Source organism: Diplotaxodon limnothrissa, linkage group LG4 (assembly GCF_057381915.1).
Source record: "Diplotaxodon limnothrissa isolate DT_005_m linkage group LG4, D_limnothrissa_male_GT1.1, whole genome shotgun sequence".
In the NCBI taxonomy this organism is placed as follows: Eukaryota; Metazoa; Chordata; class Actinopteri; order Cichliformes; family Cichlidae; genus Diplotaxodon; species Diplotaxodon limnothrissa.
In genome coordinates, this window is record NC_140599.1 from 5,773,653 (window position 1) to 5,845,741 (window position 72,089).

Sequence of the window (72,089 nt, forward strand, 5' to 3'; positions counted from 1 at the left end):
TGGTTGGTTGCATCAGCAGGGATGACGAGACAGAGTACCGGGCTGTGGTCGACTCCTTTGTCACGTGGTGTGAGCAGAATCATCTGCAGCTCAACGTGGCAAAGACCAAGGAATTGATAGTGGACTTCAGGAAGACCAGGAAACACTTGACCCCTGTTTCAATCCAGGGGGTCAGTGTTGACATTGTGGAGGACTATAAATACCTTGGAGTACACATTGACAATAAACTGGACTGGGCTACAAACACCACAGCACTTTACAGGAAGGGCCAGAGTCGTCTCTATTTTTTGAGGCGACTGAGATCCTTCTACATCTGCCAGAAAATGCTCAGGATTTTCTATGAGTCTGTTGTGGCCAGTGCGATCCTCTATGCTGTTGCATGCTGGGGGAGCAGGCTGAGGGTCGCAGATGCCAACAGACTTAATAAACTAATCCGTAAGGCCAGTAATGTTGTGGGGATGGAGCTGGACTCCCTCAACGTGGTGTCGGAGAGGCGGATGCTGTCCAAGATGAAGACAATGTTGGATAACACCTCCCACCCACTCCATGACATGCTGGTCAGTCACAGGAGCTCGTTCAGTGAGAGACTGAGATTACCGAAAAGCACCACTGAACGACACAGGAAATCTTTCCTGCCTGTGGCCATCTCCCTGTACAACGCATCCACTTAACACACTGGTTACTGCTCAGCTACACATGTTTCTTTTCCAGCTATTTATTAATGAGTGACTTATGTATATATATATATATATATATATATATATATATATATGTATATATTGTACTATTCTTAGTTAGCGTATTGTCTGTCTTGTTAATGTTGGTTTATGTTGGTTTATAATGGAGCACTGTAACAAAAAAATTATTTCCCCCAGGGATCAATAAAGTATTCTGATTCTGAAGACACCATTGTTATAACACTCCACACCACCATCTCCCACCTGGAACAACAGGGACGTTACGCCAGGCTGCTCTTCGTTGACTTTAGCTCTGCTTTTAATACGATACCTCCGGACAGACTGCGGAATTTCAGACTCCTTTTGCCACCTGCTGCTGCGTACAGAGAGTTATTGTGGGTCCTCGTCTTTCCTCAGCCTTAACACAGATTCTCCACAAGTCCCCTACTGTACACTCTGTACACACATAACTATGTCAGTACCCAGACAATGCAGTCATTAAGTTTTTGGATGATACCACCATGGTGGGGCTCATCTCTGGGGGCAACAAGATGGCATGCAGAGCTGAGGTTCAGAAACTGTCAGATTGGTGTCAGACAACAACTTGGACCTTAATGCCACTAAGATGGAAGAGCTGATAGTTGACTTCAGAAGGAGGAATTCCAAGCTGCAGCCCATCCGCATCAACACAGCGTGCGTGGAAAGGGTGTCCAGCTTTAAGTTCCTGGGAGTGCACATAGACACAGACCTCCAATGGAGCTCAAACACCTTCAATGTTGTAAAGAAGGTCCGACAGCGTCTCCATTTTCTGAGACTCCTCAGAAAAATGGACCTGAAGAGGGAGCTGCTGACTGTCTTCTGTTGCTGCATTGAAAGTGTGCTGACATATCCCATCTCTATGTGGTTCTCCAGCTGCACCGTGGCACACTACAAAGGGTCATTAAAATGGCTCAAAAAATCATTGGTCATCCTTTTTCCTCCCAGATCTCCATTTATAGAGCTGTATATTACATAGCACTGTGACAGGCGAAAGAAGTAGTTCCTGCCTATCATTTGGAGTATCACAATATTATTGTTGCTTTCCACTGTGTTGCTGTTAATAACAAACTAAAAATGTACCCCAAATTAATAAAATAGCAATATTTCAATATGAGAATTGATTGTAGAACATACAGTGGGGCAAAAAAGTATTTAGTCAGCCACTGATTGTGCAAGTTCCCCCACTTAAAATGATGACAGAGGTCAGTAATTTGCACCAGAGGTACACTTCAACTGTGAGAGACAGAATGTGAAAAAAAAATCCATGAATCCACATGGTAGGATTTGTAAAGAATTTATTCGTAAATCAGGGTGGAAAATAAGTATTTGGTCACCTCAAACAAGGAGAATCTCTGGCTCTCACAGACCTGTAACGTCCTCTGTAAGAAGCTTTTCTGTCCCCCACTCGTTACCTGTATGAATGGCACCTGTTTGAACTCATCATCTGTATAAAAGAAACCTGTCCACAGCCTCAAACAGTCAGACTCCAAACTCCGCCATGGCCAAATGTAACCGGACTTACGACTTATCATTAAGAATGACCGAACTCCACTAGCCAGTAGCAGAAGATCTAGGATCGGCAGGAGCCCAAGGTATAAACACCAATAAGGAGAGACCACACCACAATAGACTGTTCACAAATTTGTTATATTTGACACACAGCAGCTGCAACAATGTAATGAAAGCAATAAAATAAAATACAAAATATTTCCCCCAAAATAACAAACTAAATAAAAGTGCGCGCATACAGCTTTCTCTGAGTCAATTGTATGAATGGATAATGTCTGGTAACTGATGGATCGTTGGGGCCCGTTCAGTTTGTTTAATGTTTGTCCTACCACACTCCGATGAAGGAAGAAAGTTCGTAGTCCTGCAGGTATCTGAAGCTTCAATGGGAACGAAACTTTGGCTTCAATAAAACCTTGGCAAATCCGATTCAATTTCGGGTTGGCTAGCCATCCAGTTAACTGGAACTGTGGAATCACTGCTCCTCGATGGGGCTTGCTTCAGACTGGGTCCATCTGTCGAGTCATCCTTTTACCAGATAACAAAAAAACCTGACCGTTGACAGGGTGAAACTCTGAACAACCAAAAACAACTGCAGCAGACTTGCTTTTAACTCCTAGCGATTCGACTTCAGGAACATTAGTTTCTCTGGCACATGGCATTATATGAACAGGAACGAAATGGCAACACAGGAAATCATGTGATCAAGGTCAACAGCAAGGGTCACTGGGAGCTCATTGCTGATTGGCCAAGTTAAATGACAACAGATAATCTTATTGGTCCACATCTTCCTTTAAACATAAAAGAAAAAAGAAATGACTAAATTGTTTACATTATACATGAAAAAAAAACTACTTTCCACTGCTCTTTTTTTCTAGCTGGGCTACAACCTCCCCCACTGAACTCATGCACGCCCCGTTGCATGGCAATGGTTGGGTAATTACTGTCTGATGGGTCTGGACAGGGCAATCTAATGGGTGATAACCCTCATCCAAAATGTCTGTAAAAGCTGTGGTTAAACCCTGGAACAGAGATTGCACCACAGCTATAAGTGGATGCCCAAGTTTCACATACTAAAGGCGTTTAGGCGGTTCTCACTCCCTATTTGATCGTCTAGCAGAACCAGGTTGGTCTTGGCTTCCAATCAGTGTCTGGTCTACTGAGAGCTCTTCAGGAGATTCATCTGTTGGTGACTCATTTGACAATCCCATTTCAGTTCGACCTGTCGCCTCAACATCCGTAGACAGGTTTGGAGCAAGAGAAGATAAACCGGAATTCAAGTCATGACAATCACTTCCAGGTGCAATCCTTTCAGTCTCCATCTCTGCTGGTGGATTTTGGTCATCGCTCACGATTTCTGTGTCATGACAGTGACTCTCAGACACTGGAAGAGTTGCTGAATCTGGACTGTCAACAGGTAAGTTACATAACTGGTCAGTCTGTGGATTGCAGCTTGGATATCGAGCAGTAGAACCTTTAACTGAGGGACAAAATTCTGGAAGTTGTGCATCTTCCCCAGAAGACACTGGTAAATAAGGGTGCGTTTCTTGACGAATGGTGACCGTAGGTATCTCAGAACTGGGGGCGTCTCTGAACCAGTAATTGGGGAAAATCTCATCCTCGGCCTCTGAGAATTGATCGGAGTCTGCAACTGGACTGAGACGTGTTGCTGGCCTGCGTCTTTGTGTCTGCCCTACAGGCTTGTCACTACTCTCGTTGGGGAGATAGCCACAAGGGAGTAATAAGTCCCTATGCAGTGTCCGCAGTGGACCATCTTTCTTTTCAGGTCTCACAGTATATACTGGAAGGGATCCTGCACCACTGTCCCAGAAAGAGCTGAGGAGAGTCCCAGATGATCGGTCACTCAGCTGCCGCGGAGCAAAAGCCAGGGGGGGTTGCAGTGACATGCCCGTGAGCTCCGCCGGCAGCCAGCTGTGCCTGAGTGACCGAGCCCCAGGCCGAGAGGCCGGGGGCACCCCACCCCCGAAGTGGCCCGAGCGAGCCCCAGGCTCCAGGCCCCGACAAGCAGCCACCAAGGAGTGAGCCGGTGTGTACCTGGACGCCCATCCCCGGACACAAAGAACCACCAACGCACTGATGTCTGAGGGCGTCTGCCACCGGCAGGGGAAGTGGTGGTGGGGGAGATAGGCCTCCATACCTTGAAGGACCTGAGATGTCCCCAGAGAGCTGGCGTCTGATACCCAACCTGACACACAGATACAAACATACCTTCCCACTAGGGCTGGGCCATATTATACCGTTCACGATAATACTGGTATAATGTTAGGCAACGATAGGAAAATGAAATATCGCGATAGAATGGGAGTAAAACGCGCATGCGCAGTGCCTTTGTTTTCATACGCACATGGCCGGTCGTTGAGTGAAACAGATGAACCAGAATTGGTTTGTAAAAATGGTGCAACTTCAGTGATGTGGAACTGGTTTGGTGTTTGTCCGTCAGATACACAACAAAGCACATTTTTTTGCAGAACATGCAAGCGGCCATCGTTATTGTCGTATTTGTCGGACTAAGATGCTCTTAAATCTGGGAGTAATCTGGGTCCTAAGCTCCGTATTCTTCAGGTCAAACAACACTGCAGCATCACTTAGAGTTAAAAACTGTCTAAATTCTTTCATCTTTAATAAAACGATCAGCATTGCTGCTTTACCAGGTGTATCTATAAAGTTTAACTTCCAGGCATCCATGAAAACAAAAGTTATTACATTTAACGGAGTTAGAAGTTAGCAGGAAGCTAGCGGAAGTTAGCTCGCTAGTTTCGCTAGTTACCTAAGCATGATATAGCATGTTCTGACTGAGAGATTTCTGAAAAAAAATCAAACGTACAGCTTTGCTATCACTTCCAACATAAATGAAGACAGGAAACTAAACAGCAGTGACGTTTGTAGGGTTACTGAAGTTGGGCTAGCTGGTATATAATGATGTGCTACGTGATCGCTAGCGACACAGCTATGTTAGCATAACATAAGCAGTGAAGCTGGAGGACGAACACTAACACTTTTCCACTTATAAAAGTTAATGTGAAGGTTCTTCATGGTTAGAGACAAATGCAATCGCATGGCAGGATGCTGTAAACGGACCAAACTTCAGTCAGGAGAACAACTGAGATAATCCATCCACAATACGAGGTTAGTTATTAATATACTGCAACAACATGGGAATAGAGCAGCTGTGAGAGAATTCAACATTAATGAATCAATGTTACAGAAGTGGAGGAAGCAAGAAGAATGAGTTTAATAAAGTTTGATTTATCTGACTGCTTTGTTTCGCTTAATGTGCCTTATAATCCTGTGCACCTTATGGTCCGAAAAATGTGTACTGCACACTGCAGTTTAATGTTGCAAAGCACCTCTTTTTAACTTCAGTGGATATTATACATGGTTATGCTCAGGATATGTCAGCCCATTTCTACTGGAAATGCCTTTTGGTTAAACTTTCAGCAAGGAATTTGCATTTGCACTGTTACATTTTTATAAAGCTTTAATGTACATAAAAACCAGCTTCTTGTTTAAGTGAAAATAAATGGAAGGTTGTCTTTTTGCACTAGTAATGTTGTGGAGTTGTATTTTGTCTCGCATCAATTATATCGTCGGTTATATCGTTATCGCAAATTTTCAAATATATATCGTGATAAATATTTTTGGCCATATCGCCCTGCTCTACTTCCCACCCTCATGCTCTCATATGCAATTACTCAGCACTCACCCTCACTCACTGGATAGACTTTTTGTAAACTTATCTTCAGTGAATAGAGTCCCAAGGGTGTGTCACCATTGTCATACTGAATTCCCTAGACTCTGAGACATTCAGCTAATCCAGCTAAAGAACATTTTGGCCCACCAAAATGTGTATATTGGTTTAACATAAGATAACTAAATACATGTTGGGGTTTATTTTTTATCTTTAAGGCTAATATCTCATAATTAGCATCGCATGTTTGTTTTATACTTTATTACAGCGGTCCCCAACCCCTGGGCCTCGGACTGGTAGCCTACCGGTCCATGAGTCGTTTGGTACTGGGCCACGAGAGTGCGATCCTCTATGCTGTTGCATGCTGGGGGAGCAGGCTGAGGGTCGCAGATGCCAACAGACTTAATAAACTGATCCGTAAGGCCAGCAATGTTGTGGGGATGGAGCTGGACTCCCTCAAGGTGGTGTCGGAGAGGCGGATGCTGTCCAAGATAAAGACAATGTTGGATAACACCTCCCACCCACTCCATGACATGTTGGTCAGTCACAGGAGCTTGTTCAGTGAGAGACTGAGATTACCGAAAAGCACCACTGAACGACACAGGAAATCATTCCTGCCTGTGGCCATCTCCCTGTACAACGCATCCACTTAACACACTGTTTGCTGCTACAGCTACACGTTTCTTTTCCAACTATTTATTTATAAGTGACTTATGTATGTATGTATGTATATATATGTATATATTGTACTATTCTTAGTTAGCGTATTGTCTGTCTTGTCTTAATGTTGGTTTAAAATGGAGCACTGTAACAAAAAATAATTTCCCCCAGGGATCAATAAAGTATTCTGATTCTGATTCTGATAGCAGGCAACCGCACTGATGAAGAAACACTCAATCCCCCAGCAGCTTAAACCTATTGCAGCGTAGTTAAGGGAGGATTCAGGGTCACCTGATCGAACTATATGCTTTAGCAAAAGGAAAGTTTTAAGTCTAATTTTAAAAGTAGAGATAGTGTCTGTCTCCTGAATCCAAACTGGAAGCTGGTTCCACAGAAGAGGGGCCTGAAAACTAAAGGCTTTGCCTCCCATTCTACAGGATGGAGCATTTATATGGATACACCGTAATAACATGGGAATGGTTGGTGATATTAAAGTCCTGTTTGTGGCACATTAGTATATGTGAGGGGGCAAACTCCTCAAGATGGGTGGTGACCATGATGGCCATTTAGAAGTCGGCCATCTTGGATACAACTTTTGTTTTTTCAATAGGAAGAGGGCCATGTGACACATCAAACTTATTGGTAATGTCACAAGAAAAACAATGGTGTGCTTGGTTTCAACGTAACTTTATTCTTTCATGAGTTTCTATTTACAAGTTTCTGACCACTTATAAAATGTGTTCAAAGTGCTGCCCATTGTGTTTGATTGTCAACACAACCCTCTTCTCCCACTCTTCACACACTGATAGCAACACCGCAGGAGAAATGCCAGCACAGGCATCCAGTATCCGTAGTTTCAGGTGCTGCACATCTCGTATCTTCACACCATAGACAATGGCCTTCAGATGACCCCAAAGATAAAAGTCTAAGGGGGTCAGATCGGGAGACCTCGGGGGCCATTCAACTGGCCCACGACGACCAATCCACTTTCCAGGAAACTGTTCATCTAGGAATGCTCGGACCTGGCACCCATAATGTGGTGGTGCACCATCTTGCTGGAAAAACTCAGGGAACGTGCCAGCTTCAGTGGATAAAGAGGGAAACACATCATCATGTAGCAATTTCAAATATCCAGTGGCCTTGAGGTTTCCATTGAAGAATGGACCCACTATCGTTGTACCCCATATACCACACCAAACCATCACTTTTGTTGTTCCAGCAGTCTTGGAGGGATCCATCCAATGTGGGTTAGTGTCAGACCAATAGCGGTGGTTTTGTTAACTTCACCATTCACATAAAAGTTTGCCGGATCACTGAAAATCTTCTGCGTGAACTGAGGGTCCTGTTCCAATTTTTGTTTTGCCCATTCTGCAGATTCTGTGCGCCTATCTGGGTCATCCTTGTTGAGATGCTGCAGTAGCTGGAGTTTGTAAGGGTGCCATTTGTGAGTAGCTAATATCCGCTGAAGGGATGTTTGACTAATGCCACTCTCCAGTGACATGCGGCGAGTGCTACGCTGTGGGCTCTTGCTGAATGAAGCTAGGACAGCCACTGATGTTTCTTCATTAGTGACAGTTTTCTTGCTTCCACATTTTGGCAAATCCAACACTAAACCAGTTTCACGAAACTTAGCAAGCAGTTTGCAAACTGTAGCATGGGAGATGGGTGGTCTCGTAGGATGTCTTGCATTAAAATCTGCTTCAATGACCCGGTTACTGCGTTCACCAGATATCAACACAATTTCGATCCACTCCTCACGTGTTAACCTCTTTGACATGTCAATGGCTGTGAACAAAGTGAAACTTGTAAATAACTCATGAAAGAATAAAGTTACGTTGAAACCAAGCACACCATTGTTTTTCTTGTATCCATATAAATGGCCCACCCTGTACTTTTAAATACCCTAGGAACAAGACGGAAGCCTGCAGTGTGAGAGCGAAGTGCATCAGATAAGATGGGGCCTGATTATTAAGACTTTGTATTTGAGAAGCAAGATTTTAAATTCTGGATTTAACAGGAAGCCAATGAAGGGAAGCCAATACTGGTCTGTCTTTCTAGTCCCTGTCAGGACTCTTGCTGCAGCATTTTGGATTAACTGAAGGCTTTTCAGGGCGTTTTTAGGACATCCTGATAAATGCATGAACTAGTTTTTCATCATTACTCTGAGACGGGATATTTTTAATTTTAGAGATATTGCACAAATGAAAGAAAGTAAATTTGTTTAATTTGCACATTGAAGGACATTTCAACCACTCCAAGACTCCTCACAGTGTTATTGGAGTCCAAGGTAATCCCATACTAAATTTGCAGCAGGACTGAGCACAACCTTCGATAAAATATGACATTAAAAGACTACGAATGAAATGGCGTCTGAATGCTATGTGAATTCCATAAATTTAAGGTTTTCCTACTTGATATTCAGTTTGTTAAAACAAATTGTGTGTGTCAATTTCTTGTGAGGAGAGTACACTCCCTCACAATTCTTACTATTGACATCATGTTGCAATAACATACAGCTTTTCATCAAGGTGTTATGTCTCTAAATACATGTTTATTAGTTTGTTTAAAGAAGTGTATTTAATAATCACAGTTTAGTTTGCATTACATCCATTACTGTATTGTCAGCCTTTAGTGCTATTACCGATTCATTTTACTTGTGCTCGGTTGTAAAGGCTCGGGGCCCTGACCCTAGTTTGAATGAGTGAAAAGACGTTTACTTGAAACAGATTTTTGTTTTGACTTATATACGTTCTTCTTTCCTTAGATTAGATTAGAAACATTTGTGAATTCAAAAATGCTGTTTATAATAATAATAATAATAATAGATTGCATTTATATAGCGCTTTACAATTCCACTATTCATTCACTCTCACATTCATACACTGATGGAGGCAGCTACAGTTGTAGCCACAGCTGCCCTGTATTTATATGAGCTGCATGAAGCAACACTGAACGCATACCATAGTAATGTGTGAATTTTCTAGTCAATTTTTTTGTAAATTTTCAACACAGCAGACGGGATATTTTGTGGACTATTCTTCTTCTTCTTTTCCCATGTCCTTCTAAATTGTACCTCACACCTTTCATGTTTTTCATTAATGTCAAGGTAAAGTGATTAGGACAAGGATATAGGATGAACTCTACTATTGGACTATTTGACAAAATATATTGAGTTAAACACTTTCACTGTTCACACTATCACGTCTTTCAGTGGCGTGTCTAGAAAATTTTTGTTGGGGTGGCCAGGTAGGGGCAGAGATTTGGAGAAGGGTGGCAGATGTAATTGTCAGATAATGTTAAAAACAATTCTACCAACCGTTAACCATAATTCAATAAACCTAATAACCGAATGCGCTTTTAACTCTTTTTTTTTTTTGTGTCCCGCTTGGATCTTTAGCCATCAGAATTGTTGTCTTAAGGCCAAGAAAGATGCCAAGCGGATTTATTTTACCAAGTGGGTCATCATGGCCTTGCCATATTGGTCCATTTGATTGACCTTTATTATAATTATGAATTTATTTTATTTTCAGTTGCTACAAACTGGGGGATAGGACAGGGAGAAAGAATGAAAGAAAGAGAGGGAGAGAGAGAAAACCAAAGGGGAGAAGAGACGGTGAGAAGGGGGGGAAGAAAGAAAAAAAAACAAAAAAACAAACAAACAAACAAAACACCTGGGTCACTTGTATGGAGAAAAAAAACCAGAAGAGAAAGCAAACAACAAAGAGCAACATAATAAAAAAGACAGCACCATCACAATAAACTAGCTAGCAGTAGATATCAGTAGATACTAAATAATAAACGATATTGTGCAGCACGCAGGATAGACAGCGCACAATGTGCTTTGAGGCAGCAGCCAAGAAAGCTGTAGTCCGCGTCTGTGAATACCTGTGTGTACACCTGTGTGCATACCTGTGTGGATCAGCATGCTTGCATTCCAAAGGTTTCTCCATGTAATGATCTGCTAGAGGGTGTGGGGAGCCACAGCCCCGTCCTCCAGGGCATGAAGCAGGTATGGAGGAGATCAAAACTCCAGACATCCAGAGGCCCCCAGAACACAAGAGACCAAGGAAGACCAACAGAGGGGCAGCCGCGCCACTGTCCCAGAAAGAGCTGAGGAGAGTCCCAGATGAGGGCTCACTCAGCAGCCGCGGAGCAGAAGCCAGGGGGAGTTGCAGTGACGCGCCCGTGAGCTCCGCCGGCAGCCAGCTGTGCCTGAGTGACCGAGCCCCAGGCCGAGAGGCCGGGGGCACCCCACCTCCGAAGTGGCCCCAGCGAGCCACAGGCTCCAGGCCCCGATAAGCGGCCGCTTTTAACTCTTATTAGAATGAGATTTTAACCACTACGGTGCAAAGTTTTTAGGTACTGCGTTGATAAAGTACAAGAGATACAATCAATCTGTGTTCATTCAGCAGTCAAGGACATCAATATTTGCATAGTATTTTTACTGACATGTAGTGCACATATGTTTTGGGCAAAAACATTTTTTAATATTAAAATATGAACATTTTAACATACAATTGGCAAATTAGCCAATGCCAATGCAAAACCAATGCCTATTAAAAAAAGAAGATAATCTTCTCACAAACTGGTGTTTGATTTTGAAACAGGAAAAAAGTGGGGAAACAACTGAAAAGACTAACATTTGAATAAAACCTGAAAGCAAGTAAATACTTTATATGCTGCCTAATGGTAAACTTTGGTAATATTGATGTATGAAGAACAACACTGGCTGATGATGAAATACAGTCAGCTGGCATGGTGACACTGCCAGTATTAACCTGCAGGGCTGGACTGGGACAAAAAATCGGGCATTTTCACTACAGACCGGCCCACCAGGTATTAAAGCCATAAAGCCTTTGAATGAAAACAAACCCTGTTGTGACAGTGGTGTACACTGTCTTTTTGGTATATGTATGATTTCTATACATTTTACGTCAGATAAAAACTTTGTTCGAAAGATTCAAATAATTATTTAATAAAAGCTAAATATTTGAAATGAGAATAAGAAAGAAAAGTATTTCTTTGTGCCCCCCTCTCCCTGTTAATGCCCTACCTGGCCCCCTGGCAACACTTTGCTAGACCCGCCCCTGCACAGTTACCAGCTGTCAGCTACTTAGAAAAAGGATCCTGGTGTTATTTGTCTCTCAGAAACAGTTCATAACTTCCCTTCAACTCATTCATGTCACCTAAAAGGTAAACCTGTTTCTCCATCACCTCTTCAGCTCTGATGGTTCAGTAAGGACATCTCCTGGTTTCATCTTCATGTTTCCCTCTCACCAGATAACCAAACCATATCATGACCAGCAGCTTTACAGCTGTGGCTCCAGCAAACACCAGCTGATACTAGAAATTAATATTAAATAAATTCTAACAACAGCTGATCAAGCTTAAATGTGCTGCTGTTGTTTAGCGCGACGTCGGCTGGTTTCCTGTTTCTGGCGCAAAGTGGGCGATAAACAAACGAGAGAGAAAAGCTGATCGGCTGATCATTGATCAGTTTCATGATTAAAGTAGCAACAGAAGAGGGAGGGGGGGGGGGGATAAGAGAAGAGGCAGCTGTGCAGCGTAAAGACAGAATAACTCCAGCTTTTTGTCTTTTCCCATCCTAGCTAAAGTACGGGACAAACTGCGTCTCTTCTCAGCTCAATACGAAACCCATAATATTTTCTCTGAATGAGGGACCATTCCATTTTTTAAGGAGCCGTTGGCAACTCTACTAACTAACCTTATGAATAAAATAAAGTTCACTATCAGTAACATCGTGTCTGTGAAGGTTCTCAGTCATCCAGGTCATCGTAGTCAAAGGAGCTTGCAAAGAAAAGCGTCTGGACTTCTTTAAGTTGCTTGAAGACGTTTCACCTCTCATCCGGGAAGCTTCTTCAGTTCTAAGGTCAAATGGTGGAGAGTCCCAGATATAAACCCAGTGGGAGTATCCCCCCACAGAGGGACAAAAGGACAAAGGATAAGAAAGACAGACGCAACAACATTGTCATCCCCTATGTAGCCGGTGTATCAGAAAAACTCAGGAGAGTTTTCTCCAAGCATGACATCCCGGTGCATTTCAGACCCAGCAACACGTTCAGACAAAAACTGGTTCACCCGAAAGACAAAACTCCAAAACACAGACTTAACAATGTGGTGTATGCTGTACAGTGCAGCGAGGAATGTTCAAACCTCTACATTGGAGAGACCAAACAGCCACTTCACAAGCGCATGGCACAACACAGAAGAGCCACCTCCACAGGACAAGACTCAGCAGTCCATCTGCATCTTAAGGATAAAGGACACTCTTTCGAGGATGCCAATGTTCACATTGCGGACAGAGAGGACAGATGGTTTGAAAGAGGAGTGAAAGAAGCCATCTATGTCCACTGTGAGCGACCATCTTTGAACAGAGGCAGGGGGTTTACGACACCAACTCTGTGCCATCTATAATCCAGTTTTGAGATCCCTTCCCAGATGCCTTAACGCCCACTCACATCCTGGGCCATCTGACCTCAGGAATTCGCATGATAAGGTGGGGCCAGGTTTCACAGTGAGCTCACCCGAAACTCTGGCTGATTGGGACCCACACCCAGTTTCACACCTTGGCTCAGGCGATTAGAGGATCATCAGGGGGTCCTTTCGTCCCTCTGTGGGGGGTCACTCCCACTAGGTTTATATCTGGGACTCTCCACCATTTGACCTTAGAACTGAAGAAGCTTCTCGGATGAGAGGTGAAACGTCTTCAAGCAACTTAAAGAAGTCCAGACGCTTTTCTTTGCAAGCTCCTTTGACTATCAGTAACATCATAGCAACCGAACAGCTGTATAGAAACTCCGTCATGCTAGCTCACGCAGTACGAGTTATTGTAACTGACTGTAAAAAGTCAGCGTAACGAAAATAAACTCCACCTAAACTTGGTTTATATCTGACCCAGATTGACTGCAGGTCATAACTTCTTACCTGAAGTTCAGTTCACCTGATACTCGAACCGGCGGCCGCCTCGGGTCTCTGCTCCTCCTGCCTCCCCTTCCCTCATCCACCTGTTACCTCTGTGGAAGCTCCCCATAGCCACCACCAAACAACTGAGTTATTTTTACACATCGGCCAGCATCTGGCCAATCCACCACCTCTCATTGTTCATGCCGTTACAAAAAAAATAAATTAATAATTCATCAGCCCACTGTGCAAATGTCCGATGGCTAGTCCAGCTATGTTAACTTGTTAATCTTTCGCTGAAAAAATGTTTTCTGTGGTGCCGTCTTTCGTGCTTGGCTCTTCTACCTTTGCTAACATGATGCTCATAGTGCAGAAGCCGCTGCTGCATTCACTTACTCTCGGACATCTGAGCTTCACTGTGAAACCATAATCGTACATTTGATATTTCATTAAATTTTATTGTTTTAGCCTCGGGGTGGCACCTGGGGTGGCCAGTCTGGTTGGGGGGGGTGGCCTGTGCCCCCCCAGGCCACCCCGCTGGACACGCCACTGACGTCTTTCATGAGAGACTACATGGACAATGGACTGTTAATGCTCTTCCACATTCATGTGGCTCTCTTGTAATACTACAAAAACAGTTGCATGCAATAAAAACAGTAACAAACAGTACATCTAAAAAATTTGACAATCCTCATTTTATGAAAGAAAAATATACAAGAGGGAACTTTCACAAGGAAGAAGAACAAGCCTAAGGAGCCTAAGACATCATCATCTTTAGAATATAATCGAAATGACACAAAAAAGGAAAACCTGTAACAGTAAAATCTGAGATAGTATGTACTTACATGTGACTTAAGCCAGAATATCAGTTCTCAGAGCTTCATCTGTTTTAGCAGAGCTGTTATTTAATTTTACAGCTGTTATTTAAAAACTTGAAGTGGCACTCTACATGAGTCTCAGGATGTGTGTGGCTCAAACAACAGCTTTTAGTTTTTACAGTTATAGGATACAAAAATAGAGAAGATAAGGGCCTTTAGAACAAACTGCTTGGTGACAGTGCTAGGACTTAATATAAAATACAGACTGTATTATTCGTTACATTAAAGGTGTCAGATTCACTTTCAGTAAGGGCCACAAAATGAGAATCATATGAATCACTTCAAGGTTCATACAGTTGTAGTTATATATACATTAGTTTGAATGTGAAAAGCATGTACCAAGCAAACTTTTCACATGTAATTTTGTCCACATAAAAAATAGCTTTAAGCACGTGAAACGTGCTCATTCATCTAAAGAAGTTTACATCTTTGTAAACTGATTAAATATTATTTTCTTGCTATTTTTATGCCCTTTTAAACACAGCCAATCTAAATTATAAGTACACAGTTTATATCACTGGACATTTTGAATGCATTATCCTATAAAAATAAAATCTAAGTGAGTGACTCTCTGGAAAATAAGACAGCAATCAGGCTGTCAGCCAGTTCTCCTCTACAAACATTGCAAGAGCTTAGTCCGCACGGCTGGGAATAAGTCAGACATACATGCCAACCCTCCTGATTTTTCCGGGAGAATCCCGAATTTCAGTGCCCCTCCCGAATAGTTTTTATATTACTATTTTAGTATTACTCTTTCTGGTTCGTAAAATAAACTTTTAACATATTTTCAGGCGAGAATGTAGCTGTGTAAACTTCAACTATCTGAACTGGCAAGAACAGCGAAGTCCCAGCACATCGTTTTCAAACCCCCGTGGTCTTGCATTACCCAGGTTAAACATGATATATAAGTCACTTAGATAACCTAAAAACGTTATAGTTTGGCTTTTTTCAGTGTTTTATTTGTTTGTGAGTGAATCGGTTTGGCTGAGATTAAAGTTTAACTTAAATTTAACTTTATTAATCCCTCGGGTGGATTCCTCCTTGGTTTTCACACAGCTGAATAAACATCAAACAGAAAACTGATTAAACAAAAGTGTGAGATGATCGAGAATTTACGGCAGTGTACGGTCATATTTTAGATAGCAAGGAGCAGATGGCAGAGTTTCACTCCACCGAGAGAGCTCGTGACGGAATTCTGAGGGCTAGACCGTTCAATTTCACAGTCACTCACTTCCGGCCTACCCGGCTTTTGGAGGACCTGGCCCACGTAGACCATGAAGGCCGAGCCCTCAGGGGGATGCAGCCTGAATCTGGACATCCCCGCTGTTTCGGTTCGACAGTAATAACGGCGACATTTAACTTTTTTTATCCGATAAATAAACACTGTAAAATTCACGTTTTTTGTATATATATATATGACCCCCTCCCAATGTCTCCCTAATTCTGAGGTGTCAAGGTTGGCAAGTAGGTCCTATGAAGTATTCTTTTGGGGTGGGTGTTGGACTTTGGGCTCTCTTTTGTCACAAACTTTGTTCATAATTTTAATGGAATTTCTGATGGAAGTAATTGGCAAAAGGCTTCCACTTTTATGGCCCCAGAATTGTATCTCTGTTCTTTGCAGAGTGGTAAATGAATTGATTCTTCTATAACACTTTTCTACTCTCCCGGAGCACTCGAGGCGCTTTATATAACCTGCCACATTTGCACAAGTGCTTTCTTCTATGCTTTTTCTAAGTGTTCTCTAGCTAACATTCTCACACATTCATTCGCATTCATACTCTGATGGAGCAACTTGGGGTTAGTATCTTGCCCAAGGATATTTAACATGTAGACTGGGGGAGCCAGAAACAGCTTCCTTACTTTTGTTTGTTTTCAATCACTTCAATTTTATTTATAAAGTGCCAAATCACAACAACAGTCGCCTCAATATGCTTTATATTGTAAGGTAGACCGTACTATATTACACAGATGTTTGTACCACTCTCTCCAAACCATCTATCACAGCAGTTCTCAGTGCCATCTTGTAGCCACCACTTTGACTCTTACTGCTATCCCTTCTGTTACACTTCACCCCAAAACTCCTCTCCACACTCATCAAGCTTTGCATGGTTGACCGCATATATTTAAACCCTGGATCCACCCCGTAAATTATTCAAACACAATGATGGCTCCACTCGAGCTAAATGGTTTGACTTTGAGGGTTTTAACCATGCGGCTGCACAATTAGTAAGCAAATGTCAAGCTTTGCATGCAAGACTTAGTAGTCTCGCTGCAGCACGCAGGGCAGTGTCTGTCAATAGAATATTGTATTTCTCTAGTCAGTATAAGCTTTTAATGACATTAGTTTACTTGTGATAGAATGCTGCATGATGATCATTTCCTAGCTTAGAACTGATTGTACTTTCCATTGTTCTGGACTGATTGTTCTTTATAAAACGTGTTCTGATATTTGTATCTGAATCTTTCCACAGCGATAGTAAGAAGTCAAACAAGCAGTTTCTGACCTCGCGCACACACACACACACACAATTACATACGCACATGCTCACGTCAAATGTATTCATTTTTCTTGTGTATAAATAAAGACAAGTGCAAGAACAGAGCGCGCATTTCACAGGGCCCCCACTCTGATGTGAGCGCTCTGCAAGTTAAAACTGCAGCGTCTGTTTGTGTGTTTTCTCCTCTTAGACTCTCAGCTGAAGAAGTGTCTTTGAAATAAATCTCTTGACAGTGTCTAATGCGCGTCCTTGTCCAACTCATTCCGAAGCCGTTACTGATGATGCTGTTGATCAACCAACCGAAACACATCCGGATTTGCCTGTAGCCATGAATGTTACTGTTGCAGCGACTGTTGTTACTCAAGCCACCGTCAATTGTCTTATTACCGGGGCTTCTGTCATGCCTGAAAGGGTGTGTGCACCTAGCACACATGCTTATCTGGGTGCTGCTGCTGCTACTGCAGATGCTGCTGCTGCTGCTGCTGCTGTTGCTGACGCACCACCACACAACCCCTCAAATAAAGGAAATTCCTCAAGTGTTAACCATTCACAAACAGGTGCTGCAGTAGTCGAGCCCATTGTTCAGTCTGGGTCTGGCAGTCACAGTCATCATAGCATCAGAGAGATACCTAATTTCAACGCCCGAGAATTGTGCGAGCGCCTTGATTTTAGGGACATAAGTCTTGATGATCCAGAACAAGTGCCAGAAAGAGTTAGAAGCTGCTTAGCTAATGTGATAGATAGAGCAGTGGCTGGATCTCAGCAGGGTTGTGTTCTAAATGTGGTCCTGCGTGGGCCCTCGTTGGCTTCTGATGCTCAAGCTGTTTTAAATCCTGATGATCACTATGACCCTGACCTGTTTCTCAACCAAATAGCTCAAGTTATGCAAAGTAATGACGAATCCATCGGTGATGATGCATTAGAGTTTATTGTCACGGTTGCACAAAACAGTAGCGGCAGGGCTCGCTTAAAACTGGCAAACATCCCTTATGACGAGATTCTCTCAAAGAAGGGTAAACATTTGTACACACCAGACAATACGCACAACAATTTGTGCTTCTCCCTTTGCATAGCACATTCATTAAACCCAACAGCCCCCGAGCATGAAAAACATGCTACTGCTAAACAGTTACATGCTCGAGTAGGTCTATGCGACACACAGACAGTATCATTCTCTGATGTCGGCAAATTTGAGAAGCACCTAAACATTAAGATAGTAATCTATTATCACGCAGCAGGACGTAAACGTCTGCAGAGTTTTTTCACACATGATGAGCCAAATCCAAACACTGTAATGCTGTACCTACACAATGAACACTATCACCTGATTGAAAAGCCAACAGCTTTTCTCAGGGCATCCTATGTGTGTAATTTCTGTTACAATACATATGAAACACCGCTCTATCACAGCTGTAAACATAGATGCAACGTATGTTTCACACTCTGTCACCACCACAGAGGTCCCACCGTGAAATGCAGTGACTGTAACTATAATTCCCTCGAAGCACAGGCAGACGCAAGTGGTTTTCTGTCACTGGTTTATTTGAAGACTTCTCTCCAAAGCCACCGTGAAAACTATACAGCATTAACAAAATAAAACTCAGCATAAGACACAGCAGTAAAAACACTGTACAACAAACACGATAAATAAATAAATAAATAAATACCTCGTTGGCTGCATGCTGCAAAAAGGGAATTAGCCGCCGTTCTTCTGAGGTTTCCTTTAACCGTGTGTAGTCAAAGTCCACTTAACATGTCTTTCAATAAAAACCATCCTTTCTGCGCGCTTACAGGTGTTTTTCTTCGTTCTACCCAAAGAGGAAACTAGCGCAACTTGTAAGCGAACTTGACTTTCAAAATAAAAGCACCAAAACGTTGACTACAAAAAACAAACAAAGTAATGTACAGCTTAAATAATTTACAATCATGACATGGATCTTGACGAGATAAAGAAATAATCCAAATTATATACAATGTCATCATGCCAACAGTTACAGTAACCGCATCTGCAAATCACAACACTGTTACCAACAACACAAATTACCAGAAATAAAACACAACATGGCACCGTGCGACAATATGAAGCATTGCATGAGTTGCGGGGTCACATATAGAGAATCAGAGAAATCACCACACAAATGTGTCCAGCCTAAATGCGAGCACTGCCGCGAGCCTAAATTAGCCGGGGACTCTGAGCATCAGTGTTTCATACAGTCTGTTGAACAACAGAACCCTTGTGATAAATATATTTTATATGATTTTGAGACACGGTGTCACAACGGCAAACATGAGGCCAACTTTGTGTGTGCGTCTGATCTGAAGGGTAACAAGTTCACATATAATACATTAAAATGTGTGGATGCGTTTGTGCAGCATTACAGACGCCCAAGGTTTTGTGGGTACACATTCATAGCACATAATGCATCTGGCTTTGATAACTACATACTTCTGGAGTACTTTGTCAAGCAGTGTATAACACCTACCATCACAATGAGAGGGAGCCCTGTGATTTTGATGCATGACAGGACCTATGACCAGCGGTGGATTGATTCGTTCAGCTTTTTGCCCATGGGCCTTGCCAAAATACCCTCTGCTTTAGGTTTTGAAGACCTGCAGAAGGGCCATTTCCCACACAAATTCAACACTAGGGATAATGAGCATTATGTTGGTCCATACCCAGACCCTTCCTTCTATGGCTATGAGCGTATGTCTGAAAGTGGTAAGGTGAGCTTCATGGAATGGTACCAGACCGCCTCACAGAACGAACAAGATGATAAATGGCACATTTAGATGATTAAGGATTTGTTGACAAGATTAAAAGACACGTCCGTCAGAGTTCAACAACATTACAGTTTGATTAAATAAAAAGTTTTTAAACTACACAAGGTTAATTTTCTCCTCTGGTAGTAATCATATTAAACATGTCAAGAAAGAAAGAGTATAAAGAAAAATAGTAAATGTGTGTCTAATTAAACTCTTCCTGTGAACCTTATATCATCCTTTAATATGTTTGGTGTTACAGACTTGAAGAAGCACAGAAACGATCATCAGACATTAATCTAATCAGTTTTCAGCCTTCAGTCATAATGAAAAGTTGAAATCTTCCCTGCTAGACCCAAGTGCAGCGTTTAACACCGTTGGCCATAACATTTTATTACAGCTATTATTAAATGGAGAGTCCTCTTCACGCACGGAGGTTAATTATGAAGCTCCACAGGCTTCTGTGCAAAGACCAGTTTTGTTTACATTATACGTGTTTTAGAAGACATAGCATACATTTTCACTGCTATGCATATGATACCCACTTTTATTGGTTAAACTGCCAGGATGTCTAGACACATAATGAGCTTTAATTTTCTGCTTCTAAGTTCAGATAAAACTGAGGTTATTGTGACGGGACGTAAAAATCTTAGAAACACTGTGGCTAACAAGATCCTTACTCTGGATGGCATCGTCTTGAGCCGCTTGTTGTAGTGATTTGGCACATTATAAGTAAAATTGAAACATACAATCCCATAGCACAACATCAACATTTATTTATATACAAAAATAAAAATGCTTTCATGGATGCACCTGATTGAAAAGCTGTTGGCTTTTCAATCAGGTGATAGTGTTCATTGTGTAGGTACAGCATTACAGTGTTTGGATTTGGCTCATCATGTGTGAAAAAACTCTGCAGACGTTTACGTCCTGCTGCGTGATAATAGATTACTATCTTAATGTTTAGGTGCTTCTCAAATTTGCCGACATCAGAGAATGATACTGTCTGTGTGTCGCATAGACCTACTCGAGCATGTAACTGTTTAGCAGTAGCATGTTTTTCATGCTCGGGGGCTGTTGAGTTTAATGAATGTGCTATGCAAAGGGAGAAGCACAAATTGTTGTGCGTATTGTCTGGTGTGTACAAATGTTTACCCTTCTTTGAGAGAATCTCGTCATAAGGGATGTTTGCCAGTTTTAAGCGAGCCCTGCCGCTACTGTTTTGTGCAACCGTGACAATAAACTCTAATGCATCATCACCGATGGATTCGTCATTACTTTGCATAACTTGAGCTATTTGGTTGAGAAACAGGTCAGGGTCATAGTGATCATCAGGATTTAAAACAGCTTGAGCATCAGAAGCCAACGAGGGCCCACGCAGGACCACATTTAGAACACAACCCTGCTGAGATCCAGCCACTGCTCTATCTATCACATTAGCTAAGCAGCTTCTAACTCTTTCTGGCACTTGTTCTGGATCATCAAGACTTATGTCCCTAAAATCAAGGCGCTCGCACAATTCTCGGGCGTTGAAATTAGGTATCTCTCTGATGCTATGATGACTGTGACTGCCAGACCCAGACTGAACAATGGGCTCGACTACTGCAGCACCTGTTTGTGAATGGTTAACACTTGAGGAATTTCCTTTATTTGAGGGGTTGTGTGGTGGTGCGTCAGCAACAGCAGCACCAGCAGCATCTGCAGTAGCAGCAGCAGCACCCAGATAAGCATGTGTGCTAGGTGCACACACCCTTTCAGGCATGACAGAAGCCCCGGTAATAAGACAATTGACGGTGGCTTGAGTAACAACAGTCGCTGCAACAGTAACATTCATGGCTACAGGCAAATCCGGATGTGTTTCGGTTGGTTGATCAACAGCATCATCAGTAACGGCTTCAGAATGAGTTGGACAAGGACGCGCATTAGACACTGTCAAGAGATTTATTTCAAAGACACTTCTTCAGCTGAGAGTCTAAGAAGAGAAAACACACAAACAGACGCTGCAGTTTTAACTAGAGATGGCACAATACCACTTTTTTATGTCCGATACCGATACCGATATCATAAATTTGGATATCTGCCGATACCGATATGAATCCGATATAGTGTTTTTTAATCAACAAAACTGTTTTTTTTTAAATATCTTGCTGCATTTTGTATAAGTTCATACTCAAGTTTAAAACAACAACTACACTAAAGCTATTCTGTTATACCTGTATGCAAAAAAAAATATTTCATAGTTCAGCAATACTGATCAATCTAATAAACTTAAACCTACACCATCCTCCCTATTCTGGTATTTTAAAGAGTACTTAGCATAAATATTAAGCAGCCTAACTAATAGGGTTCCAACTCCCAGCAACAACAAAAATAAATAAATAAAAAATAGGGAACCACCCCTCACGCTCCACCTCATGATGCTTAATCGACGTAACCAACCTTAATTTGATGCAGTGTGAAAAAAAAATGCACAGAAATCAATTATTTTTCAAGAAATATTAAATAGATTCAACATCTTTCTTCAACAAAATTGCAGACTGCACAGATGGTACCTTCCCAAAGGAAAAAGTACTATAGCTTACTAGGGTATATATATTAGACTTAATAGTTACTATATACAGTAATGGACTTCTATTTATTTTGCATCAAATTAAAACTTTGGGTGTCAGATAATTATTTATTAAAAGCTAGACATTTTAAATGAGAATAAGAAAGAAAAGTATGTCTTTGTGCCCCCTTTTCCCTGTTAATGCCCTATCGGCCCCCCTGGCTAAACTTTGCTAGATCCGCCCCTGCACAGTTACCAGCGTCAGCTACGTAGAAAAACATCCTCGAGTAGAAAGTAATAATAAATAAATTCTAACAACAGCTGATCAAGCTTAAACGTGCTGCTGTTGTTCAGCCGCTGGTTTCCTCTTTCTGGTGCAAAGTGGGCCAAAAGCAAACTAGAGACACGGACTCGCGACAGAAAAGCCGATCAGCTGATCGTTAAGCAGTTTCATGATTGAAGTAGCAGCAAGAAGAGGCAGTCGCTCCATATATCGTTTGTTAAGCTTAATGCAGGAATGCTTTACAAACATTCAGAGATGGACTTACACACTTGCTTTACTTCTCTCGGGATAACTTTGTCGGAGATGAAATGCCGGGTTGCTAGCGAAGCTCCAAATGCTATCCAGACCACCGACAGGTCCCGCATGCCACAGCCGCTCTATCACGTGATGCATACTGCTCCGACGTGCTAACGTTCTGAGGCGAGTTACGGCGTGTTGCAAGTTTTGTGAGGTGCTTTCGTGATATTTAATGGATCGGATTACATTTTTTATTTTTCTCCGATATCCGATCCAGTAATTTAGGTCAGTATCGGACCGATACCGATACGTAATATCGGATCGGTCCATCTCTAGTTTTAACTTGCAGAGCGCTCACATCAGAGTGGGGGCCCTGTGAAATGCGCGCTCTGTTCTTGCACTTGTCTTTATTTATACACAAGAAAAATGAATACATTTGATGTGAGCATGTGCGTATGTGATTGTGTGATTGTGTGTGTGTGTGTGTGCGAGGTCAGAACTGCTTGTTTGACTTCTTACTATCGCCAGTGTTGGGAAGGTTACTTTTAAAATGTATTCCATTACAGAATACAGAATACATGCCCCAAAATGTATTCTGTAACCTATTCCGTTACGTTACTCAATGACAGTAACGTATTCTGAATACTTTGGATTACTTAATATATTATCATGCTTTTTACAACAACGTGAATGTACTATTGCTGTGTGATTTATTACTATTACTGAAGGTCCGCGACTCCAAACTGTAGTAAAGGGACCTCTGACTAATACGGCGGGGTCCCTGTCGGCTCGTAGCCGAAAAATAGCTTTACTTTGTTGTGTGGGTCAACTTTTATTGCGAGAGACAGAGAGAGGCGTTGAAAGACTGCTCCAACGGAACTTATTGTTTTCGGAGGAAAACTCGAACACGGTGTACAGTCGAGTCTTGATAGCTTACTTACAACTGGGCTCGTCAGGCACTCTTCTTGGCTGCAGTGGTTATTATTATATTTACATGCTTCCAGCTCCCGTTTTTCCTCGATGACAACTCGTACCTTTCCACTCCCCTTTTTCTCCCTCCTCGCGCTCACAGACACATAACGTGTATGGCAGTCCATTCTCCTGCAGCACGGACTACACTGGCCATGATGCTACATTCTTTAGAGCTATGCTTGTAGCATTCTGCCTGTTAGCTTAGCACAACAACAACAACGAAAAGGCGCTCTCTCACCCAGGAAACACGCAGTCGCAGAGAGAGAGAGAGAGCGTCGCCCTGTAACCATGGCAACCGTAACGCTGCCGCCTGGAACAACAGAACGTAGCTGTCAAACAAAACCCAAACAGTCCTGACCCGCGACAAAATGAAACAGGAAAGTACCGCAGTGTAGTCCGTTTATTTCAACAAAGTAACTGTATTCTAAATACCACCTTTTTAAACGGTAACTGTAACGGAATACAGTTACTCATATTTTGTATTTTAAATACGTAACGGCGGTACATGTATTCCGTTACTCCCCAACACTGACTATCGCTGTGGGAAGATTCAGATACAAATATCAGAACACGTTTTATAAAGAACAATCAGTCCAGAACAATAAAAAGTACAATCAGTTCTAAGCTAGGAAATGATCATCATGCAGCATTCTATCACAAGTAAACTTATGTCATTAAAAGCTTATACTGACTAGAGAAATACAATATTCTATTGACAGACACTGCCCTGCGTGCTGCAGCGAGACTACTAAGTCTTGCATGCAAAACTTGACATTTGCTTACTAATTGTGCAGCCGCATGGTTAAAACCCTCAAAGTCAAACCATTTAGCTCGAGTGGAGCCATCATTGTGTTTGAATAATTTACGGGGTGGATCCATGGTGTGGATTTTAAAAGTCAACTATTTAGAAAGCTGGTATTAATGAGATTTAATAAACCTGAGGTGTTGTTTATTGTCAGCTGGATACTAGTTAGAACCCCTGCTATTTCTTGCAAGTTCCCCGGTGCTGCTTATTGATGTTGGTTGACTTTAGCTGCTATTTCTCGTGTGAGTTTAGCGGCTATTTCTTGCACATCCCTCTGTACTGCTTGCTGATGTTGGCTGAGTTTGGCATCAATCAAATATAGTTTATCATTTTTTGATGCAGAATGGGTCTGATCAAAAGTAGATGTGTTTGCTGTATTTAAGTATGCGTCATATGCCTGTGATATTTGCGAGTCTGTTATGCAGCCTTGTTCAAAACCTATGTCTGAATCAGTGTTGTTTCTGAGACAATCTGGTGTGGTGGGTATATCAACTATATTGAAATCTGATAGACTGTACTCGAAAACATCGCTGAAATCATTAGGCAGACACTCACTCGTGGTTATGCATGGACCGGCGATGAAGAATGGTTCCGAGTCTCCGTTGTTGCACAAAGGTTGTGGTTTTTCTGGTTGTTGTTGTTCTGGGAGTTCGATATCGCATAAATATTCCAAAAGCATCAAGGGGTCTTCATGGGGTCCATAATGGGAAGGGGTTGTGTGATTGCTGTGGAGATATACGTGTGTTAAAAACATTATAATATATATAGTGTATCATTTCAAAAACAGGATATGTTTGGCTCTTTTGATTTATTTATGACTATACTCACACTTTGTTCTGTGTTATTCTGGATGGCGTTCTTGACACGCTGGGTACTCTGTCTCAGATCTGATGTATTAGAACATTTGTAAATATTTAAACCTTTTTTCCTTTAAATTGGTTGTCATGTATACAGAGACTTGTATACATACCTAACGTAAGGCTTGGTCTTATTGCAGCCGCTTCTGTAGGTTTTTGTGGTCAACTTATTGACCCTGTGCTGGGGGTATAAGCACAGTTAATACACGGTTTAAACAAAACACACTTATATCTAAAACATGTGTAACACTGTATTTACCTTGTGTTTTTTAGAGGTGTAATTTGACCTATATAGGCCTGTGATCCTGTAGAAAGAAAGAGAAATATACATTTTAAATGTTACTATATGAGAAAACAGGTATGATTGGTTCTAAACAACGAGCCATAAACTGTTTTGTGTGAGCGGGCGACTGTTTTTTTTAAAAAAAAAAAAGAAGAAGAAGAAGAAGAAGAAGAAGAACCACGAACCTTGTGTATGTGAAATGTATGCTGTCCTGTTGTGCTGAGCTCCTAAAAATCAGGCTTTTGTTTTAGAAAAGAAAACAGATTGAACATGCTATGATATACTGCGGTATAAATTTAAAAATACAATAATAATTTTGTTTTAGTTACCATATATGAAGTCCATGTTAAAAAAAAAAGAACGCTGTTAGCTTTGCAGACCGTGCTGGTGAACAAAATGATGTGCTCGCTAGTGTCGATGTGAAATAGTGAGGAAAAATACAGGGTGTCTGGTTAGGGTGTTTTTATATAGGTGGGGCTAGTTTCAGTTGACCTCTGACATGATAAGATAAAAAGAGTAGGATGTAAAGAAGAAAGGTGGAAAGCCTATGGTGGTTCGGTTAGTCAGTAGGAGGTGTAATTGTCTGCCTGTAGAGATGAAGGTGTGGGATGTAAGAAAATGTGGTGAAACTATAGAGGTACGGTTCGTCCCTTGGATGTGTCATTACCCCCCGGGGGGTTGGACACAGTTTCAGTTGACCTCTGACATGATAAGATAAGATAATGCAACTGTTTGTAATGGCCTACAGTTGGGATGTTTGCTGAGACGCTCTTGATTAAGGAGCCTCTTTTATTGTTTCATGACTTCTTTTGCTGACTATTGGAGGCCTAACTGTAACCCCCTCGGTGTAATCATCGAGTCTAACTGTTGCAGAGTTAAGAATCTGTAGTTTTTAGAAGTAACACAAGAAAAGTTTATTTCTAAAGGAATACCTTTTGTTTGTGGTGCTCTATTAAAAAAACTATTAGCCTCTGTGTGTTTTTGGAGCGCTAAAGAAAAAAGTGAAATGCACCTAAAGTAGTTAAATCATCTATGTGTAATCAACAAGTCTTACTGTTGCAGTGTGTTTGTGACTAGTAGATAGTTATAGGGCTAGTTGCATTAAAGGAACATTGGGGGTTGATACAGTGTGGCTAGGTGTGAATATGTGCTTTTAGAAGTATCACAGTTTATTTCTAAAGGGATACACCCTTTTATATCAGTGTTCTCATACAGGCCCTGCACCATCTTGAGTTCAATTTATCATCATGGGAAGCCTTAGGGGGGAATTTAGGGTTACCTGATCCAGCTCTGATTATATGCTTAGTAAGAAAAAGCATTTCATGAGTTTTAAATGCACTTAAGAACAACATGCAACAACACTACATATGAGCAGGCGGAGGGAGGTATGGGGTCTTGGGCTGTCTGGGTGGGGTCTGGGATGCGGAGCCTCCCTGCTACTGCAGCACCGGGGGCGGTCTGCTTGTCTCCACCAAAGGAAAAAGGGGAACATCGTCGGTCTTGCGTGCTACACAATACCATTCAATATTTAGTATTTACTGTTATTTACACTTAGCTAGATTATTGTGATGGTGTTGTGATTATTATGTTGCTCTCTTTTTTGCTTGTTTTCTGCTTTTTTTCTTTTTTCTTCTCTCAACAGGTGATCCAGGTGCCTTTTCTCACTGTCCCTCTTACACTCTGTTTTTCTTTCTCTCCCTCTCTTTCTTTCTTTCTTTCTCCCTTTCCTAACCCCCAGTCATGTCTGTCCATCTGTATCAACTGAAAATAAAATAAAATAAATAAATAATAATAACAAAGGTCAATCAAGGCTGTGATGATCCACTTGGTAAAGTAAATCCATTGCATCTTTCTTGGCCTTCAGACAGTAATTCTGATGGCTAAAGAATCAAACGGGACAGGGGGAAAAAAAGAAAAACCTTCTGTAGGTACACTGTACTGTATAAATGGATATATTGTTACTGACTTTACCACATACATTCAGTATTCCTTTGTCGAAAAGGAAAGTTTTCAGCCTAATCTTAAAAGTAGAGAGGATGTCTGTCTACAGAATCCAAACTGGAAGCTGGTTCCACTGGATTGTACACTACACTTAGGTTTAGCAGGAAAGGCGTAGACGTGAGAACACTGTCAGAAGCAGTGTTGGTCAAGTTAGTTGAAAAAAAAATTAGTAACTAATTTCTGATTACCTATCCAAAAAATAATCCCGTTACTTTTGTGATTACTTATGTTGAAATGTAATAAGTTACTTACCTACTTAGTTACTTTTAAAAAACATGATACACAACCTGAATATAGTCAAAGGAGCTGGAAGTCCAGACGCTTTTCCTTGCAAGCTCCTTTGACTACGATGACCTGGATGACTGAGAACCTTCACAGACATACAACCTGAATATAAATCAAAAGACCTTTCAGCCCAATTCAATTTTTTTTATAATCCATCATATAAAATGTAATCAAATAAAAAGACTCTCTTTAAAAATTGTTTCATTAGTTTTAATCTTTTAACTTTATGCACATTACATTACATCAAGCAAAAATTAAATTATATGCAATAGTCTTTGACTTGAAGAAATTTGTTTAACATTTAAACCTATTTTCTGCATATTCCAGCATATAAAATAAATAATGTTTTGTGTTTACATTCACTCTTTCAAGTAAAACACAGCAGAAAATAAATAAAATCAAAGAGTCAGGTGCACTGAGTCCTGTTGTTCATAAATCTATTTGAATCTATTTAGCAGGAGTGTAGAAGGTGTCAGGGAATGTGTGTGTGTGTGTGGGGGGGTGGAGGGGTTTGCTGTAAAAATAAGTTTTCTTCCCACGCAGTGTACAGCGGACGCTAGTGTTTTTGTCACTTTTTATGGAATCAAACTCAAAGGTCAGTACTTCCACGCTTTAAACGCTGCACGCTCATACTCTCTCCTGCACTCTATATATTATCCATTGTTGATCTGCACACGTCTGTTAGACGTCTGTTAAACTGTAAGACTTGTAAGTGATTTGCCTAATTATAAAATCATTCTTTCATTTATTTTATTTTACTGATTTTATTGTTACAATAAGTGATGATGTTTATTTTGAAGATCAGGAAGTTGTGCATTAGCATGGCATGTTGTTACCAGAAACTGGAAGTTAAAAAGTAAAACGCTGACACTGTCTTGATTAGCAGCAAAAACTGCCTCAGTTAGTGAAGCAAAGCTTCGTAAAAGTTCTTCAAAAGTGTTTCAGAAGTTATCGGCTAACATCTCAATAGTGAGATGAATGTTAGGCAGAGCTGCCAAAATCAGCACAGGTGGCTGCTATGAGCTCCATGAGGAAAGTCCAGTGATGTCCAGTGATGGCGAGCCTCACACAGGGAGGCTCGCCATCACTGGACTTTCCTCATCAGACAGACAGCGAATGATTTATTTGGTTTGTGGTAGGATTCCAACAGTCATCCCGACTGGCAACAGTGGACAGACAAAAAGAGTGCACTCCAGACTATGAATGCACCAGGCATGCAACTGCTAGACGGCTAGACTGTTCCTACTGATAACTAAAGTCACAGTAATGTGTGTGTGTGTGTGTATATATATATATATATATATATATATATATGATATCACCCTTGAAACAATTGCAAAACCTGCTACACTGAACAGACAACGCCAAACAGCCAAAATTGAACTAAATTGTTCAGCACAGCAGAGAAAAATATACCAGCTTACACACAATATGTTAACAAAGATGTGACATTGATTAAAACTCACAGGATATACATGTGAGGCACACACACAGGTAAGCAAATGTATTATGAAACTATGAAGTTTCTTAAGACACAGCTGTCAAGCTATACAAAAAAAGGATTTGTGTACAGCTGAGCAGAACCTATCCGACTATGAATGATATTTCACCTGTTCCAGAGGCCAAATTTAAACAAACAGTCAAGTACCCATTAGAGCAGAAAGTGAAATTATAGTCCTGTTTAATTAAAATGTTAAACAGTGAAGTGTAGCTCATGAAAAAAATTCAACCATTGCCTTTATCTAGGCTCGCTGTCAGACTTGGTTGCATACGGTCTGCTGCTGATCCCGACCAGAACTCTTGTCTAATTCTTTCTCGTCGTCCTTGTTGAAGGTCTTCCCATCAGGCTCCTTCAACCATCTTAGCTTGAATTCTTCATTCGGGCTGTGCTCATTTAATCTCTGACTGAACTGTGAAACACAAACACCTCACTTTAGTCAACCATAGCTGTAAATATTGGCAGAAATGTAATAGAAATAAACAGAAATAGAAATAACAGAACTAGATGTAACATTTTTTTATTGTAATGGTGAAGTTTTGGTTCACACTCAGATATAATTACCTTTTCCAAGATGTTCTCTTTTAGTCCCTCCATATCCACAGCAGTGTTAGTTGTCTTCAGCTGCACTTTCAACACCTTCCTCATAGACACAGCTGTTTCATTAGCAAAACAAATTAGAACTGAATTGTATCAATTAAGGATTAACGAGTTCTGTGAACATTAGATTGCTTTTAAAAACTGAGAGGAGAACTCACCAGTGAAACAGGCAAAGTTACGGGTATATATACAATTAGAGTTGACCCAGTTCACAGATGATGAAGCACCACAAGAAGCTGTCACTAACGTGGATGGTGCATTGGGAAACCAGTTGGTAAATGAAAGTGTGCTCCCATCTGACCACTTCCAGGAGTTTCTGTAAAGACCGATCCAAGCAGTGGAAGTTGCAATTGCCTTCAGCTGTGAACTCTCAGATTGGTTCCTCACACTGGCCAGGTCAGTGTAGTGGTCCCTGCAGTAGCTTTGAGCGTCCCTCCAGGACTTACTCACACCCACAAAGATGGAACTTGATGTGTCTGAAAACATTTGAACAGTGTTTTACTCCAAAGTCATTACAAATATCCAAACAAGTAATGGAAACCATGTTGTAATTTCTCAGCATGGTGTAAAACTGCAATTATTTATGTGTCATTTAAACCAGGACTATAGCAGAGTTAAAATATAATTTCAAATGATCTGGCTCTGTTACAAATAGAATCGCTTATGGTGATTCTGAAAATGAATACCATGTGCATTTTCCCTTCTTTTCATCTTTTCTTTGTATTTTAGTCCCTTCCTTTGAAGATGTGGAAAGAGACACATTTATGAGCTCTAAAAGACTTTTAAGGTTACTTTTTGTTTGGATCATTGATAACATATAAAATGGCCAAAGAAGTTCAGCAACGATTTCTTTTACAGTTTCAAACACAGCCTTAAAGGGAATAATTGATAATAATAATAATAACACTCATAGTTTGGTTTTCATTACTTTTGTTGTAGCAGTAGAATGGTAACAGGTTTTCACACAACTGGTCATCCCAGTTCCCATTTTGAAGCATTGCCACACAAGCCATGTAGCTGCTTATTCGATAACTGGGTTCCCCATTATTCCACATCGTGAAGTCAGCCTCTCCTTCATCAAAGTGATCCTGGCTCTCCAGAGACCATTTCCATGCTTCTGTGTCAGGTTGAAGTCCAAACCATACATAACCTGATGATCCTATGACTTCCCTGAGTGCGGCAAGGTCCTGCGCATTATGTACAGTCGCCAGGTCAGTGTATGTCTTCCTGCAGTAATTTTGAGCTTGAATCCAGTTCATTGGAATTTTAACAAGGTGATAGATGTGAGGTAAACATGCAGGTAGGAAACACAGTCCTGTGTTAACAATAAATATATTTTACAGCACACTTCATACAGTATTTGACATATGTCAAAACAGAGGTTGATTAATTCATCAGCATTTTCAATTCACATATACAGTTTACACATTACACTATAATTTTTTTTATTTAATTTTTAAATGCTGTCCCTCCCAGACATGGATTCACACCAAAATACATGTGTAGTTTAGAGATATATACAAAAAAAAATAACACTGACCTGATAGGACTATCATAACTGCAATGCCTTTCATCATTTTGGACACCTCACTTGCACCAAGAATTAAGTGTCAGCATATCAGTGTTATTTTCAGTGTTCGGGGACAAAGAGTTGAAATGCTCTACTGTAAAAAAATGACCGATACAATAAGTGTTGCAATGAAAATAAGAGCAAAGTAAAATAAATAAAGTAATTACAAAATATTAAATAAAAGCACTTCAGTTCAGTATTTATATCCCAACGGTTATTCATTTAAAATTAAATACTATATATAATACTGCCTAAGTGTGCAAGATATGTAATATAAATATATATATATAGCTTGACAGCTGTGTCTTAAGAAACCATATGAAATCCCATAGAAACATACCCCACTAAGGTAATGACACAACATTACATCAATATATGAACACTTTTTACTCGGTATTAAAATGACTTTACCAACAAGAGATTTAATATTTTGAATAAATAAATACAATACATTAAATACAAAAAAAATCTGTAGCTATACCACGTGTGTGTTTTTTAAAGCAAATGTCCTGTTGTGTTTGTGCTTACCCGAAATAAATCCAGTTGCTATAATCTAACAAACGGCTGCGTAAAAGTAATCTCAGTGCAGTCAGTTGTTTGATTAGTGCAGTCCTCTGACTATAAAGAAATGCTCTCGGTTTGGAAGTGTGCGTGTTACAAAATTACCATGTGCTTCATGTCTGTATTCTTAAATGAGGGACATGGGATCAGTCAACCAAATTTTGTTCATCACTCCAGCAAAATATTTGCATAACTCAATCTCTCTTCCAACAAGCTTTGTAGAAATGAGAGTGACTAGGCCTGTTGGGCTCAGTTGGTCACACCTGTAAACTTTTAAGGCACATGTTTTTGTGATTTGGTGCTATATAAATTGAACTGAATTTGGCTTCTGTGACAGATAAGCCAGCTGGCATCAGGGTGATCAGCTGATCTCTGGAGTAAACAACGCTGCTGTGTGCACCTCGGTCCCATTCCGCGGTGGCAACAAGGAGAAAAAAAAAACTTAATCGATCCACATGTTTAAAGTACTTAGTAAAGGCCAAAGGAATAAGTAAAAAAAAGTTAAAGTAAAGAGAAAAAGCAGGAGCAACTGAAACAGGGTGCATGCTGGTCGACACATGCGCACATGCGCGCTTACTCTGAAACCTCATCAGTAGCATTGTTGGATTCTCCTCTCACAAGGTCTAAAGTCCAGGACCTTGGTAAGCTAAATGTGATAGCCTCAAGAGCTTACTTACATAGAAAAAGTTTAAAACATTATATTGCCAATCTATAAACGTATACTGAAAAATTCAAAATGTTACACTTTTTTTATATCTTGCAGCTGGATCAGACAAAGCAGTGAAACCATAGTGAACACATTCAACTACTGCCCATTATGTCAGTTGAATGGCTCAATATTATTTTTTAGGTTGATTGGGGGGGGAACTCTACTTACAGTTAGCAAATGCTTGTATATTTGCAAGAACTAAAGCAAAATTTGTTAGACATAACAGCCTTGGGTCAACATAAGATGAGTTTATAGATATAGATGCATAGATATATATGCCAGAGGAGCAAAACACCAGCTACTAGCAGACAGATAAGTCACTCTAAACTGCAAGACCAAACTGACCAACCTGTCCACTGCCTAGATTCATTACAAAAAAAAACCTCACACCTGGATCCTGGAATGCTTAGAACTGTAAAAGATCAAGGAAGCAATCATCAGCCACCTCCTCTACATGAATGACATCAAGCTAAGAGTAAATGAGACATCGATTCATTGATTCACACCACCAGGATATATAAATGCGAATGACATCAGAATGTCATTCGCACTGGAGAAGTATAGTTGGATGGTAACAAAGAGAGTTAAGGTAGTCAGAACTGAGAGGATCGAACTACCAGAAGGCAACATTGTGGACAATAAGGACAGCTACAGGTACCTGGGAAACCCACAGGCAAATGGGAACCATGAAGAGGCCGCTTAGAAAGCTGCAACCACCAAATACCTACAGAGGGTCAGACAAGTCATGAGGAGTTAGATCCAAGCTATCAAGATCTACGCCCTTCTGGTGATCAGTTAACCTGCTGGGATAATAAGCTGGCCAGTGGCTAGTGAGTATCAGAACCACTGTCCACCAAATCCAGCACCCTGTATGCTAAACAGAAAGAAGGGCACTAAAGACTACTCTTGATCTACAGCTAATCATGTGTTTAGCGAATAGCTAAGATAGCTAAGAACAGGAAATATCATGGATGGAAAGGCTCCTGAACGACATGTACACCCAGCAGATACATGTAGAAGACGTGGCTGATATCAAGAAATCCTACCAATGGATAGAGAAAGCTGGACTGAAAGACAGCACAGAGGCACTAATCATGGCAGCACAGAAACAAGCTCTAAGTACAAAATCCTAGAGGCTACCACCACCAGGCAAGACCCCAAGTGCAGGCTGTGTAAACCTGCCCCTGAGACAATCCAGCACATAACAGCAGGTTGCAAGATGCTAGCAGGCAGGGCATTCATGGAACACCATAACCAAGTGGCTGGCACAGTATACAGGAACATCTGTGCCTAGTACGGCCTGTCCCGAGGTCAAAATGGGAGACGCCCCTACACAGCAAATTCAAAAGTGTTAAATGTTTTGGTGTTAATAGTCTTCTTGCAAAAGTAGAGTTAATTTTACATTCTTTTAATGTAACTCTGAGGTTTAAAATGATAGTAGTTAAAATCGAGTGTTAAAAATGAGTGTTTCTGTTAAGGGTTCCGAAAGAGACTCAGGCGCAGGCCAGGGTTTTCCTTTAAGCGAAGGACAGTGCGTTTATTTACAGTGAACACATACACCAAGTGGCTATATACAACGTGCAGGGGAAACGGGTCCGGGTCGCCAGGGTCCGTGGGAAACAGGGTTGGGAGAAGGGTGTTCCACACTTTCTGTACAAAAAGTTCCCCCTTCAATCACTCCTCTCCGCATCGGGTTCCAAAAACGACCTACACAAAAAACGTCGGGTTAGCAGGATAATAATAATAAGGAATTCTCAAGGTGAAGGTTAGCCGAAACACAAGTCTAACTGACACTGATAGCTCAACGATCCAGCGAAGACTAGTGCAGACTCGCCATCTAAGTAGTGCAGTAATCAGCTGGGATCAGCGGCCGGTGTGGTGATGAGCAGGTGTGTGGGCCAGCAGCGGGAGCCCGCAGTGAGCATCGCCGTGGCGAGAGAGAGAGAGAGAGTGAGAGAGAGAGGGCGAGAGAGCAAACAAACCACAAACATATTGCCCAATAGAGGATTGACCAGCAGGGCACAGGGACCATGACAGTTTCCATGTCAAATCTGGAGGTGTTACAATGGAAACATTAACTCTTGACCTCTTAACTCTGAACTCCTACAGGGGCTATGACACCAATAGAGTAAATTCACAGACTCCGCCCCCAGCACCATAGGCTCCCATCGAAGCTGAAGTGAAGCCGTTTCAGAACATTTTTTCAAAGATTATTTCAATTATTATTATGAGCTTTTACTTCTGTGGCTCTGGAGTTGAGACAAAGCTGTGTGAAAGGCATTAGCCATGTTGCTCGGCGATAGCATAATATTCTGTTTTAGCTAGCTGAAAGGTATTGTTTGCGGGCAAATACCACAGCCTTGAAAAAAAGCTTGCATGTGAATTTTCAGTCAAACCTTTGGTCAAATACACCTAAAACAATGTCTAGGAAGTGAAATGCAGATCCAGCATGTCCAAATTAACACTGTCGGATTTGATTTCAACACTATTAAAGTGTCTATATGGGTCCACACCAGAGAGTGTTAATTTAACTTTTTTTGGAGAGTTGGTACGTTAACTCTGATTTAGTGTTAAACACCAAATCTGTCTGGAGTTGATAATTTAACACTTGGTGTTAAGAGTTTATATATTAACTCTCAAAGAGTATTTTAGTTTAACTACGTAAGAGTTATCTTCTAATTAATTCTAAAAAGCGGGAATTTTACTGTTCTGAACTTCTAGAAATTTCTTTTGGAAATAAACATTTACTAAAAAGATGCAATGGTTTTTGAAAAACATTTATTCTGAACTGTGCACCACAATTTCAAAACATTTTCTGAAAGATGTACAGTGTACATGTTCTCACTTTCATTAGAATTTTGTTTATCAAAAGGTCTGACATGGTAAATGCAAATAACAGCATTCTCATCACTTATTTCTTCAATACAATATGCATGTCCTTCATTCATCCCTTTGTGGAACTTCAACGCACTTCTGCTCTCCCCCATATTCCATCTTCACAAGCATATCCTGTGCGGAGATTGAATAAAAATTAGTTGACATTAATTAATGGCACAAATAATCCAGTAAACAATTGCAGCACAGTAAAAAAAAAAAAGGAATCCTCTTTGAGCCATTACTTGTGTAAAGTATTTTCCCAAAAGACAAAGACACAGGCAACAGGTAATACTGAACTAAATGTAAAACCTCAACCTTTTTCATTTTTACCTAAACCGTGTGCACAAAACTCTGGAGGGATCTATGCTACCGTAGAATCCAGTCAGGACGTCAGCTACTGCTGTTTGCTCGTTTTTTTTTTTAATGGGCGATCATTTTCAGGCTTCAAGTAGCACCATTATACCAACATTTCACATTCTACACATTGTTTTAGGCGTATATGACCAAAAGTTTGACTGAAAATTCACATGCAAGCTTTTTTCAAGGCTGTGGTATTTGCCCGCAAACAATACCTTTCAGCTAGCTAAAACAGAATTGTCATGGACCCAGCTCTGGAGGACTCGGGGTCCGTGAGCAGTTTTAACTGTTGATGTTTTTGTTGTTATTATTTTTATTTTGGTGATGTGTGTGTTTTTCTGCACTGTGCTGTGTTAGTCTGTGTCCCACTCACATGTATAGGCAGGGTATGGGTGTGTATGTCTGCGGGTGTGGCTGGAGGATGGAGCTCAGCCACCTGCAGGCCTGAGGGGTGTGGCCCTGCGGAAGGACTGGCCACACCTGAAGTTCCTGCCACACCTGTTGGTGATCAGGGCTCGTCGGGGGAGCTACTTAGGAGAGAGTTTGAGCTCCCACCGGCGCGGGATCATTGAGTTATCTTACCAAGAGGAGGAGTGGTCCGGAGAGGCAGCACGCACAGGGGTGCGGAAGCACAACAGCGGGGAGCACGAGCACAGATATCGGAGGGAAGCACGCACACGGGGTTCGAGGGAGCAACGGGGAGTTATTGTATTTACAGCCTTTTCACTGTAAATAAAGAGCACTGTTTGCATCGCAGAGTCTGCGTTTTGGGTCCTCCTTTCCCCACATCCCCACGGTCTGCCAGCCAGACCATGACAGAATGATCCCGCCAACCACCATGGACCCAGCAAACTCAGGAGTTGCCACAGAGGAGAGATCGCTCGCGCAGCTATGGGATTACTGCCGGAGCGTAGTCCAGGCCGTAAATCCACACAGGAGACACATACAGGTAGTGTTCCTTGACAATCACCTCACATCCACTACCTTCACCACGAACATTCTGGACATTAACAAACTTAGGCACCTGGTCGCTAGTTTAAGGGAGAGGAGGAGGAGGAGCTCGCGCTGCCGGAGCAGGAGCCCGGCGAGCTGGAGCTCGCGCTGCCAGCCGAGGAGGAGCTCGCGCTGCCAGCCGAGGAGGAGCTCAGCGAGCGGGAGCCGGAGCTCAGCGAGCCGCCAGCCGAGGAGGAGCTCAGCGAGCGGGAGCCGGAGCTCAGCGAGCCGCCAGCCGAGGAGGAGCTCAGCAAGCGGGAGCCGGAGCTCAGTGAGCCACCAGCTGAGGAGTTCAACAAACCGGAGGGACCGGTGTTGCCAGCGCAAGACGTTGGCGGGCCGGAGGAGCCCATGCTGCCAGCGGGAGACTTCGGCGAGCCGGAGGGACCCGCTCAGCAGAAAACGGTCCCTAGGGTGATAAGTGTGAGTATTTTAAAGGATGACGTGAGGGCTAGAAACTAAGAATATAACATAAGCAGAAAACAAGAACCAAAACCATGAATAACAAATAATCAAGGAATATAAATTAACAAAACACAAAAAACTGGGTCACAGACCCAGTACCGTGACACCTCAAGCTATATTATTTATTTTACGTTTACTTTCAGTTTACTTTGAATAACTGAAAATGGAGCAAGACTCCAAAAACATGAAAAGCAACAACATGTTAAATGAATCTAAATTAATCTCAACTGCATTAATCTAGGTGCTTCTGGAAGAGTTGCAGAATTTAAAAAAAAATTATTAACTGAGCTTTTTTGAAAACACACATGTAATCTCTGATGGTATAAGTTTAAAAGCAGAATTCTCTGAGCAGAATTAAATATTTTGGTTGTGTGAACAATTTTTCAAAACTGTGCTTACAAGCAGGGATTTTAAATGTGTCCTGTTTATTTCAATATTCTCCTAGCAACAAGAGAATGACTTGTTTTACTAAACAAATAAACTGGATGACCTAACTTCCTTGCATTCTTGGAAAAATTATGACACTCACACAAAGCACACAAACAACAGAAGAACTTGTTTTACTAAACAAATTAACTTAGATTACTTAATGTCTTTACTTACTGTTAAGAAATCAGTTTTACCCCGGTTCTTTTATTCGTCGAGGCATCCAGAGACGGCACTCAGTAGTTATTTTCACAAAACCTTTATTCATCTTTATTCATCTTCATTTAAGCATGCACTTCTAGAAGGGAAGACGAGGCCGGTGTCCCTCTCCAAATCTTCGCTCCTTTGTCTGTGAAACAAAATTCAAATTCAAATTCAAATTTTATTTGTCACGTACACAGTCATACACAGTACGATATGTAGTGAAATGCTTGGACAACTGCTCGTGACCTAAAGAAAACAAAAAAGGAAAAGGCTATGAATAAGATAGGAAATAAATATGAAAAATTAAAAAGGGTAAATTTAACTAGGAAGGAATAAAATATAAATTAAGGTTAAAAATGAAATAACTGTACAACACAAATTAGAATGAAGGGTAAATTTAACTGGGAGAATAAAATAAAATATATAAATTAAAGTGGAAAATAAAATAACTGTACAACAAAATACACAATATAGAACTATGTAAGAATGTATGAAGAAATATAAATAAATAAATATATATATACACACACACAATAACAGCAGCTGTACAAGTATTAACTGGAAATGAAGAATATAATGTCCAGTGTTGTGCAATCCACATTATGTCTTGTGCAGTGCAAATATGCTTAAAGTGATTTAAGTGATGAAGTGAAAACAATGTCCAGAATGTCCAGTGTGTGTGTAAGAACTATATGTGTGGGTCAGTACTGTGTGGTGGTGTGATTGAGAGACCGTATCGCCTGCGGGAAGAAGCTCCTCCTCAGTCTCTCTGTGTTGGTCTTCAGGGAGCGGAATCGCTTTCCTGACCTCAACAGAGAGAACAGTCTGTTGTTGGGATGGCTGAGGTCCTTCACGATCTTCCTGGCCTTGGTCCAGCACCGCCTGCTGTAGATTGAGTGCAGGTCAGGGAGCTCGGAGCGGATGGTGTGCTCAGCTGACCGCACAACCCTCTGTAGAGCTCGTCTGTCCTGCATGGTGCTGAACCAGGTTAAGATGTTTCCCGTCAGGATGCTCTCTATGGTGCACGAGTAAAAGTTCCTGAGCACCTTGGAGGGCAGTTGGAAGTCTCTCAAGCGTCTGAGGTGGTAGAGACGCTGACGGGCCTTTTTCACCATGGTGTTGATGTGACAGGACCATGACAGGTCCTGCGTGATGTGAACTCCGAGGTATTTGAAGCTGTCCACTCTCTCCACTGGGCACTCGTTGATGACAGGGGTCTGGTAGTTCCTCTCCTGCTTAGTGCTGAAGTCCACTATCAGCTCCTTTGTCTTACTGACGTTTAGAAGGAGGTTGTTCCTCTGGCACCAGTTCTCCAGATTCCTAATCTCCTTTAGGTAGGCCGTCTCGTTGTTATCAGAGATCAGTCCCACCACGACGGTGTCGTCAGCAAACTTGATGATGGTGGTGGAGCTGGTAGTGGCCACACAGTCATATGTGTACAAAGAGTACAGCAGGGGGCTCAGAACACACCCCTGGGGGGCTCCAGTGCTGAGAGTGGTGGAGGCTGAGACATGTCCGCCCATCCTTACTGCCTGTGGTCTGCCAGTTAGGAAGTTGGAGATCCACTGACACATAGATGAGCTGAGTCCCAGATGCTCCAGCTTGGTGGTGAGTGTGGAGGGAATTATGGTGTTAAATGCAGAGCTGTAGTCTATGAAGAGCATTTTAACATAATTCCCCCTTCTAGTGTCCAAGTGAGTGAGTGATGTGTGGAGGAGATGAGAGATGGCATCGTCTGTGGAACGATTTGGACGGTAAGCGAACTGTAGTGGGTCCAGTGTGTCTGGTAGTGAAGAAATGATGAAGTCTCTGACCAGGCGTTCAAAACACTTCATCACTACTGAGGTGAAGCGATAGTCATTGAGAGAAGCAGGGGGGGTGTCTTCGGGACAGGAACAATGATGGACTCTTTGAAGCATGTGGGGATCACCGACTGAGATAAAGAGATGTTGAATATCTCAGTGAACACAGGAGCTAGCTGGTATGCGCAGTCTCTGAGGATACGACCTGGGATGCCGTCTGGTCCTGCTGCTTTCCTGGTGTTCACTCTTTTGAAGGCTCTCCTTACTTCATGCTCGGAGATGACGAGCACGTTTCCGGTGCTGGCAGTATCTTCCTGTCTGCAGCCGTTAGCGCCGCTAGCACTAGCATTGTTGGAGTCCTTAGCTGCAGCCTCGAAGTGAGCATAGAAAGTGTTCAGCTCGTCTGCCAGAGTCACGGCCACGTTGTCATACCGGTTGTTGGTGCTTTATAGTCCGTTATTGTCCTTAGTCCCCGCCACAGGCTCCTAGAGTCACTCTGTTGGAGTTGTGACTCTAGTTTCCTCCCGTAGCGCTGCTTCGCCTCTTTCACCGCCCTCCGCACGTTATATGATGCGGCTTTGTACGGGTCCATGTCCCCCGTCGTGAGTCCCGTGTTGTAGGCAGCGGTGCGGGATCTCAGAGTGTCGCGGATGGTTTTATCCACCCACGGCTTCTTGTTGGGAAACGTTGTGATAGTCTTTGTCTCCACGGTATCATCCGCTAGTTTCCCGATGAATCCCACAACCGCTTCCGTAAACATGTTGACATCATCATCGGAGCTGTTTCTGAACATGCCCCAGTCTGCGTCATCGAGTGCGTCCTGTAACGCGGCCACCGATTGATCTGAACCGGAACTTCCTGTTTCAGCTTTTGTTTGTATTTTGGGATGAGGAAGATGGCGGCGTGATCAGATTTGCCAAAAGGAGGGCGGGATTGTGCCTTGTAGCCGTCCTTGACCGTAGTGTAGCAGTGGTCCAGTGTCCTTTTACCTCTGGTGGGGCAGGTGATGTGTTGATAAAAGTTCGGCGCTGCGCGTTTGAGGTTGGCGCTATTAAAGTCCCCCGTCACAATAAGCGCAGCGTCCCGGTGTTGTGTCTGGTGCTGTGTGAGTGCCTCATGCAGCTCGCATAAGGCGGTGACCGTGTCCGCTTGTGGTGGAATATAAACGGCACTTACAATGACCGATGTAAATTCCCGAGGTACACAGTAAAAAACCAAGTGTCAATTTTACACTTACAGAGTTGATTTTAACTCTGCTTCAGATAACATTTGGTCCCACTCAAAATTAGAGTTAAATTTACTCTATGGCCAGTGTTAACTTTTCAGTGTTAATTGTACTCAATTTAGTGTCAAAATTAACAACAAAATGTGTAAAAATATTTAACACTGAGGGTTATTCACACTGTTCAGAGTAATTTGATTACACTTTATAGAGCTATTTTACTCCAAATTTAGTTTAATAATAACCCTCTGATGTGTAATAATATATCATTTTTATTTCTCTGTAGTGTGATTTTTTTCATATTCATCTTATGATGCTACATTACTAAATAACTGTGATCTATCCTACATTATGGAAATAACAACAAATATACAGGTTAAAGTAACAGCATTTATTATGTTTCTCAATTCAGTGTCATTTAATTAACGTAACAAACCTTTACAATTCACAGTTCTATGATGCTCACTAGAGAAAGCAATATGACATTTCCCCAATGTCGTAGTTGCAGAAAAGTAACAAAGTTGGTCAGGGATGAACTGTATGATGTACCAAAGACATAATGGGCCCTAAAGAGTTCATCAAGGGCTCCTACAGAACCTGTCGCATTACATGGAAGTGCATGCTTCTCAATCACAATGAAGGTGTGAATGCTGCTTCTTGTGGATCCCTGGGTAAGATGGTAGGGCTGACTGCTTCGGGTGATGTTGTCTAGATGCTGCTGTACACTGGTTCCAGCCTACAACAACACATTAAACAACAGTATTAAGTGACTATCCTCTGACAGTAGATTAGCTCAACTCACTGTCCATGAAAATAGAGGTGATGGAAAGTATATTTTAAACAACATACCTTTGGGAATTTGATGAGGTTATTGACAGCTTGAGATGCAGACATCTTTCCTGGTCTCTTTCGCCCTTGTGCAGATGGTGGTAGCAGATGTAGCAGCAGCAAGATAGTAGACAAGTCACTGTCCCAGCCTACAGACGAATAAACAAAGAATTATTCCAAAAATACATTGAATTGACAGAATTACCTATATAACCAACAATGGCAAATAAAAACAGTCACAATCATACCATTCTCAACTTCAGTACCTGACTCAGCATTGCACATCTCCAAGAGCTCTGAGGTGGGGACAAGTCCATGACTTTCCTTTACAACCTTTGCTTTGAGATTGGTGAGCCACCTCTCCAAGAATTTGCTCCCAGTGACCTCACAAAACAGGAGTCGGAAATCTTGTTCTATCTGTAATGCAAAAATACAGAACATAGAGAGGTGTTTGATTGAATCCTGCCTACAAATTACATCAGTATCATTTAAATGATAAGTGAACTTACTTTTGGGAGATTTGCAAACTGAGACGCTTCTTTCCTCCACAGCTTTTCTTTGAATGGTCTTCAACCGCCATGCAATGTATCCTGAACTGTTCTCTGGATCGTAGTAATGTTTCTATGTAATTAAATAAACGAAGAAGGACTATGTTATCAACATTTCTGAGGGCAATTATGTATTTAATGTTGAAAAGTTCCCTTTACTTACATATCCATGTTGTGAATATGGGTCTTCCAGATATGGAGACAGAGCAACAATGCCCTGCGCATACATCACTCTTACGCTTTTAGGGGGAGATGTCCTAATGTATAAATTCAATAATTGGCATTAAACATCACAATTAAAAATAATACAATGTTTAAAATGTTTCTTTATATCTTACATTTTTGATTCTTACCCATGTCATTCTGTCATCTCAGCCTCAAGTATGTTTCTCATCCATCTTCTGGTTGCATCTCTCAGAGATTTGGTTTTTCCATACTCTTAAACCTTTCTATAAGATAGGAACATTACTTAATATTACTTAACATGTCATTAACATTGCTATCAGTTAATTTACACAAAATACATATTTCTTACTAAATAATGAGCAAAACTCTAAAGTAGTGTATGCCTTTGGCATTTGCTTAAAATAATATAAACCAGTAAAGTTAACTTTATGGTAATGCTACCCACTTTTTCTGAAAGTATGTTCGCTTATGTAAGCTAATTAGCGATTATTAGCTTATTGATAAACGGTAATTTAGTTGTTCAAACTGTGCGATTTGACATGTGACAATGATATTATTTAGACAGCATTTAGAAGAAATACATAGTTAAAATGTTTTAGGTTCATATTAACGCAGTGAGAAGATAACGAACATCTTAACTTTTAGCAACTGCTAGCATGTAGCTACTGGAATGCCATTAAACCTATGGGTAAATGCTGCTAACATGTCCTCACTCGACATCAGTGAAACTATAAAGAGCTACTTAGTTTAAAAATACCTTTTAAACAATGTTACCAGTATGGGAATGTTAACTTCACTTACCTGACTGTGGCAGCTCTTCGGAGAAAATTCCATGCGCATTAGAGCTCTGAGGCCACACACGCCTGCGGACTGGTAATAATCAACACTGTGTGGAGTGAAGTCTTCACTGCGTGACTAACAAACTTTACACTGACTTTTAACTCTGATGTTAGAGCTGGTTTACTCCTCATAGAGTTGTAAATACTCTATCTAGGTTAAAATAGGTTTACTCTGAAATATCGACACTCCATTTTTTACTGTGTAGATAAAAAGGACGACACATGATGGACAGTAGTTCCAGATTTGGTGTGCAGGAGCGTGTGAGAGGAACAACGTTCGCACTGTTGCACCAGTTGTTGTTCACCATTAAACACACGCCGCCTCCCCTTGACTTCCCCGAGTCCCGTGTCCTGTCCATGCGGTGAACCGAGAAGAACTCGGCCGGCTGGATGGCGTGGTCCGGCACCGCTGGGTTCAGCCATGTCTCGGTGAAACAGAGGAGATTGCAGTCCCGAATGTCTCTCTGGAACTTTACCCTGGCCCTGAGGTCGTCAAGCTTGTTCTCCAGTGACTGGACGTTGGCGAGCAGGATGCTAGGCAGAGGTGTGCGGTGTGCACAAGCTCTCAGCCTGTTTCTGACGCCGGCTCGCTTCCCTCTAGGCCGCCGCCGCTTCCCTTTGTTCTCCCTCAAGATCTCACTCGGCCAGCTCGGATCCGGAGTTAAAAACTTCGAATTGTGAGTACATTGTATACCAATAGAAACAAGAGTGTCACTGTCATACCTAATGTACCCAATGGTGATGATTTTGCCGATTTAGAAATGCTGAAAACTAACTTAAAAAACAAAGACAAAGAAAAAGTGGTCGGAGCAGTCGTGACAGCAGCCGACCTCACCGGCGCCATCTTAAAGGACAGTTTTAAAACACAGTTTTATAGGGGCGACCCTATCATAAAACCCCCCACGGTGTGCTGCAAACTCTGTGTCTGTGTCTATGTGCACGAGCACATGAATGCCTACATGTGCGCGTTCCCGCGTGTCTATGTGAGTGCTCGTGTGTGACTGTGTGCGCATACCTGTGTGTATGTGTGTGCACATGAGTGAATGTGCGTGTGGATGTGCGTGCGTGACAGTTAAAACACTGTGGGTTTAGGTGACTCCCTAGAGGTCATAAAACCCATCTCCCTTCCAGACCACAGTTATCCAGTTACAAATGTTGAGACCCCCACCCAAACATCCTCTGGGGAAATTCCACTCAGCATTAACTCCTCTCTGTTTTACTTACACAGTTCAAGTGGGGGAGGGGTCTCCTACAATCTACTCCTAAGTTCACGACACAGTGAGGCCTTTATTATATTAAGGGCAGTATCTCTACAACAGCTCTACATTATATTTTAACACATTTCTAAACTCTAAATCAACTAAATATTCTACAAACCCCAGGAACAAAACTGAAAAGCTACCTTGAGAGTAGAGTAGATTTGACTTTGCAAGCTCTCAGGCAAATATTACGGACTCATTACATTGAGAAAGATGCCACAGAGTTGTATCACTCGCTCACACGCGCTGTACAGGAGCCAAAAGAAACTCCAATCCAGTTTTTGATGCGAGCAATGGATTTGAGACAACAACTTGTTCTTGCTTCAGAGAGAGTTAAGTCTGGTTTAAAGTACAGTTCGGAGCTCATCCAAAATCAGTTTCTCCAGACAGTACTCACTGGCCTCCATGATGACACCATCCGAGCTGATGTGAAGCTATACCTGCAAAATCCTAAAATCACAGATGAGGTTCTTCTGGAAAAAATGACTGCGGCATACAGTCTGGAAATGGAAAGAAAGAATAAGCTGTCAGCTGCATCAAGAGCAAAGATGATAAAAGTTGCAACAGTAAGTGGGGAAGATCAAGAGGTGGAGAAAGAAAGCAGTATGCACACATCAGACAGTAAGAACAGGCAAGGTGGAGCGGTCAAACGAGACACATTAATGGATAAAGTTGATCAAGGCAACAAGGCTATATGTGAGGCTCTGCAGAACCTCACCACTCACATTGCCAGCCTCCAGCAGACCGTTAAACCTCAGCACATGAGAATGGCCGAACCACCTGACCGGAAATACCAATCACAGCCTAGGAGCACAAACATTAGACAGTGCCAGCAGTGTCAATCATCCAATACAGGAAACAAATGTGACCACTGTTACAAATGTGGCAGTACGGAACACTGGGCAGCAGGTTGTCGTAGGAAAAAGTGCTCAGCTAATTCAAGTAAGATCGAAATCATACTTAACCCTGAAGGGGAGAAGCACCAAACCGACCCATTCAGCCTCAAAGCACCCCTCACTGGTAAACAACAACAAATGGCGAAGCTGGTAGGCAAAAGAGGCCAGGTCCGTGGCTTCTTAGGAGGTGTAGAGAGACCACAATATTGTGGGACACCGGCTCACAAGTATCGATAGTGGGGACGAACTGGAGAAAGAAACACCTGCCTGATGCTGAAATGAGGTCAGTGGAAGAGCTGCTCGAAGAGGGAGCTTTAGAGCTCTCAGCTGCTAATGGGACCAGTATTCCATATGAAGGATGGATAGAGACTGAGTTCAGCCTGTCCAAAAATGCTGTGGCTGGGATGACCAACAGGCCCGTCCAAGTTCCAATCCTAGTCGCCAGCGGTGACATTGAATGCCCCATCATCGGCTTTAATGTGATAGAAGAAGTAGCTTTGAGAAATGACACCAGCAAAGACTGTATCCCCCCCAGGGCATATGCTGGACAGATTGTGCTCAGCATTCGAGGTGGGGCGCAAAACTGCAAGAGCTGTCCTGTCTGTCCTAAAGAAACAAACGCCTGACAGCCATCCCCACATAGCCCGAGTAGGAAGGCGACCTGTGACCATCCCGAAGCGTAACATGATGACAGTGCAATGTGGTTGGCTAAATAAGAGTGTGTTGAGTGGGTCACATGCAGTGTTGGAGCAGAACTGTGAGACACCATGGCCAGCAGACCTAGTTGTTAGAGAACAGCTAATTCAGCTCCCCTCAGAAGGTGATGCTAAAGTTGCAGTGACTGTGGAAAACATGACTGACCATGATATCACCCTCTGTGGTCGCACTACACTGGGGTGGCTGCACAATGTTGATGCTATCTACATGCCACATGTAAAATGTATGGAGGGTGAGCTTTCTAAGACATCAGACGGAAGTACTTCCTTACCCACAGTGCAGGCCAGTCAGACAACAAAAACTGAGCCCTGGGACCCACCAGTGGATTTGAGCCATCTGACAAGTGACCAACAGCAGCAGGTAAAACAGATGCTGAGGGAGGAATGCAATGTTTTTGCAAAAGATGACTGGGACACGGGATGCATTAAAGATCTAGAGCTGGAGATACAGCTAAAAGACAAAGTGCCTGTGCAAAAGACATATAATGCAATCCCCAGACACCTTTATCAGGAGGTAAAAGCACACATACAAGACTTACTCAATCAGGGCTGGATCCAAAAATCTTGTTCTTCATATTCTTCGCCTGTGGTATGCATCAAGAAGAAAGATGGTGGCCTTCGCTTGTGTGTAGACTATAGGCTCCTGAATGCAAAGACACTGCCTGACAGACATCCCATCCCAAGAATACAGGAGATCCTGGAAAACCTTGGGGGCAACTCCTGGTTCACAGTATTGGACCAGGGAAAGGCTTATCACCAGGGTTTCATGAGTGAGAACAGCAGACCCTGTACTGCATTTATAACACCATGGGGACTCTATGAATGGGTTAGGGTCCCATTCGGCCTTACTAATGCCCCAGCAGCATTCCAGCGCTACGTGGAGGGATGCCTGGGAGACCTCAGGGATGAAATGTGTGTCCCATATTTGGATGATGTACTCGTCTTTAGCTCAAGCTTCGAACAACACATCCAAAATGTGAGGAGAGTGCTACAGCGACAAAGAGAATGTGGTATCAAATTAAGGCCACAGAAGTGTGACTTTTTCAAACGTGAAGTCTGCTATGTGGGGCGAGTGGTTTCAGCAGAGGGATACAAGATGAACCCCAAAGAAGTTGAAGCAGTGCAAGCACTGAAACAGGAGAAACCATCGACCGTGAGAGAGGTGAGAAAGTTGATGGGTTTCCTTAGCTACTACAGACCCTACATACAGGACTTCTCAAGGGCAGCCAAACCCCTCTATGAACTCTTAGCAAAGCCCAAGTCTGAACACAAGCAGCGTGGAAAGAGTAAGGAGTGCCACCGCAAATCTGCCCAGCTGCCACCATCCCATCCAATCCAGTGGATGACAGTTCACCAAGAGACATTGGACAAAATAATAAACCAGCTGACAAACCCACCAATCATGGCATATCCAGATCTGGAGAAGCCATTTGTTCTTCATGTAGATGCCTCTGAGGATGGTTTGGGTGCAGTCTTGTACCAGCGTCAAGGGACTGCCCTGAGAGTCATAGGCTATGGATCACGGACACTGACAGCTGCAGAAAAAAACTACAAGCTACATTCAGGCAAGCTGGAATTCCTGGCACTGAAATGGGTCATAACAGAACGCTTTCGTGATTATCTGTTTCATGCGCCTCATTTTACTGTGTACAGTGACAATAACCCGCTGACATACGTCATGAAGTCAGCGAAACTTAATGCAGCTGGACACCGCTGGGTGGCGGAGTTGGCAGATTATCGGTTCACTCTTAAGTACAGGCCAGGGGCAGCGAATCGAGATGCAGATTTCTTATCAAGAAGAGGAAAGCCCATTGAAGACATCATGCAGGAATGCACAGAGGCATGTCAGCAAGATGACATTGAATGTATTGGGAAAGCCCTAGAGAGAGAGAAAACAGGAGAAATGAACTGGATCTCAGCTGTCACCTGTAATGTCAACGCGCTGCCAGAGGGATGCATCGTCTCAGAACCAATTCAGCCGTTTGCAGTTGACGACATCAGAGACGCCCAGGATCCAGACATAGCCATAAACCGAGTTTTGTCCCTGAAAAGAACACACACCTACCTGAAGCATAAAGAAAAGATGGCGGAGAGTGAGGCAGTTAGATACCTTCTTCGGCAGTGGCCCCATTTGCAGATTGATGGAGATGGCATTCTGAGGCGTGAGACCACCAGGAGAAAACAGTTTGTTGTTCCTGATTCATTAAAGCCCATGGTCTATAAACATCTACATGAGGAGATGGGACATTTAGGAGCAGACAGGATGGTTGCTCTCGCCAGGGAGTGCTTCTTCTGGCCTAAAATGAGGCAGGAAATGGAGCACTATGTCACTCAGGTGTGTCGCTGTATAAAGAAGAAGAAGCCTAACAGAATAACCAGAACACCAATTCAGAGCATTGAAACCTCTGCGCCGTTTGAGATGATATCCATTGACTATCTGCATTTGGACAAGTGCACAGGAGGTGAAGAATACATACTCGTAGTTGTGGATCATTTCACCAAATATGCCCAAGCATATGCGACAAGGGACAAGTCTGGGAAGACTGCGGCAAGAAAGCTCTTTGAGGACTTTATCATGCGCTTCGGTTTCCCATCCAAAATACACCATGACCAGGGGAAAGAATTTGAGAACAATCTTTTCCGCAAGCTTCAAGGCTACTGCGGTATCAGCCATTCTCGTACCTCCCCGTACCACCCACAGGCCAATCCTGCAGAGCGCTTCAATAGGACCCTCCTAGGTATGCTCCGGACACTTGATGAATCTCAGAAGTCAAGATGGAAAGACCATTTGAACAAAGTAGTTCATGCAGCTATTGGGAGGATATGATTCATGTCATCACCGAGAGGAAAGGTCCTGATAGTCCAGTGTATGTGGTTGAGCCATTGCAAGGGACAGGAAGAAGACGAGTGTTACACCGTAACCTACTGTTGCCATGTCCTTACCTGGTTGAAGAGTCTGGGGTGTGTGAAAGCAGCCTGAAAGAGAAAAGCCGTGGAAACAAACAGAGACAGTTAGCAAGAAGACATCATCAGACCAAGCCCGATACTGACCAAACAGACACAGGCAGTTCTAGTGAAGATGACTGTCACATGTGGACAGCACTGAGATATGCTGATCCACCCCTCAACCCAGAAACAGAGGATTTCTGCCCCCGGAGTGACGCACTCGGAGAGAAGTCTGAGCCTGCTTTCAGAGCAGAGGGGCATCCTGAAGAGGAACAGGTGGAGGAGAGACGCAGTTTGGAGGAGGAGGTTGAAGCTCCAGCTGTTGGACCCGAGAGTGACCAGAGTGATGCTGAGACATGGAGACACAAGCCAAAGAGAATGAGACAGCCCCGGCGTGTCTACACATATGAAAAACTAGGCCAGTCAACCGTCCAGCAATGGAGCACATGCCCTGTCAGTGTGAACAGCCCTTCAAGTGGCATCCATCATTCCTCTGTCCCACCATCATTCATGTATCCTTTACAGTATGAATAGATATAACAGAAAAACACAGAGTCAACTTCACATGAGAGTTTAATCTAAGCGTAACATTACAGTTGCAGTTCATGTTGATGTAGTATTGACACATGTTACAGTTAAAAGAGAAACAGGTACTCTGAGCATTATTACTATAATAAATAGAGGGAAGGTTTATCATTCTAGCGTCAAAGAGTAAGACAGTAGTGAGTACAATATGGGTTTACTGAACTCATGGTTTTGAAGTGTGTAATCACATGATGTTGGGGTGTAAATGGTATTTTCCTTGTCCCACTGCGAAGATTCATCTCCATGTTCCCCTCATTTAAACAAGCTCCCTCCCCAGGGCCTGGGGGTTGTTTTTCCTGCTGGTCAAACTCTGAGTTGGCTCCCTCTGATGAGGTCTGGGTGCAACTCAGCGCTATCTGGAAACAGTCTATGGACAATAAAGATGGTGTCAAACAGCGACCAGGACTGTTTCTACCTCCTCTTTCTCTTCCCCTCCTTTTTTGTGAGTCGTTTATTTTTTCAAACTCAGTGTTAGATTATAATATTATTTTATGCCAGGTTATACCCCTAATTAAAGATTGTGAATTATTATGTAGTTTTAGTTTGCATTATTCTCCTGAATTAGAAGAAGCTGATAACTATTGCATTAGTTAAACTGATTTGCATTACATTAAACTGCTGACTTGTTGTGAATGAATGATATTGTTTTATGATGCATTATACTGCTGAGTTATAAGAAATCTAATTTGTCTGAGTAGAAGAGAACAGAGTGTGCTGGAGTTTTCTGCCCCATTTCAGCAGGAGCAGATAAACAGGGAGCCAAGGTCGTAGCTTAGGCGCTGTGTGAGAGAAAGCATGTGAATGTTTAGGCTTTGTATGATAAGGTGGAGGCACCAGAGGCTATAAAAGTTTGAGCAATGCTCCACCATTTTGAGATTTTGAGGCTGTCTGCATCAGTGTCCATCTCCCACGCGTGTGATCATTAAAATCATCGTTTGACTCAACCCGGCCGGACCAGTGTTGTTATTGTGGTTTTTCTCTTGTTTCCATCCCCAATATTTTGAACCTTAACATCAGCCAACATGTTTTTACCCCTTTTGTTCTTTTCTTTGCTAATATTGGTATTTAATCACTTTATCTCATTTAACTAATTATGCAACTACATGCATACCCATTCATTTATTTTATTTCTATTTTGATATCTTCAGTTTACACATATGTTTGTATGATTACATGTGTGTGTTTATGTGTGTGCACAGGCATATACATATGTATATATTTGTGAAAGTCTCTATCTGTATACATATTAATGTAGATGTATGTGAATTTGTCCACATTTGTGAACTGGTATGTCTGCAGATTAACACATATCTGTTGTGTATTAGTTTAAATAAAATAAATAAACACACAGTGTGTGTCAGGTGACAGTCTGGGTTGACCAGCTATGTCACGATCCTGGGTCTCTGACGCAGCGTTTTCAGTTTACGTTTTGAGTTCTTAAGTTATCCCTTTATATGCTGAGTAAACTGGGTTATGTTTTGATTGCCTTAAGTTTAGTTATGTTTCACTTAGGTCTTCTGTGTTAGTCTGTCATGTTTCTTGTCTTCTTGTCCATGTTGTCAAGTTCGTGTTGTCATGTCTGCGTTCCATGCATGTTTCCTGTTTTATTTTGAAGGGCTGTGTCCTATATCAGTGTAGTCGGCGTTGCTTCCTTTGTCTCGTTATTTCAGATTAGCGTCAGCTGTTTCCAGATGTGTTTCCACTTCCCCTAATCACCCTTGTGTGTTTTTAGTCTGCGTGTTTCTGTTCAATTTTTGTTAGGTCGTCTGTTTTTCTTCGTCATGTCTCCATGTTGCCAGGATTTTCCACGTTTAAGGTTTTGCTCTTTGTGTTCAGCATTCAGTTTTCCCAGTTTAGTTCTAATTAGTTTCCCCCTAGTGTCCATGTGCCTTTTGTTTTGTAATGTTTTTTATCACCCTTATTAAACGGCTTGCTTTTTGTTAACATTCAAGTTTTGTTCCAATTTCCTTGGTGTCTGCATTTTGGCTCCTCTTCACAAATTCATACAGTGTGCTGCTGCACACTGTGACAGGCTAGATCTGATGTCAGCGCACATAGTCTGTTTTAACATTCAGATGAACTGTTCAATACTTCAGTGTTGTTGAAACTGGAGTTTCACTGACCTTGAAATTCTTCGTAAAGTGTTATTTAGTGAATATTAACTGCTTCAGCTGTTGATAAAGGGAGTAGCTGTGTGCCTGTCTGTTTGCAGGCAGTTTGCTGTGTGAAGTTGTGAGTCAGCTGAGGGAGGCACTGTTGGCACAGACACTTTTGCGAATGAGTATCTTTATTCAATATTAATTTTAGTATGGATTAATATTTGAGTATCATATTACCTACTACTGAGACTTACCGCAGTTTCCCACCCCAATATCCCGAGCAGTCTGTCAGACAATCGTGCATTGTTCAAAGCCTCATTTTTATCCTTTTTTTCCCTCTTATGTAGATCAATCTGCACCCAACTGCTGTTTTATTCTGGTCCACTTTGTATGGTTCTTCTGCTTTAACTTCTCTATGATTCCCTGATTGTTTCCAACTATGACTCCTCCTCACCTGGCTCCATCCTTTGTGATTATCTGCTGTACCTTAAGGGGTGGAATTAAGAACCAGTGAAGCTAACAGGTGGTATTAAATTCCGGTTCTTTTGGATTCTTTAGGGCCAAGAAAGACACGGCTCAAAAGTGGTCTTTTTACTTTAAAAAATTATCTTTAATTAATATATCCTGGATATGGAGACCTGAGCACAAAATACACAACCCCAGGTCTGAAGCACAAACGGAAGCCTAGTTATTTATATAGTTGCTCTCGACGTCACACCACACTTTAAGTTTCGATCAAACAGCCTAGTTGGTTTCACTTTCTAGCTGCAAAAGCATGTAATTTCCTGTCAGCCTTCAACCTAGTTTTACACTGAAGTCTGGGCCTCTCATAAAACACACTAATCAGCATTCACCTTTCCCTACTACGCCTCCCTAACTTATTTTGTTCATCAATTGTTCTCTTAATTATTCAATTTTGGTTCAACCTATCATGTTTGGGGCTCCCTAATCAAAAGGATTAACCTAATTATGTGAATAAGCATGTTAGCATCTATCCATCGGCACTCAAGGTCCTCCCTACAATATATCAATTCAGTCAGTTACGCTGAACGACGTTTTTGACGTTTTTGACTTTCAATTGACCGAGTGATAACTCATATCAGCACAGTTGCAATGTGTGTATAAAAAAATCATTTATATATACTATTCAATGTTACTCATTTCAGTGAACAACCTTTTAATACCTTTAACACACTTAAAGTGCCGCTTTCACATCCCTCCAGGTGCTTCCTGTTGCTCGCTCTCTTCTCTCTTATCTGATTATCAACATCCTGTACACAAAACTGTTGCTTCTGCAAGTGCGAAAGTTTCCAAGCAGAATGTGCCTTAACTCTGACCTACAAGTCACAGTACATTTTATCTGTCTATGCAAGCATCTTCATTGACCTTTTACACCGTGACACCTTTCACAATAGATTAGAAGAAAATCATTATAACCGCTTATTCTACTAAAAGATCAAAGAGAAAGCAAACATTTTAATCCATTAAGTTTAAGCCTAAAAGCAATTACTCATGCGTAAGTTTTATCATAGCTAAATTATCAAGCTCCCTTGATAAAGCCCCTTATTTCAAATTAAACCCAAAATCGCCCCTTCTTGACAGCAAAAGCTTAGTCAAATCATTTCTCTAAAACTCTCAGCAATTCTCCTCTAGGGTATATTTGCCCCGGGCCTCCAAACCTGTATTTAGGAAGAAAATCAGTCTAATCATCATGTTAAATCTTTTACACCACTGGCTCCACTCAAACCTGCCTAGAAACAACACCTGTGTGTTAACACTAACTTCATTTTAAAACTCACATTTCCTGTGTTATAACATGTTCTTGATACAGCATATTTTCATTTCATTTTGCTCTTCTTAATGTAACAGTACATTCTAATTATACTTTACCAGACTTAACCAAAATATATGTGCTTTCCTTACTTTGCTCCTGCTTTAAAGGAAAAAACCTTGGTCACTTCGACAAGTGTTTGTTATTCTATAACTGCATTTTACATGAAAAGTCTAGCAATCTCCTATGTGACTCATAAATATTACTTTTGTTTTAGAATTTTCTTAAAGCAAATATCAGCAACCCAAAATCAGCAGCCAAAACATTAAGTCTGCAAAGCATTCCCTTTCTCTCCCCAACAGAGTCAATTGTTTGTCCCCCTTTATTCATGCTAACCCTCATTCACTCAATTACACACATTCACTCAAAAGAAAAACAATTGTCTATCATTTTTGGTCTGGATTGACACGCGGCAATCCTTTTAGACCGTAACTCCCAGGTTCCCACAGGTGGCCTTCTCCTCAGCCAGTTGTAATCTGGAAAAGATTTTCAGCACTGTTAATTCAATCTTGCAGGCCTGCTTACAAAAAATGAGAAAAAAAAGAGAGCTGATTATTAGCTCATCAAAACACAAAACATAATCACCTGACAGGTTTTCTCTAAGTGCACTGTTACAATGTTAAAGGGCCCATGTTTACTAAAACCCCCTCTCTTTAAAATAAGAAAACAACCCAAACCTCACTGACACAATCAACCCATCACTCAAACAACAACCCCAAAGATCTTAAACACAGAAAATGTTGCTTATTAATCTATCGATATGTTATGGGAATTAGAACTTCAGGGCCACAAAAGTTTTGCTATACTCTTTGTTTGACTAATACTTAGTCTGAAATCAGACTTAAAATCACTCTCACTGTTCATTTTCCCCACATCATATCTCGTTGGTTGGCCTCAGATTCCACAGCGTCCTGAGAGTCGAGGTCAACTGGCATAATTTCACAGAAAATCTTGTTAAAAGCCACACAATTTGCACACAGTAATGTTCCCCTTTAAGCACTTTAACGTACTTAGATTTAGCATAAGATATAAACCCGTTATAACGTGTCCTCATTAAATTATAAATTTCTTGTCCAACTCTGTACTTCTGAACAGACCTGACCACCTTATTTAATTATCCTATATTTTACCATTATCTATTTTACCAACTAATTATGTGTTAACCTATAACTTTCTTCCGACCGCCGCATGTGGAAAATTGATCCAGGTCTGCTTTGGACCTAAAAATAACAAAACTGAGACATTTTCCTTATTATCATCAGTGCTTAAACGACCCACTTCTCTCTCTCCGGCCAAAAATACCAATTTATTTCATGTATTCACCTTGATAAATGTAAGCGTGTTCTTCCTTGCATTCATATTATGTGGTCATGTTAATAGAGTGTAAGCTGCTTCTTCACTGCATATGTATTTTATAATCAGGTTTAGCTCATGCCTCTTTGCACTGAGCTGTGGATTCAAACTATCTCAATTCTGCTTCTCCCCAAAAAATTATTTCACATGTAACCATTTGTATATGTGTGTTTTTTACCTTTTTAACCTCATTGTTGTGATGTGGTGAAAATTTCTAAACCTTCATAAGTTCAGCTTTCGATCCAATTTTCCCATATGCATTCACTATATAATGTCCAGGTTCACCTCTCACTGTTCTCACAGTTTCCTGTGGGGCCTCGCAGATCAACACAGGCCCAAATCAGCTGTTTCTTCTCTCTTGATCTTTTCAGTCTTTTCTTTGAGGATTACTCCAAGCATGGCAAATATGAAAATCAGTGTTCAGTGCTTCCACACAGTTGTTTATCCCACTGTTCAACTTCCCAGCTTGGAGTTCAGGGTGCATGTTCCATCAAGTATTTTCTTACATGATGCTGCTGGAGTCGTCAGTGTTATAGTTCAGTTGCACTGTCTTTTTGCTATTAATTCTTCAAGTACACGGTGTTCTGTCTGTCTTCTGTATTCATCAGGAGATTGACTGTCCTTTAAGCTTCTTCTCAGGATAAGGAGACAATGAGAGGTGAAGCTGTCGAATTTTAAGCCAAAGCCTGGCCTGTTTTCATCCCAATTCTGTTACTCTATGCTTTTGCCGCTGAACTCATGTTTTCAGGTTGAGAAGAATCCACCTGTATTGACACACTAAAACCTTCAATTAATATCCTTTTCATTTCTTTTCTCAAGACATCCATTAGCTTCATCTGCCTAGATTTTAACTCTTCTCTCTCTCTCTGGGTGCACACTTCACACACCAGCCAGTTTCCTTTTATGGTCATGCAAAGTTCCTGTCACACACACAGCTTCCTGTCACACAACTACACAGACTCATATTTTTCTGTTTCTCTCTTTCCTGTTTCTACAGGCTAATCGAACTCTTGTTATTTTAGTATTTACAGTCTCTAAACCCTCTGTAATTCTGCTAAGTCTTGATCTAAAAACAATGCACCCTTATTTCACAATCTTCAGCGTGCTCAGCAGAGCTCTTTCAGACATCAGGACAGTTTTCCACACATGTCACCATTCTTTCAATTCAGTTTCGTAGCATCATCCACGCAATACTTTCATCAGCATGTTACACTCCCCCCAAAACTTCCTTAAAAAATAAAATAAAATAAATCGTCTCTCACACACGCACCAAGCCCTTTTTCTCTCAACATAATGTGCACCTTTCATTCATCCAAATAACAATTTTACACTCCATTTATACATTCACACATTTATATATAACAAAAGACTGCCACTAACTGCCAAGATAAATGATTTCCATTACCATATTACATCTTCACTTCATCTTCAAAACCTTAGTACCGGTACACTTAACTTTTCGACCATTTTAAAAGCCTCTAAGGCCCAGGTTCGCCCACCCTGCTGGTCAATCACCCCGCTTCGGGAATGCCCTCTCCAATAGCGGTCAAATTTCTAGGCCCTAATTAATTTATAACCGCTTCCCGCGGCTCGACAGGAAGCTCCACCTCCAGCGTCTAAGTATCCCACTTGCGCCTTACAGCTTTACTTAAAGCTTACCTGTCAATCACATTAAATGGTCACGGCTGGGGCCGCGCCCCTGTCGGTCAAACCGTGCAATAAAAGTGGTGCTTGACCACTGATTATTAATGACTGTCCCTACCTGTCGCGGGTATCACCCAAATGACGCTGTCGTCGCAGGAAATTGCAGCGCGTCCGCCGCAAGATGGAGCCATAACATTCAGAACATTTTGCACCCCTAGAGAAACGTCCTACAATTTAAATAATTCTGGAAGCATCACTGTGGACTCTAACCGCCAGTTTGTTATCTGATGCCCGGGTCCCACCCTATAATCAATGTGGGAATAAAATTCCCTGACCAAATGTCCTAATCTAATCTCTTTTCTTGGCTGACGTAACGCACACATAACACACCAACTTCTAACATACGTCACAACAATTAAAAATCCACCCCAGTATTAACAACAATGAGCTTTCACCAAATAAGCCCAAACTTTACTTTTATTTATCCCAAATTACCCAAAATTATCATGGACATGTCACCTGAAATCTACTTAACAGATTTTATAATTTAGTTTAATTTCCACTACTGAGCCAATTCAATGGTAACAATCTTCAATTCAGTGGACAACTAATTTAGAATTCATCCAGTGTGCACAATTTTCAACAGGCTTGCGCTTACCTATTATTCTTTTAGACCGGTCTGTTGTCCACCTCGTATCAGATCGCACCTTAAGGTCCAAATTAGAACCCTCAGCCGCACAAGAATCCGGGTCACTGGCACCAAGTATTAAATTCTGTTTCTTTTGGATTCTTTAGGGCCAAGAAAGACACGGCTCAAAAGTGGTCTTTTTACTTTAAAAAATGATCTTTAATTTACATATTCTGGAATATGGAGACCTGAACACAAAACACACTTTCTAACTGCAAAAGCACGCTCTGCAAAAACATGTAATTTCCTGTCAGCCTACAACCTAGTTTTACACTGAAGTCTGGGCCTCTCATAAAACACACGAATCAGCATTCAGATTATATATTTTATTTCCTAACAGTGGTCTGAAATTATTAATTTTATTATTGCTAAGTTGTGAAACTGTAAATAAACAAATTTATTTAAACAGTTTCAGTTTCAACACATCACTCCCAGATTAAGATTTCACCAGTTTCATCTCCATAAAAGATGCAGAGCATCATGTTGAATTGTTGGACATGAACACACTGATTTCAGAACTTTTATACAGTTGTACAAGACATTCAAAGCTGAAGAACCTGGTGCTAATTTGTTTACGTATGCTATACTGATGCTATCACTATCCAGTTGTGAGTGTGTAGGCATCTGCGCCATTTACTTCAGGGTAAAGAGGAAATGATGTCCTTCATGAAGCCTCCTGATTGGCAGAGCTAACTCAAAATTTCGTCTTATTAGCTTAAAATTTTGAGATACCTAACTCAAAGAGAAACAAGCTTCCATATTTATGGAACTGAATGAGTCCCCAGCATCAACACTTTGTCTTGTGTTGTCTTTTGTCAACTTTGCTGTTTTGAATAGGAAATGATTAACATAAATATGGCACAAATTAATTAATTTTCAACAAAGCCAAAGCTGAACTATAGACCTTATGCTGCTGTAATATGCAACATAATATGTCTTTCTAAAGAAATATTTTAAGTTATAATATTTCAAAGTTTTTTAGAGTCCATTATAGTTCAGTTTGGATTATGCCTATTGTTGTATTGCCAGCTTTTATGATTGTTATTCATTCATTTTTACTTCAGTTTGAAAAACTGAAGTAAACTTTCAGTTTTACTTTCAGTTTGAAACACTGCAGCCAATGCATGCTTTTAACAGCATTGGCAATGTGTTTGGGTATTTAAAAAATTTTTTTTTTTTTTTTGTTATTTCTTGATTTTAAAACATCCCCTGAAAATGGATAGAGGATAGACTGAGCTGGAAACAAATGAAAAAGTTATCAATATCCAAAGACAAGATGTTGTTAAGGAGTTCAGAAAGGCTGGAAACTATTGTTCAAGACCACGTTAAAAAGTGCAAGAAATTCTGACTCCTTGGAACAGACTGGTGCACAGTACTATGACAGTAAAAGAGTGAAAAGAACAGCAATACTATGCATTGACTACACACTGCATAGAAAACTGCATAAAAAACTGCACATAAACCTTCAGATAAGGCAATGTTCTTCCATGCTCATCTGGCTGTCTTGTAATTGTACAAGAAGGTGTAAATGCCATAAAAGACTGCAACTAATCTCCTGTGCCCTGTCAACGTTTACATACAAATAATAGGAAAAAAATAAGAACAGTGTATAAACACAGGCATGGGCTGCTCAAGTCATCTTTGAAGGTTCTTTGAAGGAAAAGAGATCAAAGGATCTTTGTCTGTTTTAGATGAGTTTTTATTTCACTTTACACAGAGGAGAAAAGTGAAAATACACAACTGGCTCAAACAAAGGCTGACAGTTTTATAAGTACGGGATAGAACAATTGAGAACATCAGAACCATAGAAAGAAACCTAAGCTTCCTTTTATACTTGATGTGTCTGTGTTAACAGATGGAGCTGTTACTGAGACAGTGAGCTCAGGTTGAATCAAAGAAAACCTGTTTCTAGCATCTAAAACAGCAGCACCGCTCCTGTAACCACCATTAAAACCTTTAAAAGCTAGTTCATTATCAAACACACCTTTTAGCTGCTCTATCCACCACTCTTTGTGTTACACAGCAAAAAAAAAACCCTGAAGTTGTATTACAATATGCAGATGTACAGTTAACTTATTCTGATAATATGTTTAAATTATACAGCTGTTTACATGATGCACACCTGCAGCAAACAGGGGTGAGTCTAAATCAGGGCATGAGGTGTACTAGACCAGATTTATTTTGAGGTTTTTCATAACATTTAACAGATCGAAAGTGAAATAACAGAAATCACTGCCTCAATTAAAGTGTGTTAATATTTAAAAGCTTTTTTTTTTTACAAGCCAATAAAAATGTACATGGGCTTGTAAAACTCTGAACCACTGACCTGAAGGATTTTAGGTTGGGCACAGGAATTATATAATATAATAACATCTTGTGTTCAGCAGCACAAAAACGTTGCATCAAAGCACAGGGCAAGGCTCACTTCTCTTCATTGTAACCACCACATTCTCCTTTAAAGGCTTACAGACACAAACTACCACATTCACTCATTGACACATTCACTTAAACATGCAGAAACACATGTACAAAAACTCATGAAGCCTTCTGAGAAGACAGAGTAAAGATTATTTTTATGCCTTAGTTTGGATTGCATATTTATCTTATTTTATTTGACTCTGAGTCCACTGGAGAGGATTTATATATTTTTGCATTTAAAAAATAAAATTAAATATGGCACAAGTTTTGATTTTTTTTTCTGACAAATGAAGCAGATGGTAAACAACCTTCCTTGAACAGGGCACAGACAAAGAGGCCAGGTTCACCTTAGGAAGGCTCACACTAGCTTGGGTGAGCCTTTTCCCTTACTGTCTCTCTGTGTTGCTTTTCAGGTTTGTGGTAGGCAGAGGTAATCAGTGCAGCTGGACAGGCTCCCAGGAGAGCTGACTATCTCAATCTTTGCTCTCGTTCCTCCCACCCAGCACTGTGCTATTTGTTCACTAGACTTCAGCCTGGTTATTTGAGGTTTTAGTGTACGCAGCAGCATACACTAAACATTTATCCTACTGCTGACATGATGAGCAACACAGCTCGTAAAGTTAATTATAGTTTTGATTCTTTTTGGTTAATGAAATTTTGTCATTTGGGTTAAATTTAATTTTTCCTATTAGCTGTGACTTATGTGCCATGACCATGAGTGAGATAAAGAGAAGGAAGTGACTTGGTAATTTATATCGAATTATAGAGCAGTGTGTGATTGGTTGATTCATCAGCAGCTTTTAACTTGGGTTACACATTGCTAATATAGGAAATTCCCCTTTTACCAGTAGCAAGAATGTTTAATAATTACTCCCTAAAGTCACAAAAGATGTCTTGTGATCGTGTGTTATTACCTTATACAAATTATTTTCTGGATGATCAACAATCAGCTGATTATAAATAATTAATGAATTTCATCTACTAGAAAGATAGCAACAAAACAAACAACAGACATCAAATTTTCAATGCTTACATATGGCTCTGATGGCTGATGCTCTTTTCATAGAGCATGTTTGTAATGACTTCATATTCCACTAGATGGCAGCAAACTACCATTAGAGTTTGTTGCTCTCCTGTTCCATCTCAGAACTATAAGTACTAAATACCAAATCAGCTGTTTCTTTAAAAGTCTTCCTGACCCAACATTTACGTGCATTGTGAGTTTTTTGTCATTTTTAGAGCAGTACTGAGGATCATATATGGTATGTGTGGTATTGATGATAGTACACTGCATGACAAATGCACTGGACTGAGATTGAGTTTGGGTTGAGTCTGCTTTCTTTCATTCAGAATTAAGGCAATGGTGTCATAATGCTTTGATGCAGCTGTTTTGATCTCTGGTAGCAGAAAGAAGTATGCTGTTCTAATGAATTTTTAATGTTTGAAAACTCTGTCATCCATTCTAAACTAAATCTGTTACAGAAATGTTATCCAACTCCATCAATCTACAACTGTATGTGTAAACAGAAGTTGACATTATCCAACAGAATTCTTTTACAGCCAAAATAAAAATTTGTTGATGCATTTTCTACACTTGTAAGTAAGAAAAAGTTTCATTTTGGGATGTTTTGTTAATGTCGGAAGTGTATAACAATTTACATGTGGAACAATTTTGTGTGGTGCCCACAGAAACACTAATCGGCCACCTGTTGGTTAATGCAGGAAAGCCCAACAGTGGGTTTTTTTTACCCCATTGGGCCCCTGTGATACTTTTCTGTGGACAGCCCACAGTCAAAACGCAATGGGGCTTGCCCACAGGGCCTTATTTGGGCCTCACAGTGTGAGCCCCACAGTGCAGGTTTGTGTGTATGAGATTGTGCAGATAAGTGCTTGGTAGTGACATGTATGAAGGTGTGTGTGTGTGTGTGTGTGTGTGTGTGTGTGTGTGTGTGTGTGTGTGTGTGTGTGTGTGTGTGTGTGTCAGTCCAGTCACTGAGTGTTCAGGAGTCTGACAGCTTGGGGGAAGAAACTTTTTTGCAGTCTGGCAGTGAGGGCCCGAATGCCCCGGTACCTCTTCCCAGAAGGCATCAGGGTGAAGAGTGTGTGTGAGGGGTGCATGGGGTCTTCCATAATGCTGCTAGGTTTGTGGTTCACTTTTACACTCAGCTCTCTCTTCACCACAACAGACTGGGACAGCGTCCACATCACTGCTGCCGCAGCACCAATCCATCTGTCGATCTCCTGCTCCATTCTCCCTTCACATGTGAAAAAGACCCTGAGATACAAGAACTCGTCCCTAGGGATGGGTACCGGTATCGGCACCGGTTCTGACATAAACAGTAGTAACCAGACCGAAAAGCAGCGCACATTTCAGTGCTTTATTTCGGTGCTTTTTTTTCCCCGAGATGTCACACACTTTGAATTCTAGCCAATCATTTTACCTTTCCAAGGATAGTAGGCGGGCCCAGATACGTACGTTCTTTTAGAGCAGAGCTACAGATTAAAAATGCCCAAGGCGAAGCGGTCAAAAGTCTGGCTGTACTTCACAGCAAAAGATGCAAACTCAGCAACAAGTGCTTTAAGGTGATACTGTGCAAAGGAGGTAACACCTTGAATCTGATGGAACACCTGGCGACGCATAGCGGGGGTTTTTTAAAGCCGAGAAATGCACCGTATTTGATAGCTTGCTGCAAGAGCTCACACCGAGCACATCTACTGCGGGTGTGGTGCCTGTTATTGACCCGGAGTTAGCAACATCCCATAAAAATTATGAACAGAATCTGTGACAAAGGGCAGCCTTGGTGGAGCCCGTCACCCACCGGGAAAGAGTCCGACTTATTGCCAGGTATGAGGACCAAGCTCTTGCAACGGTCGTATAAGGATGGAATGGCTCATAGCAATAGGCCAGACACCCCATACTCCTGGAGCACCCCCCACAGGACACCCTCGGGGACACGGTCGAATGCCTTCTCCAAGTCCACAAAACACATGTAGACTGTGAGTATCCTTGAGAGGATGAAGAGCTGATCCAGTGTTCCATGGCCAGGACAAAAACCGCATTGTTCTTCCTGTATCTGAGGTTCGACCAACGGACGGACTCTCCTCTCCAGCACCCTGGTATAGACCTTTCCTGGAAGGCTGAGGAGTGTGATTCCTCTGTACTTGTAACACACCCTCCAGTCCCTTTTCTTAAAGATGGGAACCACCACCCAGGTCTGCCAATCCAGGGATACTGCCCCTGATCTCCACGCAACATTGTAGAAGCGTGTCAACCAAGACAGCCCTACAACATCCAGAGCCTTCAGGAACTCGGACATCATCCACCCAAGGGGCTCTGCCACCAAGGAGTTCTTTAACTGGTGGGTCATCCCTTTTGTCCCCAGACTCTACTTCCTCCACGAAAGACATGCCAGTGGGATTAAGGAGGTCCTCGAAGTATTCCTTCCACTGCCAAAGTTCCCTCTAAGCTGCACACGTGCGCAATTGCGCACTGCTGGCACGGTCTCTGCGCACAGAAAATCTGCGTTGCGCACAAAAAAATCTAACCTGAATTGAAATTAAAATTAAAGCTTTAACAATTCTGTTTTGCAGTGTTAGTCAGTAAGTGACTGGCTGATCCCGTATGGGATTACAACGATGCCACCTTATCCCATAGCCAATAATGCGATTCACATTCGTACATGCGCAGCTAATCAACGTCGTTGACAGGCTATGACAGGTGCCGACACCGGTGTTTTAGCTAGCAAAGCGGCGTGGCTGATGTGGAGTGAAGCCACGTTAATGACAACGTGTACAACCATTGGAGATGTGAGCAGGACAGACGGAACAATTGACGGAAAAAGTTTGGACTTTATACCAGTTTTTAAATTGTGTTGATAGGCCACGTAAAACCAGAGTTATGAAAAAAAGAGCCCGTTCTCACTCCCGAGGCGTAACATGCTGACATTTTGTCACGTCCCGCGGTGTTCCTGAGGAATGCGAAAGGAGACCTTCCGCGTTCTTATGGTACGCGCCGGGTTATGGATGAAATCCAGTGGAATGACGCTCCCACGGTAATAGACGTTCCAGCCCTGTATTCCAGCCCTAACCATAACCTTATCCTGACCTTAACCAGGACTTTAATGATGTTAAATAGCGTGATTCCAAGGGATTTGGATTTGGAATCACGCGGCTCACATGCACAAAAGGATCCAAGCGCAGACTCAAGCGCTAGCGGAGAATGACACTTTATTATAACAAAAGGCGACCTGGGAAAACCAAAGGAGCAAAACGAGGAACTAAAAAACCCGGGGAAACAATGACGCGACAAAGCTGGAATCGGGACCGTGGGAGGCTGCAACAGAAAGGGGGAGAAGATTACTAGGGAGCTGGGAAGCGGAGGAAACACATCAAAACTGAGTTAGACCAGTTGGCTTACGATTAGAGCGGGACCGTGGGAGCTCGGGAGGGAAGTCCATGAGAAGGAAATCCGTGGAGGTAGTGGATGGGCCAGATGATGTACAGATGAAAATATATGCAATGTTTGGTTTTCTTCCTGAATACTATTGTTGCTTATATTTAGTGCTGGAAGAAACGGTAAAAATGGCATTTTATAAGGAAAACACTCGAAAGCACTCTCCGCCTGTGAGAAAAGCCAAAACCAAAAAACCCCACCCTTTCCTATTGGTGGAAAAATGAACCATGTCGACCTATCAAAAAATGATATGGCAACATGGCATTTAGTTGTTTAGGACGGGGAAGTTTTGGAGTGACGGCGGTGTTTTGAGATGTGAGACATTTGCGACGTTTAGCGCAAATCTTGTGTAGTTAGTGTGTAGTGTAGTCAATAGTTTTTGTGTGTGTGTCAGAACAATGAGACGACTGTTGAATGTTACAGGTGTTACAGCAGTGATACATCTCCTGTTGTCAGGCCTGCAGGTATTAGGCTGTTGTTCTCCTTTATCTCATAGTGGACAGAAATTTTTTTTTGGAGTGGCACAAATAATTTGTGTGGCATCAGATTTGATGCAGAACAACTGATTGTTCTGTAAATAGTTTGAAATGTTTATTTTAAAAAATGCCTTGGCTTCATTTTTAGGTAAACAGCTGCAAAAAACTTTGCTGTTTGCATAACTCAGTTACTTTTTTGAAGAAGTAACTATATAATTAATTGCCCAACATTGATCATTTAAATACTATATTTTGCAGACAGAGAGTTACAGGACTCTCTCCCAGACCACAGACTCATAATACAAGTCAGAGCTTTATAAAAAATAAAAATAAAAAAGAGAAAGTTGTGTTTTCAAAATTGGAATTCAAGTTATTTTTACTTCCAATAGTGTTAACATACTACACAGGTCAAGAACAAGAGTTTTATTAATTTTCATTGTAAGTGGGCTAAAGCAGTTAATTAAAAGTAGTCTAACATAAATGTAAATGCTGTAATTTGATTATTGTAATAAACCATGTAACTTGGATGGATTTGATGCTGGCGTGACCACAGTGCTCATGTCTGCTGTTGCTCAGTGGTCCAGGGGACCGCTCTGGGAGTTTGTGTGTTCGCTCAGACACATGAAAAATTAGAGGGAACATTGTCCACCGCCAATCAATTTTCTCAGTTGAAGTCAGCAGTGCTCCACCAGCACTTAGGCAGTCCGAAAGTCTTTTTCCATGGCCTCCCACACCCGAGTTTTTGCTTCAGCCACTGCCTGCGCCGCATTCCGCTTGGCCTGTCAGTACCTATCAGCTGCCTCCAAAGTCCCACAGGCTAACCAAGCCCGATTACCAATACGGTGCAATTACCACACCAGACAGTGATGAAGCTGCTCAGTACACTCTCGATATTCCCTCTGCAGAAGCTAGTGAGAATGGATGATGGGAGATGGGCTTTTCTCAGCTTCCGCAGGAAGTAGAGAAGCTGAGGAGCTTTCTTAATTATGGAGCTGGTGTTGAGTGACCAGGAGAGGTTTTCTGCCAGGTGAAAACCAAGGAATTGGATGCTCTTGATGCTCTTCGTGAGCTATAGCCATTCTTCTTCTGGAACATGTGTTGCAAAGTAGGTTATGTTCACAGTATGTGTTACCATTGCGATATTACCTGTAAGAAGTGAACCAACTTCATCCTGAAAGGTTGATTCTGTTCATCTGGACGGAGGAGCAGTTTTCGATTTTTTCTTATCGAGTCAGTGTACAGAGCTGCTGGTCCAGATGAACAGAATCTTAATTTGAGTTAACTCAAAAGTTACCTGGATATGATGTCATTCTGCTTCAACTTCTGGAGCTGTGATAGCTAGACAGTGATGTTGACATTTATTTAGGAAAAAATATTCCCTTTAAGGTTAGCAGTATGACCTAGGTTGCCTTCTTTTTGAGAAAAGCTACAGTTAGGTCAGAATTTGAATTTTGTAGGATGCAGCACTCAGAAAAAGGCATCTATACTTTACAACAGACTAAGATTTACCATCTTAAATTGCATATAAAGGCACACAATGCTTTTAAAGGTTCTCTGTATTAGTAAAACACTTTAATTGTTTATACAACTTTGCCCTCTCTAGGATGAGTACAAGCAGTGAGACAGAAGATATTTGAGGTCACAAAAATAAGGTGTTTGACACTAAACAATGATTTAGTGTATGGAGAAAGAGATTATATTATTTTGAGGGTGAAAGTCCTATATTTTCAAAGGTAAGCATGAAATATTGTGTTTTTGTCCTTGTAATAACAAAAATGTAGTAATACATTTAAAATCCATCCATCCAAATGTGAACCTGAATGCTGATATTTAATACTGACCTGTCAGCCTGCTTTCCTTTAGCCTGCAACTTTCTGCTCCTTGTTTTCATTGAACAGTTAAGGAGTTGTTTAAGCTATGATTTTGCTTTGTTTTCCTCAATCATTTGGGAGTCTAGGGCAAAAGTATGCCTTTATTTTAGTAGTTATCAGGGTTTTCTTTTCATTTTTTGTGTTGCCAAGTGTATTTCATTTATTGAGCACCTTTCAGGGTTCCCAAGATGCCTTTACACATCATGCTAAAATAATTCTAAACACATGAAAAGCATGATGATGTGAGAGTGATGCATCTTCACACACCCACTAAGCATACCCTGAATTACTGCTTGTCTCAGTTGGAGGCCATTTCTGGTAATTAAAGCTCAAATTTTTTTCCCAGAATCTGCAGATCTTATTTTGAGTAAAGCTGGAGGAGGGATTATGTGTTCTAATTCTGATGACGCTTAATTCCAGTGTTTAAATAATACAATGTTCAGCCTGGTTGAGGCGTTACAATTTGCTGAGTAAAAATGCCAAAACTTGAATGGAATATGCTTGAATCAAAGCTGTGTATCTTGGATGATGTGTTCATAAAAATATTTAAAAGATGCTGCAATAAAAACTTGAATTCAGAGCATATAACTTTCTTACAGCTTGAACGAACTGGATTATTTATTTATTTATTCCTATTATTAATAGCAATGCTATTGATCTGCACAAATTCAAATGCAAAGTGCAGAATATCCAAGCGAGTTGATGGGAGATGCCAGACTGATGTTACTACTACTACTAAAGTTAGGTTGCTAGGATACAATGACAGACTGGAATGAGAGGAAGGGGTGTTGGGTGCTAGTGCGTGTTGGGGGCTGGGGACTGGGGGTGTGAGACTGAATCAGATGGTACTTCCACTGAATTCTTATTACAAATCAAGGACAGACAAAAGGAGGTAGGTAATATTTAAAAAATGAGGCTGAAAGCAACAGAGGGACTGATAGAAAGGAAGAGGGTGGAAGCTTGTGAAGGTTTCTCCTGACAGTGGAAAGGGGAGTATAGGTGAGAAAAGAAGGAGGCAGAGGAGAGAAAATGTGTGCATGTGTGTGAATCTGAAGGTGTGTGGGAAAACTCCAGGGAATGAAGAAGGAAGAGAAATGTAGGCGGAGAAGAAATGTGAACTCAAGATGCAACGGTGTATAAGAGAGAGTGGGATACAGGACGTGGTTAAGAGTATATTACACCCAATCACCGATGTGATTGATGAGCACGTCCTATCAAAAGGCATCCCATGCAGCCACGAGAGCTTTCAAGAGCAAGTAGTTTGAAATTGGATGACTCAGCAAATCCACAGACTATATTGGATTGCTACAGTTTTGAATCCTTAATGTCAGGGGTTTTCCCCTAACAATATGAGTTTATATCTTTTTGCAGGGACTTGGCTGTAAGGACTGATATTGATATAATATCAGCATATGTACAACTAGCAGCCATTTAGCTGAGATTAGCTATTTCTCTCTTGATTTGGTCTAACTCTTCTTTACTTGAGGATAAAAAATATATATATCCTTTTTATTTAATACAATTTCGTCTTCATGCTACTTTATGGGCTTTGTGGTCAGAGATATTAATAAATAAACAGCTAAAATTTTTAATGCCTAATCTTCATTAGAGAAGGTTGTAGATACAAAGGCAACCAATTAGGTTTTCATTAAAGCCTAAACACATTTACAAGAAAGCACAGGACACTGCATGTCTTCCATGGTCACACTGGATTTAAAAAAATAATAATTTCTGAATTAAGTGTTGCAGTGACTGTTGCCAGCAACCTCTATATTCAGGAGACCTTAAAGCCAACAAGTAGTCCCATCGTGTCTTTGGTGTTGTGCAGTTCCATATTTTAGGAGATGCCTTTAGTTCTGAAGCCTACAATAGTTACAATGTAGCCCTTAATAGATATAAATCAACCTTTATTTCCCATGAAGAAAGGATTCCTACTTTTAATTCCTGCTGTGGCAAAAGATATTGATATTGGACATAAATCATCCAGGTGTGTTTTCAACACTGGGTCACACTGAGGAACTTTTGCTCAGTGCATTTACCCCTGTTATTCAGAACCAAAAACCTTCAGGGGTTAGTAAGCTCCAAACAAAATGCGGGGTTGTCAGAGACCCTTTTTGCCCACTGTCAGCTTCCAACCACAGTGTGACACACTTGCCGCACTTCTCACACAGACTGGCCAGATACACAAAGGGAAAAGTGGAGAGCTTCTTGTTTTGTTTTTACAGATTTTTTTTTCATGATTACTTCCTTAGTTTTTCCCACATACAATCAGTTTAACACCATGGATACCTTCAAGGAGAGTCTATACACAAGTGTATCTATTATCCCCACTTGTGGGATTCATTATGCTGAGACTACAAAGGCATGAAAAACCCTCTGGACCCTTGGGGAGAGATCACAGAGGCAGTGTGATGCAGCCTAGAGGAGGCTACAGTGGTTGGGTCATTTGGGACATTCAGGCGTTATGCAATGACACAGACATGCTGCTTTGTTTTAAGAACCCCCTAGCTTACTATACCTACATTTACATCAATGTCCAGTACAGAATTTTGATGACTGAAGCAAACAGGAATGTCTACAATCATCCCACAAGACCTGGATATAAAGAAAAGTATCCTGAAAATTGAAGAGCAAGGCATTTATTGTGTTTGGCAATAACAGATCAGTTTGCTTTGAGCTGATAGGAAGACAACCGTAACTTTAAAAAAACACCCCTTACAACCAAGATATGGTGAGGAGAATCTCACACAACACATCAATCCCGGACGCAGATAAACTACCACAGCAGAAGACTGCACCAAGTTCCACTGCTGTCATTTAGCAACAAAAAAATAAGATTTCCGATTAACCTATCACCGCTAAGTGCATGTGTTTGGACTGTGGGAGGGAACCCGGAGAGAGTTCACATGAACACGGGGAGAACATGCAAACTCCTCACAGAAAGACCCGGGTCTGATGGTAGAATTGAGCTCAGGACCTTGTTGCTGTGAGGCAACAGTGCTAACCACCTTGTCATATAATCATCTCTGTATGTATGTAGCAGGGCAGTGCTAAAAGAAAAACAAAAACAGGTACTAAAACAGCAGTTGCTTTTTTTAAATTATGATTTTATTATGATTAAAAAAAGACCAGCAACTGTCCTTGGGGGCAGCTTACCTGTGACTGCCACTGGCGAGCCTGATGCTGGTGTTTGAATAACTCCTGCAGTCTCCAACAAAAAGACTGATTAATGATTGCTTTACATGTGTCACCATTTCAGTGCTGCATCTCTAAAACCACCTTTCCTCATGATTTAGGAGCAAGGAGGCAGACATGATAACTTTACAGTTACTTCAATGCAGAGCTGACTAACATTACAGAAATCTATTATGTTGCAGCATTAGCAGTAAGAAAAAAATGTTTGAGTTTAGCTTGTACAAGTTAGTGAAAACTAAACAGGTGTGCAGCCTACTGTACATTTACCTCTAAGTGCACTGTCATTATCTTCTTACAGTAGTATCTGTAGCGTCTCCTCCACTATGTAACCAGCAGGAATCCTTATTTTCAGATAAGGATTTAACTGAGTAGTTTATTTGGCATTATTGGCCTCACCATGGGTTTTGTGGATCTCTCCATAAGTTTATGTCATAACCTGGCTACACCCTATAGCATCCACCGTTTCCTTAATATGACAATATAAGATCTCCATTAAAGAAATAAATGTGTAAATCTGCACCAGACCAAAGGTACATAAGATTATATCAGGCTATCTGCGTATTTTTAGCTCTGCTGTTGGAGATCTGAGCTGATATCTACATTATTGCACAGTATTTTGTCAAAAAGAAACAAAACTGAAAGAGATACACTGGTTTGCCAGAAAGAGAGTGTGATAAATAGACCCAAGACAGAGCAGAGAGCGAGTGAATTAAGCAAAGTAGCAGCATGCCTCTAACCTGAGGGCAGAGCAGAGTGCGATATTCCCATGGCTACTATTGTGATAGACACTGAAACCAAACCAGACAGGGGGCTGCTTAACACTCAGCATCAGACCCTCTTTAATCTGACAAAATACAGCCTAGCCAAGAGCTCGATGGATGGATAAGAGTGCACACACATACACGCACAGATGCACAAAAATCAGGATGGCACATGTTCGTACACTCACTCGCAGACTCCTCTTCACAGATACAGCTCTGAATCCAAAATGAGGATAAATATTTGATAAGGAATGCCTTGTGAGCTGAATTTGCAGACAAATCACGTTGCTTTCTGTGTCCATGGAAAGAAAAAAGAAGCTCCATACTCTTTAAGAGAGGATCTAGGTCAAATACACTGTAGCTTCTCTAGGCCTCTCTGTCTGGTTCCAGACCTTCATGCTGAGACTACTCGATCAATCAGCAAAAACACCTTTCATTCTTTTTTAGAAGCAGGGGCACCAATATTCTTTGACACTGCATGTCAAAAGTTGTTCTTTATTAGTTTATATATTACACTTGCTGCATACATGAATATTTGATTCGCAGCGGAAATGTTATTTGATTTAGTATTGCTAGTTCCAAAAGGGAAGCGAAGAGAAACAGATCTGAAAAAAAAAATCACAATGTAGGAGCAGAGAAATTTCAACTTCAAGTTCCAAAAATGCTGGATGTAACATTTCTGTAGTAAATTCTTGTTACTGCTAGACTCATTATACTGTCTTTGTAAAGGGGTGACTACCAGTCTTTCTTTAAGACTTTTATAGAATGGGAAAGATGAGTTATGTGGGAATGGAATCTGTTAGACCACAGGATGCAGAACCTTCTTAGTGACAACTAAACAGTCTTAAAACTATTCATAACTTTATAGTAATCATAGCCATGCCTCATCAAGTGACCTTCCACTAAAATATTTAGCCACCTTACCTGTTATCTTGTTAGCAATGGTAAAGTTATGAAGAATCTGAGATGTTCTGAAGCTTATCAATAATGTCTGGACGCATGCTCGGTCATCCATGTTCTCATCCATCACATCTAAGTCTTATTATCTAAGCCTGGGCCGTTCTGTTTGGACTCCCTCGGCCCAGAAAATATAGAATAGAATAGAATAGAATTCAACTTTATTGTCATTGCACATGCACAGGTACAGGGCAACGAAATGCAGTTTGCATCCATCCAGAAGTGCTTTAGTGATATAGATATATTACAATATATATTAGCAATAATATAGATATGTGAGTATATTACAGAAATGGGTCTATTATGGTATGTTATAATGTACACGGTATGAAGTATG

The 72,089-nt window shown here is 41.4% G+C and overlaps 2 protein-coding genes across 2 annotated transcripts; both read right to left on the reverse strand.

Moving 5' to 3' along the window:
- Positions 1-29,673: 29,673 nt before the first annotated feature.
- On the reverse strand, positions 29,674-31,342 carry LOC146633115 (putative C-type lectin domain family 20 member A; the record flags this gene model as incomplete). Its single annotated transcript, XM_085352912.1, has 4 exons — positions 29,674-29,829; positions 29,982-30,073; positions 30,176-30,493; positions 30,946-31,342. Coding segments are annotated over 4 exons (963 nt in total), but the record flags the coding sequence as incomplete, so codon positions are not given.
- Positions 31,343-41,648: 10,306 nt separating this feature from the next.
- On the reverse strand, positions 41,649-43,599 carry LOC146633116 (uncharacterized). Its single transcript, XM_085352913.1, has 4 exons — positions 43,567-43,599; positions 42,280-42,448; positions 42,053-42,180; positions 41,649-41,939 (listed from the first exon to the last, which is right to left on the reverse strand). The coding sequence occupies exons 1-4, from the start codon at positions 43,597-43,599 to the stop codon at positions 41,649-41,651; spliced, it is 621 nt and encodes a 206-aa protein (XP_085209039.1).
- Between the last annotated feature and the right edge of the window lie 28,490 nt (positions 43,600-72,089).

Coding starts and splice junctions, on each gene's coding strand:
- LOC146633116 (XM_085352913.1), bottom strand. CDS start 43,599: ATGGAATTTTCTCCGAAGAGCTGCCACAGTCAG. Junction 42,449..43,566: donor CGAAGAGCTGCCACAGTCAG/GTAAGTGAAGTT, acceptor TTTGCATTACAG/ATAGAACAAGATTTCCGACT. Junction 42,181..42,279: donor AGGTACTGAAGTTGAGAATG/GTATGATTGTGA, acceptor ATTCGTCTGTAG/GCTGGGACAGTGACTTGTCT.